Source organism: Indicator indicator, chromosome 1 (assembly GCF_027791375.1).
Source record: "Indicator indicator isolate 239-I01 chromosome 1, UM_Iind_1.1, whole genome shotgun sequence".
Taxonomy (NCBI): Eukaryota; Metazoa; Chordata; class Aves; order Piciformes; family Indicatoridae; genus Indicator; species Indicator indicator.
In genome coordinates this window covers 121,777,813-121,838,760 of record NC_072010.1, presented here as the reverse complement: position 1 = coordinate 121,838,760, position 60,948 = coordinate 121,777,813, and the positions used below count along the sequence as shown (strand labels likewise).

Below are 60,948 nucleotides of genomic sequence, written 5' to 3'. Positions count from 1 at the left end.
CGAGGAACCAGCTTCTAGTGAGGCTTGCTTTGAAGATGGTGACAAACTGTTCTTCTCTGACACTAGAGTGTGAAATTGAATAGATTGTTTAGAGACAAACAAGTATTTGGCTGAAAAAAACCCAGGGCTGTGTTCATGAGTGGCAAGAACAAACAGCACAGACACTGCAGTACTGCTTTTCAGGTATCTCAAATCATGCAGCATATCCTGTAAACAGGTATCCAAAGCTGTAATTCTCAGTTCTCAGTCCTTTCATTCATCATGCACAATGTATGTTCTTTGCAGCAGATTAGCAAGGCTGTGCACCATCATAAAAGAACAGAAAAGTCTTTCTGCTTGCCTCCTAACACTTTTTTATTAAGCAGGAAACTTGTTGGGTTTTTTGTTGTTGTTGTTAATTTCTAAGTGATGACTTCCCAATAAATTATATTCACAGATCTGGCAATGACAAATCCTTGATGAAGTCTCCCTGGGGCTAATGTTCCCCTGCCATCAGATCAACGGCCTGATCTGTCTCCAAGATGGAGAAGGGAAGTAAATCTGCTACTTCGGGTCCACTTGGGAAATGAAAAACCAGAAGCACACCAGGTAAGAGAATGTTTTTCTACCAAGCATTAGGTCATTTACTGTCCATCTTCTACAATGCTCAGTTTCTTTATCATAGTCCTTCTGGCAGTGACTTCCATAGTCCTACTGTCATCTATATTCTCCTCACTGCTGCTGGAGACAGGCACTTGCACTGCCTTGCCTTTGGCAGTGTGGTAGTTTTAGGCCATGCCTTTAAAAATTTTTCACAGATCTCGAACAGAAAGTGGTAAAATGTAAACAAACCACTATTGGGTGTAAAAAGGAAAAGAAAGATAATTTCAACCCCCCACAGGCTTATTCTTTCTGCCTGTGACTGACCATGTTATTAGTGGAACTGAAAGACACTGCTGGGTTGCTTGCACGCTTTCAATCTGAGGCTAATGTTCCCTGTTACAATGGTTTGCAGAGAGGTATTTTGATCCAGCTTTTGAATTAATCAGTTTGTATCTCCAAGAGGAATTTTAGACAACTATCTGTTTGCAAAACAATATTTTATTAATAATAATAAAAAAAGACTTATAAACAGTAAGAAAGAAACCCCAATTTTACACTGAATGAAACAGCCAAAATGAACTCCCAGAAACACACCTCAGTTCTTCACTCTCTGTACAAGAAATTCCATTGGGTGGTAATCCTATGTATGTATTTATCTAAAGATGGCTGAAAGTACAAACAAAGCATCATGCATACCTCTAAACAGAGCAGCTGGCTCTGCTGGGCAGACTTAACAATGCACACACAAAAGAATCTGTACATCAGTGATTAAAAAAAAAAAAGCCATGCTTCGTGGAGCACCAAGGGGATCAGGACGTGGATTAAACAACAAAATTCACTGGCAACTGCCAGCCCTCCAATCCTGAATTAGGGACATGATTGACCAATTTCTGCTTGCAGTTTCATCTCTTCTTTTCTCAAGGGGAAATTGTCAATAAGTGCAAAGAGCTCAGCTGGTGTTGCTGGGAAGGGATAGCGTTCCTTGTCCATGCCGTGCTTGTCCATCACCACGATGTTGAAGTTGTAATGGGGGATCCTCAGCAGCAGCCTGCAAAATAAGGAACTCCTTTTGTTAAAGCCCATCAGCTGTCCCTTGGGCTTTGCAAACTGATACATGGCAGCAACAGCCTGTTGGGTCTAAAGCAGAGGAAGGCAGAGATGTTCAGAGGAAGCCATACAAGGTCCATGTTGTTTTAGCTCAAAGAACAGGGAGTCAGATAAGAGTGTGGGGTGTTTGCATGTGCTGCAGGCTGCACCTCTGTGTTAGGGAAGGGTCAGGGTAACTGCTGTCAGACCTCTGCTTGGTACTAGAGCACAGGCAATGTCAGACCTCTGCTTATTACTATAACACAGGCTATTACAGGAGAAAAGAACCTATAAGATAAAAAAAGAGTCCTAGCACTATACACACTGCCTAAACCCCGCCATTGTGATAGAACTGGAGTTACAAGTAGAGCATTGCCTTTCTTGGCTGCCAAATGGTGCAACACCACAGTGAGAAAAAGCAAGGCAACACTACTGGATAACAATAACGACCCTCTATCTGGTGATAACTCCAGTTTAGGAGAGCAACAGTTGCTGCTAGTCTTGGCAGAGTCCTTCCATGTAGCAAAAGGGGGCACTTGAGCTGCTCTAGAGGTGCAACAGCAACCAAATTATATCCTTGATATATCCTCTTTTAATCTGTTGCATGAAGGAGTAATGAAGTAGGACATCCTCAGACACACAACCAAATCAGTGGTGTGGGGAAAAGAAATTGAGGAAGCCATGAACTGAATCGGTGGAAGGACAGGAGAACTGCCATGAGGAGAGGATGGGGAGGGATGTTTTGATGTGAAGCATCAAAATCACATTCAAAGCTAAGATATGATCATAGGAAACTCCATGTCTCTTCTGCCTTCTCACCTAAGGAAAACACTTATCTTTCACAAATCCAAATGCTAACGTTCTGTGGTTTCTAAAGTTTTAATCAGGGTATCTGTGCTCATTAGCTTACTGCAGGCCAATTCTGGATGCTTAAGGGTGTGTTTCATTTTGATTTAAGTGCTTTCCAGAACTGGAATGGCATAATTCACACACTTCAGTTACAGAGAAACAACAAAAACAACAAAAAAAATCTAATTTGAGAGTAACTTTCACTGACTGCAGAGCAGGTCACACCATACCAATTTCCAAAATGTAGTTCCATTGAAGGTTGGGGTTGGGAGGTGGTTGTGCAAGGAATGAGGTTCAACAAGGATAAGTGCAGAGTCCTGCACTGGGGAAGGAATAATAAACTGCAGCAGTACAGGTTAGGAGGTGATCTGCTGGAGAGCAGCCCTGTGGAGAAGGACCTGGGAGTTTTGGAGGACAACAGTGTGCCCTTGTGGCTAAGAAGGCCAATGGTATTCTGGGGTGCATTAAGAAGAGTGTGTCCAGCAGATTAAGGTTCTCTTCTCTCTCTACTCTGCTCTAGCAAGGCCCCACCTAGAATACTGCATCCAGTTTTGGGCTCCCTAGTTCAAGAGGGACAGGGATCTGGTGGAGAGAGTCCAGTGGAGGGCTACCAGGATGAGGAAGAGACTGGAGCACTGCCTCATGAGGAGAGGCTGAGAGAGCTGGGGTTGCTTAGTCTGGAGAGGAGGAGACTGAGGGAATACCTAATAAATGTGTATAAATATTTGAGGGCTGGGGGTCAGGAAGGAAGGGACAGCCTCTGCTCACTAGTGCCCTGTGACAGGACAAGGGGCAATGGATGTAAATTACAGCACAGGAAGTTCCACTTCAACATGAGGAAGAACTCTACTGTAAGGGTCACAGAGCACTGGAACAGGCTGCCCAGAGAGGTTGTGGAGTCTCCTTCTCTGGAGACTTTCAAGAGCCATCTGGATGTGTTCCTGTGTGACCTGCACTAGATTCTATGGTCCTGCTCTGGCAGGGGGGGTTGGACTCAATGATCTCCAGAGGTCCCTTCCAATCCCTAACATCCTGTGATCCTGTGTTACCACAGCATATTTTTTTTCTACAGGGACACAAGAAAATCATTTCAGCTTTAGTAAAAGTACTTTTACTTTTTTTTAAATGAAAGAGAATCTCTTTTGCTTTTTCCTTTGATAGAGAATAAATATTTCTATTTTTTTGCAATCCAAAAAACCCCAAACTTCTGTGACTCACCTATGTTTTTTTAGTTGTCCCCATTTAAAATTCGCTCCATTTCCTCAGGCATATCACAGATGATGTTGCCTAAAATGCTCCTGAAATTTTTTCCTAAATAACCATTGATTTCCCTGCCAATGAGGCCTTCACTTCTGGCTCTTGTAGTCCTCCTACCAATAGGAAATGCTAGCACTTCAAGTCTCTCTTTCAAGTGAAAAATCAACCCCCTGCCAAGTCCAAAATCAAGTCAGAACAGTTTAGGCACCTCGAAAAACCGCTGAGTGTTGTAGTGAGGCTGGGGAGGCTGAGATAATTTCTCCTTTGAAATACTGCCTGTATCATTTCCACATGTGGGACTTCAAAGAGCAGCTTCCCTTTCTAGCCTGGCCACAACCACCAGCAGTGCAGCAGAGAAGATGATGAGCTGTCACTGCCACTTGGGGCTTCACTGGCAGCTGCTGCAAGGCTGTCCTTGAGAAGGGATTGGAGCCTGTCATAACTACAACAGACCAGCACAAATAGTGACATACTTGAAGTGTTTTCAGTAGCAGATGACTACCTACAGATAGAACTACACTGTGACCCAAGTGCTACACTGAGAGTTCACATGAAGTCAGGAATTCACCCAGTCTGAGCAAAGGGTCAAGGAAGACACAGCACTTGAAAGAGTGGCATAGACTTGAGACTGTCTCACATTTAAATGAGTTGTAATCCATCTAAATGTGAAAGAAGCTGAAATCTATGCTCTTCATCTCATAAATACCAAACACTCATGAATTTGCAGCAGCTATTGCACAGCTACAAAGCAAACTAACCATTACAATCCTAATCCTAGTCAATACTCATTCTCTACCTTCCAGCATCTAGCTACGTACATTAGAGTAGATTATGCATAATTAGAGAGTAAGATGCAGGGAATCAAAAGCAATACATCAGATATGCTAAGGTGCAAACAACAGGAGCAAGAGCTTACTTTACCTGAGTTGCAGGGCAAGTGATGGGGGCAGCAGCTTTACACCTATCCTTCCTATCTGTGCTGGGAAGACACCAACCAGTTCAACTACAGTAACATGTCGGAGGTCCAAACCACACTGAGCTGGCTGGAAGGGTTAGAAAAAAGAAAGAGCTGTGTTAGTTATCAGTGACAGCAAAGGGGAGGGGGTGTAGTGTTCATGAGTCCAGTCCTCTTATATTAGTGAGGTGGTTCAAACTGAAATGAGAGCAGACTTTGGAAAGTCTCTAATTCTCACTTTGAAGAACTACAGCCTCTTGACTACAGGGGATGTTAAGTGACGGTTGCTTAATGCTGTAAGAAAAACAACACACAGAGACCACCTAGGAGAAATGCAAACTTGTCTTTGCAATGACATGAAAAGATGCCACGGTATCAAGCACTGTGCCAGTAATCTAATTTGGCAGTCAAAGCAAGGTATGTGAAATGGGAGTCAACTGCAGAAAGCTTTCTCTCATGCCAACTTCTTTTAGCACTTTTAAACAGTGGGGAAAATACTACAGCCATTAAATTTAATATTGTAAACTACTTCATTTTGATCAATATATATTGAGTTTTCTTACCAAGTTAGTCTAATGGGGAAAAAGAAAAACTTTATTTTAATACAATTAAGTTAAGCCAGCAGTTTAAAACATCATCATCTTCATATCCCAGTGACTACTGCTACTGAATTTTATTGCAGTTGTGAGAAAAGAAACACGATAGAAGGACTGGATCCTTTCTCTGAGGACACAGATACCCTTCTAAAATACAGCCTGGAGTCCAGCAAGAACCTAAAAGGAGCATCACACTTCACTGTGCTTGAAAGAGTCCATCTTTGAGCCACAAACATGATTAAGGGAGTGGAACATTTGCCTTATGAGGAAAGGCTGAGGGAGCTGGGACTCTAGCTTGGAGAGAAGGAGACTGAGAGGTGACCTCATTCATGTTTATAAATATGTGAAGGGCAAGCATCAGGAGGAAGGAGCCAGGTTCTTCTCAGTGGTGTCCAATGATAGGACAAGGGGCAATGGGTGCAAGCTGGAGCAGAGGAGGTTCCACACGAACATAAGGAAAAACTTTTTCCCTGTGAGGGTGACAGAGCAGTGGAACAGGCTGCCCGGAGAGATTGTGGAGTCTCCTTCTCTGAAGACATTCAAAACCCTCCTGGATGCATTTCTGTGTGAGCTATTCTAGGTGCTCCTGCTCTGGCAAAGGGGTTGGATTAGATGATCTTTTGAGGTCCCTTCCAACCCCTAATGTTCTGTGATTTACAACACATGAAAACAACTACCTTAAGTTTTGGCTTCAGAACAAAATACCCCAGTCCTGTCTTCAGCACTTTAGGGTATTTCTATGCTGGATTTGTTTGCTGGCTGGTTTAGAATTTTTTTCAGCAGCTTTAGGAGCTGAGTTAGGGGATGATTATTGATCACAAGTTAGTATGAAATTAATTTGGGGAGGATGGAAGAGGGCCAGAACTTTCTGGGATTCAGCGACTGGTCAGCCAGAACCAGCACAATCTAAAACGGAGCAGATTTAAAGACTGAGAAGATGTTCCAGTTCAAACCCATGTAAAAAAAAAGGATTAATTCAGAACAACTACTGCTGCATCCAGATCCTCTAGTAGCTGCAATATAACAGCTGCAATTTGCAGATTTATATCAAACAATGGAGCTTGTCCTCTTGTGTCTTTCCTTAAATAAAACAGTGGCACTGATCATCCCCCCTCCACCAAAAGTGTTTTACCTGCAGCATTCCCAACTGCATCCTGTAGAAGAAGTTGGCTGCTGTAGGAGTTGAAATAATTAGCAGTCTCCTCTTCTCATAAAACTGGTCCAGAAGTGCAGCTGCAGTCCTCACATTCACATTAATATTCATGGCTGGAATTAAGTTTAAAACAAAAGTTAGAGAGCCTGCTGAAAAGATAGTGATTTATGAAATCACAAACTTAGTTACATCCTCATAACAAACAAACAAACAAACAAGAAGAATATATGGGTGAAATACTGTCCTCACTGAAGCCAAGAGAATCACAGAATCAACCAGGTTGGAAGAGACCTCCAAGATCATCAAGTCCAACCAATCACCTAACCCTAACTAATCAACTAGACCATGGCACTAAGTGCCTCATCCAGGCTTAAACACCTCCAGGGATGTTGACCCCACCACCTCCCTGGGCAGCCCATTCCAATGGGAAATCTCTGTTTCTGTGAGGAACTTCTTTTTAAGATCCAGCCTAAACTTTCCCTTGCACAGCTTGAGACTGTGTCCTCTTGTTCTGGTGCTGGTTGCCTGGGAGAAGAGACCAACCCCCACCTGGCTACAACCTCCCTTCAGGTAGTTGTAGAGAGCAGTAAGGTCTTCCTTGAGCCTCCTCCAAGCTAAACACCCCCAGCTCCCTCAGCTGCTCCTCATATGGCTTGTGCTCAACCCCTCACCAGCTTTGTTGCCCTTCTCTGGACACATTCAAGCTTCTCAACATCTCTCTTGAATTGAGGAGCCCAGAACTGGACACAGTACTCAAGGTGTGGTCTAACCAGTGCTGAGTACAGGGCAGAATGACTTCCCTGCTCCTGCTGGTCACACTATATAATTTTATCTTAAGCTGTTCTGGCCTGCAAGATGGATTGACTCCATAATCTGAAGTGTTGTGGAAAGCTTTGAGCTAAAACACTCTATTGATTGTGAGGTACCATCCTCATTGTAGACAAAGGTGACAGAGTCTTCATCTGTAAGTGTAAACTGGCAGAGGAGACAAAGATGTTAGTTTCTTACCTCTAGGGCATTAAAGCTTGCAGCTGTATTCCACCACACAGCCCCTTCCCAGATTCTCACTGCCACAGGAACCCAATGCTCTGGCAGCCCTTCTGGCAAAGAGGTGCAATACTCACGTACGTGCACAGGTTGGCTCCACTCCTGACCACCCCAGGTTGTACTGGCACACTCTAGCTGGGCTTCCTTGCAGCTCGTAGCCACCAATGCAGGAGAACTCACAAGTAGCACCATAGTTATTTCCATCACCTGAACACTTGACGTAGCCATTATCTGGGGCAGTTAATTTCACACAGCGCCTGACTTTGAGCAGGAGGCAAAACAAAACCAACAACAGACAAGGCATGAATCACCCTGTGTACTACCAGGGTAGCATGGCCACTGGAATACCAACACACAAGACATGTTTGTTTCATTTCTAGTCATGTACATAAAACCCTCAACCAACTAGACAGAACCCTCTTAACTTCTCTATCAACTAAAATGATACAGATATACAGAATCACAGAATTATTTTAGTTGGGAAGAAATCTTAAAGATCTAGTTCCAAGCCCCTGCCATGGGCAGAGCCTTCTACAAGAGAAGGCTGCTCAAGAACCTCATCCAACCTGGCCTTGAGCCCTTCCAGGGACAGGGCATCCCCAGCTTCTCTGGGCAACCTATTTCAGTGCCTCAGCACCCTCAAAGTGGAGAGCTTCTTCCTTATATCTAATCTAAATCTCTATTTAGATGCACACATGTCATTGTGGTACTACGGTGACAAAAGGTCATGGAGCACAAAGATAGCTGAGGTTGAAACCTAAAAGTTTCATCCCTGTATTCAACTCCAGATTTCAAGATCTGACCTTGTGAAAGGGCAGCACTGCTTGACAGGGTTGAGTCACAGCTGAAAAGCCTCCTTCATGTACTTGTTTCAATGACTCAAAAGCTAAGTGTGAGGGAGAAGGCAGCAGGAGGGAAGGCAGCAGAGCTGGAGGCAGGACTGATCCATGAAGCTCTTCCCTGACTTGCAGCGTGCCAGACACTCACCCCACTACAGGCTCTGGCTCCCCTTTCATCATCAACATACAGTTTATGGGCACATGCAGACAGATACAGGAATGAGACCCTTTCTCAAAGTGCCTGCTACACAGATCAGTGACTACCTGTAGGGTAAAACACCATTCTTACCTCTGACTTTGACTAGGAATTTGCAGGTGCCTTTGTTTTCAGCTCTGTCATACACAGTATACTGGATTTTGTGGTCACCTTCTGGAAAATGTGACCCTGGTGGCAGGCCTTTCAAAATAACACTGAAGCAGGAGATATAAAACAGGGCAGACAGTCATAAATTCAGTATTTTTTTCTACCGACAATGCTGTAAAAGCCTGAAGAGAGACGTTTGTGGCATGCTAAGGTTGTCTGGCTGCAGTGCATGACTGGAGATTGAAAGTAAGCAAAAGAAGAAGCTGGACAGCAGCAACCAGACTATTTATCTTGCTACTAACAGCCCACCCTGGAGTCATACAAAAGGATCCCACCCTGCTGAGAGAAGGGAGGCAGAGTGGGCACAGCCTGCCTGCTTCCTACATGACAGTCTATAGTGTAGCCAAGTGTATTGAGTTTGGCTGAGCTGGAGTTCATTCTCCTCAAAGCATCCCTCTAGTGCTGTGGTTTGCAGCAGTAGTTGATAACCCAGCAGTGTTTTGGCTGCTGCTGAACAAGTATCCAGGCTGTGTTTTTCCAACATTTCCCCACCACAAGAGTCTGAGGGCTGGGCAAGATCTTGGGAGGGGACACAGCAGGGCCAGCTGACCCAAACTGACCAAAGGGGTATTCCATGCCATATGACTTCAGCTCAGATGTAAGAACAAAGTGGAAGAAGGAAGTGGTGTGGATATCTGTCCATGCTGTTTGTCCTCCAGTGGAACCATTACACATAGAGAGCCCTGCTTCCCGAGACCGACCACTGTCTGCTGCTGGGAAGTAGAGACTAACATCTCTCTCTCTCTCTGCTTTCACTTCCACACAGTCTGTCACTTTGCTTATCATTACTACTAAATTGCTTCTATCTGATTATTGGCTTTTGTTATATTTTCCCCTCTTCCCTGTCCATCTAAGAAGGGGAGTCATAGAGAGGCTTTGGCAGGCATTTGGCCCCCCAGCCAGGGCCAAACCATCACACCTAGCATTATACAATGTCCAAAGGCTTCCTTGTGCTTCCCTTTTCCTTTCAAGGGAAAGTGGAGATTGATCTTCCCTCATTTTGTATCCTGAGCAATCCACTGTCAGGACTGCAGTGTAACCCAGATCCAGCAGCCTCTTACAATGGGAACACAGAATCATAGAATTGTCAGGGTTAGAAAGGACCTCAGAGGTCATCTAGTTCCAACCCCCCCTGCCATGCACAGGGACACCTCACACTAGATCAGGTTGCTCAGAGCCACATCCAGCCTGGCCTTAAAAGCTTCCAGAAACGAGGCTTCCACCATCTCTTTGGGCAACCTGTTCCAGTGTCTCGTCACTCTCATGGTGAAGAACTTCCCAAGATCCAATCTGAATCTACTCACCTCTAGTTTTGTTCCATTCCCCCTAGTCCTGTCACTACCTGACACCTTAAAAAGTCCCTCCCCATCTTTCTTGTAGGCCCCCTTCAGATACTGGAAGGCCACAATAAGGTCTCCTCAGAGCCTTCTCCTCTCATATGACTGCTCTGCATTGCTCCTCTGATTATACTCCTGTATTAAATGGAATAGAAAGTGAGATTTCTTGCCACAGCAGCAGTGAGATGATCCACAGCAGCATTTTCACCTGATATTTATTCCTATCCTGTAAATCTGTCAGCAGAATTCAGATGTGTTAGAAGCATCCTCAGTACCAAAGCAGTGAGGTGGAGCAGTGGGAAAGCTGAGCCACTCACAGGACCTGCAAGCTCCAGTGCATTTAAGGAAAGCACTGCACACTCTATAAACCATCACAGTTAGCAAGAGTGTCTAAAAATAGATTTATGGGAAAGCTTCCACAGTTTCAACAGGTAGCCACTTCTGAACTGGGAGAGTTACTTATATGACAAAGTCTACATGGGATATTCCCCTCTCTTTTCCTTTTTTTTTCCTTTTCTTTCCTGACAGACATTACATCAAAAAGACTTCGAAATTGCTTTACTCTGACACTTTTCAAAGCTTTTATCAGGTTAATGTTTACTTCATTAGCAGTAATACTGTTTTTAATTGTGCAATGAATTCTTCTTTCTAATACTATCCAAATTACAGCAATAAAAAGGCAATGCCATTGTGTCCTTCACCAGGTTTTTTTGGTATCCACATGAAACTGTAAACATCTTTAAGGTGATCATTTGGAGCTTTTGTGCTTAACCAGGCCAGTAGCATACTGCCATAAGATGTAATTTTTCCTTTTCTTTCCTGACAGACATTACATCAAAAAGACTTTGAAATTGCTTTACTGTGACACTTTTCAAAGCTTTTATCAGGTTAATGTTTACTTCAGTGATTATAACTGCCATAAAATTATTACATCAGAACTTAACAGTAATACTGTTTTTAATTGTGCAATGAATTCTTCTTTCTAATACTGTCCAAATTACAGCAATAAAATGGCAATGCCATTGTGTCTTTCACCAGGTTTTTTTGTATCCACATGAAACTGTAAATATCTTTAGGGTGATCATTTGGAGCTTTTGTGCTTAACCAGGCCACTAGCATACTGCCATAAGATGTAACTTGCTCACTGAATGAAGCAGATTTTCTATACTCTTACCATTCCAATCACCTAGATTGACATAAATCCTGTGTGGTAAAGATGTGGAAAATTCAGACAGTGGTACCATCAGTGGTACACCTTGCTCTTCTGAAAAACGTGACTGTGCAACCAGGAAAATTGACAAGGAAATTTTGAAGGAAGTGTTAAGTTTCAATTCAATGTCTAAAGCTACCAAAATTTCATCAGATGAGAAGCATCACTTTAAAGGTAACTGCAGAAGGCTGGGACAGCAGTAGCCATCACTACTACAAGAAAGAACCTAAAGAGGATTGCAGATGTTCACCTTGTTTTTGTGTTTGTTTTTTTTTTTCCCAAGACAGTCAAAATTACCTCTGCTGCTACCTCCAATGAACTATTCTCTCTTCACTGTCATGTATAAAAGCTACCTTGCTGACTATGAGACCCACAAAGAAACTGGAAAATTTCGCAGATGCAGTCAAATTTTTCTGGTAATATATATTTATATTTAATTTTTATATTTATTGTTTATTCCATTACCACAACCACCTGCTGCCCTTCATCTCTAAGCTGTCAGCTTTTTCAGTTAAACCTGCAATTCTTTACAGGCCAGTGGCACACGACAGCTACAAATAAGCACCTTGGATGAATTAAGGGGGAGAGGGCACCTGGATACCCTCATCAGCTAAATTACCAACCAAGGATCCCAGGAATAAAAGGAAGAAAATGCAAACCTCTGGAGATTTGCACCTACTCTGTCAGAATCCCATCAGCAGTGTCCCGTCCCTCAGGGGTGTCCCAGAACACTTTGGCTGTCAGCTTGTTGGGCTCTGCAGCTTTCTCCTTCACACTCGGGCACTGGATCCTTGGAGGTTCAGTATCTGTTGAAATAAATGTCACAGAAATGGGCACCAATGCATCTCTGCATTTTCATCACAGCTCTTGCCCTGCTGTCAGCATAACCTAGGACCACCTTCAGATGGCCTCCTCAACACTGAAGCCATCCCAGGCAAGGCATGCAGAGCCTGTAAACTTCTCACCTCTTTGTAAAGAATAAGAGATAATGATCAACACCACCCCTTATGAAAGACTAATTATTAGTAGTGTCATGATTTAGAGTGGGACAGACTGCTCTAATGGCCCTGGGGCAAAAGAAAACTGCTTCACACACAGGAGTGTGCTGGAGGAGAAGGACATTGCAGAGGAGGGCAACAAAGTTGGTGAAGGGTCTGGATAATAAATCTTATGAAGAGCAACTGAAGGAGCTGAGGCTGTTTAGTTTGGAAAAGAGAAGGCTGAGGGGAGACCTCATTGCTCTCTACAACTACCTGAAAGGATGTTGTGGAGAGGCTGGTGCTGGTCTCTTCTCACAGGTAATTAGTGACAGAACAAGAGGGAATGGCCTCAAGCTATGACTGGGTAGGTTTAGACTGGACATTAGGAAAATTTTTTTCACAGAGTGGTCAGGCTTTGGATTGTGCAGTCCAGGGAGGTGGTGGAGTCACCAGCCCTGGGTGTGTTTAAAGGTTGTTTATATGTGGTGCTTGGGGATATGGTTTAGAGGTGACCCTTGTAGAGTAGGGTTATGGGTTGGACTTGGTGATCCTGAGGGTCTTTTCCATCCTGAATGTTTCTGTGATTCTGAGATTGGAGTATTGGAAAGTTTAAATGGAAAAATCTGTTCACAAGCTACAATACTACAATGGTACAATGCGTAGTGGTGAGCATAGCAAAGCATATGAAATACAAAGGAATACATCATCTGGGTTTAACATAGAAGCTCATTAAGCCGAAAAGCTTCACACAAAACCTCCACTGAATCAGACCAAAAGCCCTCCTTACCTGAGGTTTAACATATTTAACATCTTCCCCCCTGCCCCCCATTGCTAGGCTGGATTCAGACTGGCCAGGTCTGAAACTGCCTTCCCTTAGATCCCTAATGGCATTAGACCTAAACTGGCCAAGATTGCACAATAAAAGTTAATCAGGCCTTGAAAGCCACGGATCAGACTGGAATCATCCTCCTCCCACACCAGATGAGGTAGCTCATAGCATCTATGAAGGAGAAAGGGAAGAAAGAGAAAGACAATAACTTTGCAGCCAAATTTATAGAGATGCAGGATTTTTGGGAGGAAATACAAATACTACACCTTCTGGTACACCTTCTGGACACTCTCTACCTTCTGGAGGACTGCAACTTTGTGGCTTTCTTAAGAGCAACCAGCTCAAACTGGGACAAGGAGTTATTGTAAATTTCTTTGCATAGTTCCTAGTTAAAAGCAGTATCAACAAGTGGACATTATTTAGCTTTAAACTCTAAGAAGGGATGCTCAAGATTGTATTCCAGGAGCCTGGATGTCCTGCTTATCTGCTCTTCCTCTCTTTCTTCAGCTGTGCAGCAGGTATTGTGATTAAAAGCATCTGTAAAGCACACCAAACTTGCTCTCTGCATGATAACTTTGCATGTTCTGACATGTTGGTTTTTTTTTTCCCTGCAGCAATGGCAAAAAGAGAAACAGAAGACTGAGAGAGTCATTTTGTATTTGGGTTTTTTCAAGTAATTCTTACAGCAACACTTCACAGCTAATGAAAAACAAGCAGCAGACTAGGTACATTTTGCAAGCTTGTTTAACTTGTCAGGAGCCCTTCTCCTGTCCTCATGTTTCTTATTCACCTCCTTATTTTTAGAGTACCTTCCCTGTTATGTGTGGAAACCTGCTGTAGCTCTCTGCCTTCCTCTACACAACTCAGTGCAGCTGAATTAGGGTAGGAAATAACCCAGTCTCACACCAAGGCTGCTTCTGGCTTTGATTAGTTTACTGTGGCAACAGCTCACCCCTGTGCTATGTGCTGTATACATTAAATAAACATTAAAGCTGGAATAAAAGACAGAACTGCATTTAAGGTCCTTGTGTTTTAAACACTTACCTAATCAGAAAGCTCATTATGCTATTTTATACTGCTTGGTACAAACTGGCTGGGATTTCCACACCATAAAGACAAACAATGCTGTCACTGTAAGAACCAACTCACCCAGCAGCCAGGCAGCCTTTATAGCTGGACTTTTCCTGGAAAGGATATTTTCTTTGGTCATTTCAGCTGACTCTTAGCATTCAACAGGCACTAAATGAACCCTACCAGAAAAATCTGTTTTGAAAGAGTCCAAGAGAAAGCAGCTGCCTACGGAAGAGGCTCTTCAACTGCAGTGGCCACTGGGATGTGTTAAACCCAAAAGTGCTCAGGTGTTTTTCCTTGTGCCCTTTGGGCAAAGTTACAGCCAACCTACAACATAATAATGGGCAGGCAAAAGTGCTTCTGCTCTCACAAGCATCTTCCCCACAGTACTGCTTACAGTATTCTTCAGCCTGAACTGTTGGAGCTTCTTAAGCATTGCCTGGGCTGCAAGGGGACCCAGGGTGGCTGGAACTGTGGTCCCTTGGTGAGTATCTTAGGAGGGAAGCGAAGCAGCTCAGGACACGATGTCCCATGAAGAGCAGAGGAAGGTGTGACAGCACCTTGGCCACAGCAGGGCAGGAAAAAAAGAGAGGTCTAAAAAAATACAAGCCATTTAAAATGCAGAGAAGGTGACCAGAGAACATGCAGGCAAATGCACAAGTGACAAAAGTGAAACACAACCCCCCAGAAAGCCTTTAATAAAATATACAATTCAAGGTTCCCACATCCAGGTCAAAAAACCCCAAACTGGTTCCAAACCAAATCCCACCAGAGGGATCCACAAGACTGCTGATTGCTGGGAGAGGTTTCATTAGAGGGAAAATTCAATCTGTAAGCACCAGACTGTCAGATTGTCTTGCTTTGGAAGAGTTCCTGGGCAAAGCTGGAGCTAGGACATGCTGCAGGGTGCCTGACCCCCCTGTGGGTGGTCTCACCACAGCGTCACTGAGGGAAGACAGTTGAAAAGCCAAGCGGATTTATTTAAGCTGTTTAGCAGGGCTGTGTATTAAAAACTGGTGAATCTTGCCTGCAAGGCTTAAATCCTGGGCAGAGGAACCCAATTTTCATTAAAAAAATCTGGCACTGTTCAGCCACATTCTTGTAAGTTGTTGCTTTTCTTAGCTACTTGGCAGCAGCAGCTGGTACTCTGGCTCCAGGAAGGGAAGCAGCATTGCAGGCCATGGCATCAGGAGGTCAGCATAGAATCATAGAGTGGTTTCAGTTGGAGGGGACCTCCAAAGGTCATCTAGTCCAACCCCCTCTGCAGTAAGCAGGGACATCCTCCACCAGATCAGGTTGCCCAGAGCCTTGTCCAGTCTCATCTTGGATATCTTCAGGGATGGGGCCTCAACTACCTCCCTGGGCAACCTGTTCCAATGTTCTACTAACTTCATGGTAAAGAACTTGTTCCTAACATCCAATCTAAAAATACTGTTCTCTAGTTTGAAGTCATCACCCCTCATCCTATCACTACAAGCCTTTGTAAAAATTGAAGAGCTTGTTATTTGCCTTTCTCAGAGTTTGTTAAAGGTTTACATTCATTTGCTTGTGTATCTGGGATGACAAATGGAAAGAAGCAGAAAGATTGTACTGAATGCCCAATGCTTGCTTATTCAAGAGTCCACTATGGACTAGGTAACTGCTCTGCTGCTACATAAACACAGGATCACAGGGTGTTAGGGGTTGGAAGGGACCTCCAGAGATCATCAAGTCCAACCCCCCTGCCAGAGCAGGACCATAGAATCCAGTGCAGGTCACACAGGAACACATCCAGATGGCTCTTGAAAGTCTCCAGAGAAGGAGATTCCACAACCTCTCTGGGCAGCCTGTTCCAGAGCTCTGTGACCCTCACAGTGAAGAAGTTCCTCCTCATGTTGAGGTGGGATCTCCTGTTCTGTAGTTTATATCCATTACCCCTTGTCCTGTCATGGGTGCAAGTGAGCAGAACCTGTCCCCTCCTTGACACCTCAGGTATTTACAAACATTTATTAAATCCCCTCTCAGTCTTCTCTTCTCCAGACTAAAAAGCCCAAAGGCTCTCAGCCTTTCCTCACAGGGCACATGCTCCAGTCCCTTAATCATCCTGGTAACACTCTATTGGACTCTCTCAAATAGATCCTTTTCCCTCTTGAACTGGGAAGCCCAAAACTGGATACAATATTCCAGGTGTGGCTTGGTATCATCCCAGCTTGGTATCATCAGCAAATCTGCTGATCAGACTCTCTGTCCCAGCACTGTTACTACTGCACACTGTTACTACTGATTGCTGATGTCATTAAATGATGGCTGGAAGTTAATTCAAACTATTGGTCCACATCAAAAGCATGAAGAGAATGGAAATCATAAAAGGCAGAATGACCAACATTGTCCTGCTCTCCCCAGTCCCCTCCACAAGGTATTGCTCTGTATTTTAAATCATCCATTGTCAAGGTCTGTAATGACTCAAAGTGCAAAGCTTATTTCAGACATTCTAGCAGGGAGCTGTTAGTTAACCACCTATTAATACAGTCTTAGGATGTGACAAAAGGATGACTTAGCAGGGTGACAGCCACTTACCACAGTGGTCACACAATCAGTCAGAAAAGGAAACCTTTAGAGAAGAAAAGGTGGTGACATTTTTCAGTCTTCTAGAGGAAAACACCTTTTTCTATCTCTGTTCCAGTGCATTAAGGATATTCCAGTGAATATTGGCATTTTTACATTACTAGTAGCCAAAAGCAGCTGTACTTTGATCTTTTTTAATCAGTTATTCCAATAACCATGAAGGATACCCTTCCTCTTATAGGGACAGACAGCCTTTGTTAGAACAGAATACTCACTGTCTGTAAGTGAGCCATTCTCCTATACATAATCTACCCTGGTGATCTTAGGGCATTAAAATGTGTATTTATGTATATATAATGCACCTGCCATAGCCAGATAGGCTGTGAGAATCAGATCCATCCTAGGCACGGCATAAATCACAGCTGAATAATGTACACAAATTGATGTTTTTGCTGGAGTTTGGGTTTTTACACAATGCTTTTAGGGTAAAATTCTGATCTCAGTTTTCTACAGCTTTAGAGCTGGCACTGCAAAGAATTTTCAGGTTTCATTTCTGTAGTGAAATTCAATTCTTAATGTAGTGCCAGAGACACTAAACCAAGACTTCTAAACATTTACATAGGCAAGATAAGATTTTAATAGGGACAGGCTCAGGCAAACTTCCTCATCAGAACAGCAAATACTGCTTTGTTTTCATAGGTAGTGTAGCTGTATTACAGTGTTTTGTCTTTGAGTTGGAAACAATGTAAACACCTTATAAGTGAAGAGAAAGCCTAGGCAGAAGGTGACTGGATATGTTGAGAAGCTTGTTTGTCAGTATTAACCTATTGTGTGCTTTGCTTGGACCCATGTCAGTGAAAGGATAGCCATTGGGATGTGGCAGCTCTGTATTAGAAAAGTAAATAAGCTGACTATGTAACAGAGTAGTAGGCTTTGGCTTTGGCTTATGCTTCAGCTCTTGCTTTGCTTTTGCTTGTGCTTAGTGCTTTGCTTAGTTGCATAGGCAATAAATGCTTTTGCCTTTCACAATAAGAGTCTTCTTGTCTTGGCATCCCCTGGAAACACCACAGCATGCAGCTGAGGAGAAGAATATGACTGCTACAATTATACATGGTGACCCCGACTGCTACGATTATAGGCTTCCATGAGTCTCTGCTAAAATATACCTAATTTTCTTTAGTTAATATATACATAAATAAATCTTCACAAAATCAATCACAGAATACATCTGGTTCAAAGAGATCTCCAAGATCATCTAAGTCTAACCCTTGAAGGATCAACACTAAACCACGTCCCTAAGTGCCAGGTCCAAACGCTGCTTAAACACCTCCAGGGACGGTGACTCCACCACTGCCCTGGGCAGACCATTCCAATATTTGAGAACCCTTTTCCCTGTTTCAATAATGATGATAGCCTTATGCCTTTCCTTCATGGATCTTCACAGACTGACAGGGACCTCTGGAGATGACCTAGTCTAACCCCTGTCAGAGCAGGTTCACCTAGAACAGGCTGCATAGAACAGCATCCAGGTGGATTTGGAATGACTCCAGAGATGAAGACTCCACCACCTCTCCACTGCACTGTGAATCCTACATAGTTTTGTGCAAAAGTGCTAAGCTGTGCAACAGCAGAACAAAAAGGTAGATGAAAGACCCTTATTAAGAGGTTTATAGATTCAGGTCTGCAGTAATTTTGCCATACTTGATGCCAGTAGCTGTGGTGTCCCCAAGGCTAGTTCCCTACCTGTTTGCAGTGACATGAACATTTATCAGCCCACACCTAACATCCCTACTGTATACAGTGCTACTCATTGCTTGTATGCTAAAGGAAGAAATAAATCAGCATCTCTGCCTTTGGATTTCATTGTTCTCTTCACCTTCATTTTACTCCTCAGCTGAAAGTGAGCCGTTCAGCCAGTTCTCTCCTGGCCCCTGTAAGCTTCCATAGGCTCATTGATCACTTTTATTTATCTATTGCATTACAGTAAGGAATACATAAAGTACATTTATACTGTTAGCATCATGTCTGCTCACAAAAAAGTCTTTATCCTATCTATCAAGAAGTCAAAAGATAACTTTGTTAAACATTCTGCATATAGGAACTGTGTGCACAGGGTTTTTAAAAGTGCCTTCTCCACATCATGCTATAATTTAAGTGCTAGTGATCCCACATTATTTTTCCTGGGTTGCTTTGGACTTGCAATCATACCCAATACAACAACTATCCTGCATGGGCAGACAGTGTGCACTTGCAGCCCAGAAGGCAAATCACATCCTGGACTGTATCAAAAGAAGTGTGGCCAGCAGACCCAGAGAGGTGATTCTGCCGCTTTATTCTGCTCTGGTGAGACCTCACCTGGAATAATGGGTTCAGGTCTGGAGCTCTCAACACAGGAAGGATATGGACCTGATGGAGTGGGTCCAGAGGAGGGCCACAGAAATGATCGGGTGGTTGGAACACCTCTGCTGTGAGGACAGGCTGAGGGAGCTGGGGGTGTTCAGTCTAGAGAAGAGTAGGCTCTGGGGAGATCTAATAGCAGCCTTCCAGTAACTGAAGAGTGTCTAAAAGAAGGCTGAAGAGAAACTGTTTACAAAGCCTGTGGTGAGAGGATGAGGAGTGACGGCTTGAAACTAGAGAAGAGTAGATTTAGACTGGATGTTAGGAACAAGTTCTTTTACCATGAAGGTAGTGGAACAGTGGAGCAGGTTGCCCAGGGAGGTGGTTGGGGTCCCAACCTTGGTGATATTGAAGGTGAGGCTTGACAGGGCTCTGGGCAACCTGATCTAGTGGAGGACATCCTTGCTTACTGCAGAGGGAGTTGGACTAGACGACTTCTGGGAGTCCCTTCCAACACAGAACATTCTATGATGCTGTGATTTTGGCTATCAAAAAGTTGTGTTAGTGCTAACTTAGCCTCTTTTGTGCTTAAGACATACTTGCTTACTCTACTTTGCAAGAGAGCATCTTCTGTAATAAGCGCCCAGTCACTGCAAACATGAGGTTCTGAAAAGTGCCAGAAGCACAGAGGAGAGCATTTTATCATTCCCAGACTTCAAAGGTTTTGTTTTTCTTCCTCTGCCCACGCCATTGAGGACAAGGCTTGGTTTTGTAAATAAAAACAAGAGATCCCACAAACAGTCTAGACCTAAACAGCAGGCTCGTTTCTGCATTTGTACAACACCAACCAACAGGAAACCTGAACACAGTTCTACAAATATCAGGCCACAGTGGAGAGACTCCAAAGCCGTTTGTCAACCTACGCTGAGCCACAGGCACTCTGAGAAAAACCAAGACAGAAAACACTGGGCAAAAATACTCTACCACCCACAAGCTTAAACTAGTGGTAAGTCAATTCAGATGGCCAAAAAATACCTTCCTTTGTCAGTGGTTGCTGAACTTTGGTAACCAGAGACTTCCCAGAAACAAGAAGAGCAGCAGAGACTTCACCATCTGCTGAAATCTCATTAGAAGGAAGGAAAGTTAAATCTCAATATTTCTCTCTCTTTTGATGTATTTATATAAAAACAATTATTTCATCTCCTAGGAGACCATTATGTAATGACAATTGCTGGCATAACCAATGTGAACTGTAATTCAATTTTCATTCAGAACTAACGTGGCTAAAATTTAGCTTAGCTCACCACAACCATGCTGGTAACTACAATCCATCCATATTCCCTGGGCACAGTTGGAAACCGTGATCCCAAGAAAGAAAAGCAACAGAGGAGGTCAGACAAAGGGTTTAGTTTCAAAGCTGTTTTGTAATTAAGTTGCAGACAGCAAGAGAGACTGCAACACAGAGAACAGGCTAGGAGAGCAGCACAGTAATTACAGACTACCAAGGAGTCACCCAGGAGATCAGCAATGGCTGTTGTAAATGTTGCAAAGCACTGACCATGTCCACCAGCCTCATCTTTGTTAAAGTGATAACCACTGATAGGGTTGGGTAAGGAAGGCAGCCAATGGGGACTAAAAGTACCAAGTGACAAACAGCACTTGGAAAACTCTCCTCTGCTTCCTCAAAAAAGGAGAGCTGCTTCTTTCTCCCAAGAACTGGATTAAAAAAAAAACCCTTTTGGATTTCATCTGAAGGAGATGAACACCTGCAGGTACCTCAGGATGTAGCCTTTGCAGGATGCAGCCCTGCCATGCTACTTACCAACACAGGACGCCGGAGGGCCGCTCCAAGCTTTGCTGTCCTGGCACACGACGATTCGGTCACCTTTCAGCTGGTATCCTGGGGAACAGTAGTATTCACACCTGGAGCCAAAGTAGGCACCATCCAAACACTTGAAGCCCCCATTGGCTGGCATGGACAGGGGTGGGCACCGCTTGTCTGGAAGAGAAAGGAAAGATTCCTAGAAAACTGTCATTCCCCTTCAGAGAAATGTGAATGGAGGGTACACCACGGAAATAAGGATGCAGCTGACAAAATGATGAGTAGGAGAAAGTCATGTTCCACACAAGGTTTTTCATAGAATGGTCCAGGCTGGAAGTGACCTCCAAAGGTCATCCAGTCTGACCTCCCTGCAGTCAGCAGGGACATCCCCAACTAGATCAGGCTGCCCAGGGCCTCGTCAAGCCACACCTTGAATATCTCCAGAGAAGGAGCCTCAACTACCTCCGTGGGAAACATGCTCCAGTGTTCCACCACCCTCATAGTGAAGAACCTCTTCCTGATATCCAATCTAAATCTGCCCTTCTCTAGTTTGAAGCCATTGCCCCTTGTCCTGTCACCACAGGCCTTTGTAAACAGTCTCTCTCCAGCCTTCTTGTAGACACCCTTCAGGTACTGGAAGGTTGCTATTAGGTCTCCCCAGAGCCTTGTCTTCTCAAGACTGAACACCCCCAGCTCCCTCAGCCTATCTTCATAGCAGAGGTGCTCCAACCCCCTGATCCCTCAGGTCTATGTCCTTCCTATATTGAGGGCTCCAGAGCTGGATGCAGTACTCCAGATGAGGTCTCACCAGAGCAGAGTAAAGTGATAGAATCACCTCTCTGGATCTGCTGGCAATGTTTCTTTTGATGCAGCCCAGGATGTGATTTGCCTTGTGGGCTGCAAGCACGCCCTGGCTGCTCATGTCCTGCTTCTCATCCATCATCACCCCCAAATCCTTCTCCACAGGGCTGCTTTCTAACACCTCATCCCCCAGTCTGTATGTGGTGAGGATTGTTACAGCCCAGATGCAGAACCTTGTGCTTGCTCCTGAGGTTCATCTCAGCGCAGCCTAAACCTACTCTCACTCAGCTTAAACCCATTCCCCCTAGTCCTATCGCTAGACACCCTTATGAAAGATCCCTCTCCAGCCTTCCTGCAGGATCCCTTCAGATACTGGAAAGCAGCTGGAAGGTTCCCCCAGAGTCTTCTCTAGACTGAACAACCCCAGCTCCCTCACAGCCTGTCCTCACAGCAGAGGTGCTCCAGCCCTTGGATCATCTTTGTGGCCATCCTCTGGATTCAATCCAACAGCTCTCTGCCCTTCTTATGATGGGGACACCAGAACTGGACTCAGAAAACATCTCACTGCAAGAGCTCACTTAGACACCTGATACAGATTGTGTCATCTTACAAAATCCAAGATGGACAATGTCTTAAAGCAGCTTTATGATAAAATTATTCCCACAAATCAAAATTCCATACTCACAAACTGTTTCCTACCTTTGTCCTCAGGCCAGGAGTATTTATGCTATTCATGACACTGATCATGCCAGGTACCACTGTAAGAAAAGTCTGTACACATACCCAAGTACACTGTCAATCTTTAAAATGCAATTATTAATCCCAATATCAAAGGTTGAAGGGCAGGTAAAGCTTATTGTCTGCTGAACCTGAGGTGCAAGCCACACACAGAGAGATTTCAGAGCTACTTACGTTTGCACAGCACTTTCCCAGACCAGCGTTTGCTTGGCTGACAGATTAGCTGCTGAGGGCCATGCAGTTCATAGCCTTTGTGACAGTGAATATCACATCTTGTCCCCAATGCATTCTTGTAATAACCCCCTCGAGGTGTCCTACAGTGTGCATAGCCATGTCTCACCACAACGGAGGAGCACCACGGCGCTTCTAGCACAAAGAACAACAACAACAAAAATCCCAATCGTTGTAATTTGCAAAAGGTAAAAGGCTAGACATGCACATAAAAACCACTCACTTGATTCAAAGTCACAGAGAAGAACTGGGAAAAGAAGGCTTGCTTAAAAAGGACACCAATCCCAAAAGTAGGGAATTAACAGCACAGCAAGGTGCACTAATTCTCACACACCAGAAGGTCAGCCCTTTGAAGAGTGGCAGCTGCTTTTGATCACAAACATTGGACCGCAGCCATTGGAGTGGGGCTCTGGCTATGGTTTCTTTTTTTGGTCCATGGAATAAGTGTGCCACCATGTGGACAGTTTGGTGGCAATTGGACCTTTTTCCCCACCACTTTTTGCATTTTTAAATGGATACATCTAACTTCCCTTTGGTAACAGGTGTTTAGCATTAGGAACACCTTTGGTCGAGCTGTAGTTGCCATCTTCACGTTTAGCTCTCTCACTGCTCATTGAAAATAAAATCTTCTCTAAGTGCAGTAAAGGCTGAACTCCCTGCTAGTTCAAGCTCTCTCACAGTTAGTAAGGACACTTTCCTAAGTGTCATATTGACAGTTTGCCAAGCCTGTCTGTACACATCTTCCATGTGTCAGAACAACCATTCAGGGTTTGAGTACAGCTTCAGCTACTTTCCAAGTCAGCACCCAGGATTAAGGCTGAACTGGCACTTGTGAAGTATGCAAGGACAGCAGCTCCTACACTGTTCTCAGTTGTGCAGTGCCACAATGAAACCTTCAGATGCTTTGAAAACAGGATGAACCAAGCAAGCCAGCTTCTTCAGCAGCAGGGGGCTTCTCAGGAGGAGTTTCATACACAAGGTGTGACTATGCCTGCTCCTTCTTAGCTCCAAGATTTGAAAAGAAGGAGGAGGGAAGGAGGGATTGAAAGGCAGAGAAAGATGACAGCTCCTAAAATCCCGTGTGACAAAGTGTGCCATGCTGGAGGAGGTATCACAGTACATTAGAAGTTGGAAGAGACCTCCAGAGATCGAGTCAAAGCAGGATCACTTAGGGCAGTCCACACAGGAATGCATCCAGGGAGGTTTTGAAAGTCGCCAGAGGAGGAGACTCCACAACCTCTCTGGGCAGCCTGTTTCAGTGCTCTGTCACCCTCACTCTAAAGAAGTTTCTCCTCATGCTGAGGTGAAATCTTTTATGTTCAAGTTTGAACCTACTGTTCCTTATCCTATCACTGTGAGCCACTGAAAAGAGCCTGGCCCCCTCCACTTGACACCCACCCCCCAGATATTTATAGACAAAGATGAGATCCCCTCTCAGTCTTCTCAAGACTAAACAGCCCCAAGGATCCCAGTCTCTCTTGATAGGGGAGATGCTCAAGTCCCCTAATCATCCTCGTGTGACAAAACCTTCGAAGTCTGCAAGAAAGATGGAAAGAAAACCCCTAAAAACCCCAAACAAATCACAAAATTTTAGCACTCATCCTTACAAAGCCACAAGAGGCAAAACTAATTTCTTGGCCATCTTTGGCAGATTTTCACACCTAACTCTTAATTCCTATAGCTATGTGGGTTTTTCAATATGATTTGGACCAGCCCCACACATAACTAAAGTCAGAACAACCTCTAGTATTTCCCATACATGGGATATTTATAATCAGTGTACAGTGTCTCTAGGACATATCTGCATTTTGCCAGTGGAAACTACATTTTGCAACTATAGTTTGCTCTGCTGGTCTTGAATCGACACAAATATCACCTGAGGACTACAATCAGAGGCCAGCTGGCGAGCTTTTGAGCAAGGGAACACTCCTCTAGACTCATCTGTTTCTGAAGCAGTCCCCTTGCGCTGTGGCATGCTTAGTTTTGTAGTTTACCACCACATGTGAAAACTCTATTCCAAAAAAAAAAAAGTGTAAATGGCATTATTCCCAGTGTCACCAAATACACAGTAACTGAATCAATGAATCACAGAATCAACCAGGTTGGAAAAGACCTGAGAGATCATCAAGTCTGTTACAACACAACACTGTTAGTTGTGTTAGGTAATAGGTTGGACTTGATGACAACTTGATGACAACTAACTGACAACTAAACCATGGCTCCAAGTGCCACATCCAATCTTTTTTTAACACCTCCAGGGATGGCAACTTCAGCACCTCCCTGGGCAGCACATTCCAATGGGCAATCACTCCTTCTGTGAAGAACTTTCTCCTCACCTCCAGCCTAAACCTCCCTTGGCGCAGCTTGAGACTGTGTCCTCTTGTTCTGGTCACTGGTTGCCTGGGAGAAGAGACCAACCCCCTCCTGGCTACAACCTCCCTTCAGGTAGTTGTAGACAGCAATGAGGTCACCTCTGAGCCTCCTCTTCTCCAGGCTAAGCAACTCCAGCTCTCAGCCGAGGCACAGGCAAGGAGCAGACCAGTCTAACATCACACAGCAGATTAGGGGCAGAGTGCAGTTAAGCTTTATGGCTTAGCCACATAATCACCTCATCTTTTTTTTTTTCCCACCTACAGTCCTGTTTTCCAAAAGTACTGCATGTCACATATAACCTCCACTATTTACAACTATGAAAAAGCAGTTTGGTGAAGCGTGGCTTTTGTTAGGTAGAACTATTTCCTGTCCTTCACCCTAATCTTTATCCCACATTTACCAAAGGACATTAAAAAAAAACCAAACACCACAACCCTAACCATCAAATGTGACCTAGGTTATTTGTTGAAGGGCTGCACCACAGAGGATCACATTTTTCATGGGGGCTGTGAACCAAGTTAAAACTGGGAGAGCAAGTTAAGGAGTGTGAGCTAACAGGTAATGACTATGGTAATGACTGATGACAACATCCACCTCTGGCAGCTGCCTACCCCACTGCCACTGGTGCATTCTCAAGCATCACCTCCAACCCCTCTCTGAGGGAAGCCACATGTGTGGTTTCCCAGAGGCAGCCTCCATCTCATTCACCTCCTGGAGAAGTTAACAACAGCTCTTCCATAATCTCAGCAGTCTCACCCCCAAAATTTCCACCTTTTGTGTCCTACTGGTTCTTCTCATGCCCTGAGACCCTAAACTTCAATTAAAAAAACAAAGGCAAGCTTTTCCCACTTGCTGTAGGATCTCCTTAATTAAGGAGGAGGCCTCCATTTTTCTGCAGAAGAGTTTACACCTCAGATTGCTAGATCACTGAAGAGGTACAACAGAGGGGGGATGAAGACTCAGGCTGAGACTTCACCCCAGACAGCTAGGGAATCCTTCAGTAATTCAATTTAAGGTATAGATTGGGGACTGCTCTGTTGGAGAGCAGAGGAAAGGGACCTGGGGGTCCTGGTGGACAGAAGGATGACCATGACCCAGCAGTGTGCCCTTGTGGCCAAGAAGGCCAATGGTATCCTGGGGTGCATCAGAAGGGGTGTGGTTAGTAGATCAAGAGTGGTTCTACTCCCCCTCTACCCTGCCCTGGTGATGCCTCATCTGGAATATTGTGTCCAGTTCTCAGCCCCTCAGTTCAAGAAGGATCTCAAGGAACTGCTTGAAAGAGTCCAGCACAAAGCTACAAAGATGATTAAGGGAGTGGAACATCTGCTTCATGAGGAAAGGCTGGGAGAGCCGGGGCTCTAGCTTGGAGAGAAGGAGACTGAGAGGTGACCTCATTCATGTTTATAGATATGTGAAGGAGGAAGGAGCCAGATTCTTCTCAGTGATGTCCAATGATAGGACAAGGGGCAATGGGTGCAAGCTGGAGCAGAGGAGGTTCCACATGAACATAAGGAAAAACTTTGTCCCTGTGAGGATGACAGAGCAGTGGAACAGGCTGCCCAGAGAGGTTGTGGAATCTCCTCCTGTGGAGACATTCAAAACCTGGATGCCTTCCTGTGTGACCTACTCTCTAGGTGATCCTACTCTGGCAGAGATGTTGGACTGGATGATCTTTCTAGGTTCCAACCCCTAACATGCTGTGATTTATGTCTCAGGTTTTCCTCATCTATAAGGTGCAAACCCAGGTGGGTGATTTCCTTTGTAAAGTGTGTGAAGAGAAATACACTTTGCAAGGTGATCAAGAGGCTAAGGAAACAAAGTCAAAAAGAAGCCACAGCTGGTTTGGGAACTGCAAACTGCAAACCACCCAATTTTTCCTGCAGCTGCTTGTGGCTGTACAAACATGTTTGTCTGGAGTAAACAGCTACACTTTCTACGTGTCTAACAGCTACCAAATGCAGTTTAGTGCACAAACAGAACTCCGAAAAAGCCCTTCCTGCAGTGCTGTTGCAGCTAAGATGGTCTGCAGAGAGAAACAAAACAAGGCTCCTAGGGAAGGGTAATGCATGTTTTACTGCACTAAATGATACTGACAAAGGAAAACAAAACCAGGCATGCTTCTAAATGCTTGAAGATCTTAGGAAGAACATCTGTTTGATCTAAAACATTACTAAACCAGAATGTGATTAGGAGAAAGTGGGTGAGGCAGTGTTTCTAAGGGGGGAAAATACCTGGATTTAGACCAGCTGATATCACTTAAAGTTAGCTGGGGTGTTTTCAAAGCTTATGTGCCTGAAAGCACATCAAACAATATAACAAAGTTTTAGATCAAAGTCTATTTTTAAGTGAAGGCACATAATGTTTTTCAAAGGCTAAGCATCTATGTGGAGTATTTATGGGTTATAAGGGTCGGGTGGGACCCCGAGAGGTCACACAAGCTGTTCCCTGCCTCAAGACAGTACCAGCTGTGTTTCTGAAGGCTTTGGGAACATGTTGTGGAGCTTTACCATCTATACTGGGCTCACAGAATTAACCAGGTTGGAAAAAACCTTCAAGATCATCAAGTCCAACCTATCACCCAACACCATCTAATCAACTAAACCATGGCACTAAGTGCCTCATCCAGTCTTATTTTAAACACTTCCAGGGATGGTGATTCCACCACCTCCCTGGGCAGCCCATTCCAATGGCCAATCTCTCTTGCTGTGAAGAATTTCTTCCTAACATCCAGCTTAAACCTCCCCTGGTACAGCTTGAGACTGTGTCCTCTTGTTGTGTCACTTGTTGCCTGGGAGAAGAGACCAATCCCCATCTGGCTACAACCTGTTCACCTAACTGAAACTTGAGGTTCTAGGTATCAGGGCTATCGGGGCCCATGTAGATTTATTTTAATTTTTAAATTATTTTTAGTTTAATAAAAAGTATGCACCATTCCTCAGTGATGCAATAGCCTGCAGTATCTATCACTTAGCAGAAACACATTTCGGAGATTCAATCCTGTGTTTGAAACCACTGGGAAACAGGCAGCAATCAGAAATGGTTGAGGCCACTGCCTGCTCATTGCAGTTATTTGAGAAAACATTAGGAATGAAGATCATCAGAGAGTGGCACTAAAGTGCTGTGATAAGCACAGGGACTGCTCTATTTGGGAAGCCCTTCCTCATCAAATGCAATGACACAGCTATGTCAAACAGCAGGAAGGAAAATATCTTCCAGAGCATAGTTTTTGTCCCCCCAAGCCCTCAGTCCTGTTTAACCACCAGCCTCAGCTGAGCATCTCCTTCACAAGCAGCATCCAAAAGGAGCAGCTGTACTGTTGCTTGCTGGTACACCAGACAACAGAGTTAAAAGTTCACCAGGGAGGAAGGCAAAAACTCTTTAAAAATGCTGTGGGCACAAAGTCTCAGTGATCTTTCTCTGGAAAGCCCAGCAAGTTGAAAAACATCCATATGAATACAAAAGAGTTTGGGTAGGCTGATTTCCCCCTCCTCTGTTTACTGGCATCAGTAAACAGAACGACAAAGTTTTGTTTACTGATGCCAAAGAGGACAAATTTGTGTGTTTAGTGAGCATGTGTGCAAGGAAAAAAGTGCTCATGTGTTCAAATCAGTTAAGGAAATTCACTTACTGGCTTGTTGCTGGAAAGTTTTATTTGCTGAGCAAGGAGCCTTACTCAAAATGCTGGCCTGCAGATAAGGAGAAGCTCTGAACACAGCTAGTCAGCTCATTTTCCCTTGCTTTGTCTTTCTCCACCCTCTTTCCCCCAATAGCTACTTAAATAAGTATGCTAATGAAGAGCCAGCCTTTTCTACTCCAAAACTTTATACTCTTAGATTCACATTGTCTGATCTTCAACATTTGGCAGTAGTGCTTCCAAACTTGGGGTGTTTTTCAATATCTGCATCAATGAGTCATTATGTTTCACCTAGCCTGGTGACATTTTAGCTGACATGAGTATAATCCATTTTGGATCACCATGTAAAAGGAATTTATGCAGAATCTGCATTTTTAACTACTTGCCTTCCCTGGCATGAACTGGCACTGATTCAGCTTCATGATGTCTAGAACTCTTTGTGTGTCTGCAGAACATTAAAAGGCAAAGAAAAGTGAGTTTATCTAAATAAAGCTTTGAGAGAAATGTGTATGCATGTGTTTGAAAGCAAAGTTTTATACCTAAATGGGAGGAACACAAGACCTTTATGAAAAGAGCAATATAAGCACAGTGTCTGTGCTTTCCTCTTTGTTGTTCCTAAGTGTCTGAAGTACTTTATGACTTACCTCTCACAAGGCCTATTGATTCTTTGCAGAGAATCAACAATGTGCAAGACACCAACACCCAGAATTTGCAAGTAATCACAATTATGACAGTACAATTCTAGCATGTCCACAGAGGAGTTTACTAAAAAAAGAAACACAGTTACCATTTAAAGTGATTAATTAAATGCAGCATTTCCTTACTGTCTAGGCTTCTGAGGGATTTTTGGCACAGGAGAGGGGTATTGAGACAGAAGCAGAAGGAAATGGGTGCAATAAATAGAAGATTTACTGGTAGCAGCCAAAAACTTCTCAACGCTGATGAATGGCAAAATCTAGAATAGGGAAGAAAACTTTGATTTGCTTAATAAACGTGGCAGCCCATTCACTCCTTCATCCATCTATGCAATTTGGTTTTGAAATGCACACTTTGCTTGGCATTGCAGGTAGCAGGTTAGCCTGAAATGTGAACACCATAAAGTCATGAAAATCCAGTTCTCTTGCATGTGCTTCTATACATTACCATCAGCAGGCTTGGGATTCGAGTCAGCTTATCATTGATGGTTTTGTTAGGATGTATGAAGAACAAAGAGAAGCTCTTGCTAGATTTTCATGATTTAACAACCTAATTTTTCAAGAGCAAAGGCAGTGCAGAGATTACTTACATAGGTGCACAAGAGTAGTGACCAACACTTGGTCTAATTTCCATTGTTAAAAAACCAAAAGAGTAGAAATTAAAACTCGATCTAAAAATCCATGCGGAAAAAAAAACCCAAAAACATGGATCTGGACCACCAAGCTTTTACAGTCCATGAAAATGAAAAGAATTGAAGCTTTCTCTCAGCAACCAGCTGGTCCTGGTTTTAGCACATAAGCAAAGCATTCACCTTTGTATCTACTGTGTGCATACACATCTTCACCTTTGTATCTATTGCGTGCATACACATCTTCGTCGTCTTCAAGGGGTGAATATCCCGATCCTAAAACACAAAACAGAGAAAGAAAAAACTGCAGCAAGAAAGGAAACAATAAATTAAGAACTAAAGAAAGCTTTGCAAAAAAAAAAAAAAAAAAAGACATGCAAGATTAAGGATGCAATGATCTACTCAATGCCATCAGCACAGGCTTCTCTGAAAGCTCAGCTAGATAGCAGACCCAGTTTATAGTGAGTTTGGAAAGGGCAGATTGATTGGATGAATCAACAGTAAATCTCTCCCACTGCTCCTTGAGCAACGTTGTGCAGTGCCATGTTGAACGTGGCAAGTCACAGCTCCACTGTTATGGAAAGCCCATCTGCCATGAGGTTGGTCTGTTGAGCAGAGGAGGTACAACTGAAGGGGCACGTGGATGGTTTCACTATAAAGTGGTTCTCTAAGTGTCAGCGGCTCTTAACAGCCATCAGGCCAAACAACAGAAGTAAAATGTGCATTACTCAAGAACAGTCCTTCTTTTACAACCTCTATGATCTTCATAGCAAGAACAAAACACTGAGATACGTTACCTGAAAACAGAAGTTACATTAATAAAAACCAAAATCACAGTTTGGTATCAAGCAGTCTTCTGAGGTTGTTCCAAGCAAACAGATAGTCTAGTTCTGTACTTCTAAAAACCTGTGCGACAGCTAAAAAGCTTTAAATGAAGGTAGAAACTGTTTTATAAACACCAGAAACCATTTGAAGCACCACCATTCAAGTAAATAATCAACAAAACACAGAAGTCAGCAAGAAATGCCTTAAAAATGTCCTGAAGTGATATCTAAGAACAGCAGCTTCAGAGCATGAAGTCTAAATTCCAGATAAGTCTTCCCCAAGTAGGCCTCATGTGAATTTCCCTTCTGAGAAATCTTTTTTTAAAGCCTTGCATGCAATGGATGGGTACTAAGGAGGCTCAACACTATGCTTCAGGAGCTTCTCATGTATATCATCTCAAATTCACAGCATTTGTTGAGGCCTGAGACCATGGTCTGTACAAGATGCTGCTGAAAATTAGGCTATATTAAATAATTCAGGCACCTCAATAAGCTACTAATTTTATATGCAAAGCATACAAGTTTCCTGTAGAAATCAAATTCAAGAGATATTCATGGCTAGGGTGATTTATCATGAGGATAAAAGAGCTACCCAAACAACCTCAGTCTACCCAAAACTGCTATCAGCATCTGTCAATAGATGACACTTCTTATAACAAAGTAAACTAAACTGCCCATAAACTAGTTAAGCTTTGCTTTTTACTCAGAGAAACCCAGTAAAAGACCCCAGCCCATGGAGCTGCAGCAGCTCCACAGGTGTAGCTTTAGTGCATGGGGTCTGTCTACAGAAGGGCAGTGCCCTCCACAGCATCAGTCACAGCATTGCTCACAAGGGTTTGGACTGTCTGAAGATGAGACTCTGGATCCCCCCCTGACCCTTCTTGCCACGTTACTTGCACATCAGGCACTGGCACCCAGAGCTTGAGAGCAGCCTGCAGCAGTCAGCAGCTCTTTCTGGGAGCCACAGGGAAGCAGCAGATGCATGAACTCTCTGTCACACCAAAACCTTGAACCAATACTGTAGCCATGAAAACCATGAGCCAGAAAGATGATTAAAGGAGTGGAACATCTTCCTCACAAGGAGGGACTGAGGGAGCTGGGACTCTTGAGCTTGGAGAAGAGGAGACTAAGGAGTGACCTCATTAATGTTTATAAATATGTAAAGGGTGGGTGCCAAGAGGATGGAGCCAGGCTCTGCTCAGTGATGCCCAATGACAGGATAAGGGTCAATGGGTGGAAGCTGAGGCATAGGAAGTTCCATGGAAACAGGAGGAAAAAATTTTTCCCTGTGAGGGTGACAGAACACTGGAACAGGCTGCCCAGGGGGGTTGTGGAGTCTCCCTCTGGAGATATTCAAAACCCACCTGGATGCATTCCTGTGTGATATAGTCTAGGTGATCCTGCTCTGGCAGGGGGGTTGGACTGGATGATCTCTTGAGGTCGCTCCCAGCCCCTAACATTCTGTGATTCAGGCTCTTGCACGTGAGAAAAATCAAGAGTTGTGTTCCCATGCACCATAAAAGAGGCAAACCCTCACAATTCACCTGGGGCTCAATTCAAAGCTTGCTGTTATCACTGGGCATCTTTCCACCAACTGTCAGAAAGCTTCAAGCTGGGACCCAATCAAGTGAACTAAACAACTTCTCCCCTGAAATCAGGAAGCACAGGCTTCCTATCACTTAGGAGCCATTTCTCTGGATTTTTTTCTATTTATTATTGTGGTTGAATTGTTGATGCCTAGACACTGACACCTGAGAAACTTTTCAACATAAAAACATTAAACACTGTTGCATTTCAAATCTGACTGCATAACAGAAAGAGAAAGCTGTGATCCCTGAGGGCTTTTGTGAAGACCTTGATATGTAAATGAACACCACTCTAAGCATTAATTATTCTGTCAGGAATTGGGATACTCTTAGCCAATTACAGTTTGAGAGTTATAAAAACTGTTCTTAATGTTATCACTCTTGATTGTCCAGAATTTTAGGGTGCAGTGTCTGCACTGATTTAAATCAATCAGTAAATGTTAAGAGCTATGTGAGCTCTTATTTCTTGTCCAATATAAATACATAATGAAATGATTTTGAAAGTCTAAACAAAAGTTAGCCTTAAGCAGTTACTTATTACTCTTAACTTGAAATGAGGCTCTGCTAATGGAGTTTGACATCTCCCATTTCCAGCTCTTTTCCTAGCTCAAAACAAGAACCAAGTTGTACCTAACAAGTATTGTTTCACTACTGTCAATCACCACAACAGCTCTGCCTTGGGTAACCACAGGAGAGGTCATCCTTGTGCTACCCTAAGAGGGTCTCAATCTCACTTTCCAAGGCCTCCTGCCCACAGAGAGCCCACAGGCTGACCCTGGAGCAGAGCTGCCAGAGCTTGTGGAAGCTGGAGATACCAAGGGCAGCTTGGGCATCACTCACTGGCCCTGGGCCACACCATGGAGAACCAACCTGATTCCGATGAGCTTGGCTGGCTCTGGGAGGACATATCCACACCACCACCCCAGGCACTGTGGCACCACCTCACACATAGTGCTGGATTTTCTCCTGTCTCCACATGTCCTTCTTCACGCATGCCTGGACCTGGCACTCTCCCATCTCTCCATACTCCCCCACCCACACTCTCCTGACAGTCCTATCCTTACTGCAGGCCAGACACACAGCCACGCTTTGCAGCAGCCCACCAGCAAAACCGTCCCACTTTGGCAGATGGCTTCTGTCCCAGCAGCCAGAAGGCTCATTCCCCAGTGGTGCCACCACATGAGAAGTGTCATTTCATCTTCGTTTTCTCAGCCACACAAAGTATTTCTGCTTCACATGCCTTCCAAATTAGCTACCAAGCCACAGAAGTACACAGCATTGCTCTGCATCTGAAGTGCTAAAATTAGCAGAGGACAAAACCTGGGTGTTTGAAGAAGAATGACAACCATGACAAGCTGCTTTACAGATGTCCAACGTCACAGCTCAGGGTTTAGCAGGTTCCTGCAGTGGATTTTGTTCTGGCAGAAGACAAGCCAAATGCACAAAATAATACCTGCATTTTAAGATGAACCTATTATAAGATGATTCTATTTGTATTAGGAAAAAAGATTTCTTCATTCACCTGGGCAAGCTGGAGAGCTGGGCTCAGGTCAGTCTCATGAGGTTCTACAAGAGCAAGTACAGGGTCCCACACCTGGGCCAGAACAATCCCCACTATCAATACAGACTTTGGGATGAGGTGTTAGAAAGCAGCCTTGTGGAAAAGGACTTGGGGATGCTGATGGACAAGAAGCTGGACATGAGCAGGCAGTGTAAGCTTGCAGTCCAAAAGGCAAATCACATCCTGGGCTGCATCAAAAGAAGCATTGCCAGCAGATCCAGAGAGGTGATTCTGACACTTTACTCTAGTGAGACCTCACCTGGAGTACTGTGTACAGGTCTGGAGCCCTCAATATAGGAAGGACATGGACCCGATGGAGAGGGTCCAGAGGAGGGCCACAGAAACAATCAGGGGATTGGAGCACCTCTGCTATGAGGATAGGCTGAGGGAGCTGAGGTTGTTCAGCCTGGAGAAGAGAAGACTCTGGGGAGACCTAATAGCAGCCTTCCAGTACCTGAATGAGACCTACAGGAAGGATGGAGAGAGACTGTTTACAAAGGTCTGTGGGGACAGGATGAAGAGTAGATTTAGACTGGATGTTAGGAACAAGTTCATCTACCATGAAGGTAGTGGAACAGTGGAGCAGGTTGCCCACAGAGGTGGTTGAGTCCCCACCCCTGGAGATACTCAAGGTCAGGCTTGACAGGGCTCTGGGCAACCTGATCTAGTTGAGGATGTCCCTGTTTACTGCAGAGGGGGTTGGACTACATGACCTTTGGAGGCCCTTTGGAACCCAAACCATTCTATGATCCTATGATTTGCAGAATAATCACTTCACTTTTACAACCAGAGGGGACACAGGAATGTTTTCTCTTTAGATGCATTTTATGAGGACAGTTTTAACAAAACTGCATGTCACTAGTAGAAAACACATAGCAGTGTCTGTTACCATGAACCCAAAATCTGTGCTGAATGATTCATTCCAGGGGTAAGACTGCCAGACAAGGCTGGAGGAGCTATGACTGTAAGCTGCTAAGCCTTCTGATGAAGTAAAAATCCTCATACAAGAAAAATTCTTAATTAAAAGAACATATTTAGTGTTCAAACTGGCAAGCTAACGGGACATTCAGACACACAGTTACCCATTTGCACAAAACCTAAACCAGACCATTTCAGCCTAAGTTTCACCTGTGTTTTGTGGCTGCCAATTCCGCTCCAAGTGTCTCCCTGCCAGCCTTCAAGCCAATTCTCTTCCAGCAAAGCACTTAAGTATCTCCTGAAGTGGTCTCAACAGCCTCAAGGAGACCACCTGTTTAACCCTAAATGTGCTCAGAATTGATTACAGATGTTTACATTGAAATCAAACACCTGATGAAGAACTCTGCTGCTTTAGCACCGCGATCTACACCCAGTGGAGGCTGCTAGTCTCAGTTTCTCATTATGGCTTCATTTCCACACTTAAAGCCAGCATTGGCTCTCCTGGCCTGGAGCCCTGATCAGCTGAAAAGTAAAAGGAAGGAAGTGCAGCACATAGCTGCATTCCTATACAGGCTGCCCAGAGAGGTTGTGGAGTCTCCTTCTTGGGAGACTTTCCAAACCCACCTGGATGCGTTCCTGTGCAGACTACCCTAAGTGATCCTGCTTTGGCAGGGGCATTGGACCTGATGATCTCTGGAGGTCCCTTCCAACCTCTAACATTCTGTGATTCTGAGTGAGCACAGGTTACAATGACACATTCACATTTGCACACAAGATAAATTACAGCCAAACAGGTGATGAGCAAGATACTTCCTACATTTCTATGATCTGATCCTCCTTCTCTTTGCCTGTTTGTTTCTAAGTCTGCAAAAGCTTTGAGAATGCTTTGTTACACAGGAGCCACAATGTCTCAGTGTTTGCTGAGCCACAGAAGGAAGACAAATGATATCAGATTGCAGAGAAAGTTTTTAAAAAGACTTCTGTGGTTCTTCAGTTTCACTCAAAACACGGCTTTAAGTACATTACTCCTTTGAGCAACAGAGATCCCTTAAGCAGATAGGTAAACATCATGCCAGACAACGAGATCCCAAATTTCACTGCTGCCATGGGCAGCTAACCTCCATAATAAAACCATTCAGATATTACATGGTAGCAGCCTTTAACTGAAAACCAATCTTCACATTCTCACCGCCTCAAAGTGCTAACAAATACAGCAAAGAAACTCTCTAAGATCTTAGGGGTGTTAGGAGAGCAGGCAGCTTCTTTGCAACAAAAGGTCTCCAGAACTGGAAAAGCTATCAAGAATTGCTTAGCAATCTTAATCCTACAACAACAAAAATTTTTGCACCTTCTCCAAGGTGCAACTCAAGCATTTTCTCTCTGGATCATTTAAAGCTGACAAGCAGCAGCAAAGCAAGGTTTGAAATAACAACAATGCACAAAGGGAAAAGTAGTATCAGTAAAAGACTTTCAAAGGTCTCTATAAACAAAAGGTTAAGAACAAAGCACCAGTAAGCAAGAAACAGAACATGAAAGCCTGAAAACACATATTAACCCCTTAGCAGAGTTATTCAGTGTAAGAACTTCACCAGGGCCACCCAGCTTATCCACACAGGCAAAGGGAATGAACACTCTGGGGTGCTCTACTGTTTCCTAGAATCAACCGGGTTGGAAGAGACCTCCAAGACCATCAGTCCAACCTATCACCCAGCCCTATCCAGTCAACCAGACCATGGCACTAAGTGCCTCATCCAGTCTTCTCTTGAACATCTCCAGGGTCGGCGACTCCACCACCTCCCTGGGCAGCCCATTCCAATGGCCAATCACTCTCTCTGTGAAGAACTTCCTCCTAATATCCAGCCTAGACCTCCCCTGGCACAGCTTGAGGCTTGAGTGAGGCATTTTGACTGAGGTGATTTATCCAGCTCTTTAGAAATAAAATGGTACTGCTTTGGTCATATGAACATTCTCCTACAGCAATGAACAACCAATCACTGCTGAAAACCTGCACACTTCAACACTTGGCATTTAAAACATCCATCTTTGCACACTCAGTCCTAAAAGCTGGAATCCTCATTTGAAGTTTTCTCATGAAATGCTTTGGGTCTCACACTTTTGCCAGGCCTCAGGCATTGTTGAGTCCTAGACATGAGCAAAGGACTAAGAGAAATTTGAGGAATCCCAAAGAAATCAAATTTTCTAAGGGAAGGGTCACACACACACACACACACACACACAGAGGACTCCTCTCCTCATTGGAAAGGTTCATGTGTAGAGGTCTGCTGGCAGAATCAAGGCATAAGAACGTGATGCCAAGGCAGGCAGTGCAGGCACAGGTGTGCACATGAACAACATAATGTGCTATTGTACTACTACACATCCCTTATCATGGAGAAAAAGAAGGAATGCAGACTATACAAGGCAGAACAGCTATGCAAACTTGTTTTTCCCAGGACTGATACAGGAATTCCTTCATTCTTTTTCAGTTGGATCAATTGAAAATAAGCCACAGACAACAACAGTAGAGCTTATTAAATCCATCAGAAACTTTTTACAGCTTGCTGCCCCAAGACAGGGCAAGTTCAGGCCCTTCAGTACAAGGGACTACAACACTTAGCCTGCAATAAGGGCCCTCCATAACTACCTGAAACAAAGTTAGAGCAAGACAAAGTTGGTTTCCTCTCCCAAGTTCCAAATGATGAGACAAGAGGAAACAGCCTCAAGATGAGCCAGGGGATGTTTAGGTTGGACATTAGGAAAGATTTCTTCATAAAGGGCAATGAAGCTGGTGAGGGTCCTGGAACACAAACCCTATGAGGAGAGGCTGAGGGAGCTGGGGGTGTTTAGCTTGGAGAAGAGGAGGCTCAGGGGTGACCTCATTGCTGTCTACAACTACCTGAGGGGAGGTTGTAGCCAGGTGGGGGTTGATCTCTTCTCCCAGGCAACAAGCAGCAGAACAAGAGGACACAGTCTCAGGCTGTGCCAGAGGAGGTTCAGGCTGGATGTTAGGAGGAAGTTCTTCACAGAGAGAGAGATTTGCCATTGGAATGGGCTGCCCAGGGAGGTGGTGGAGTCACCATCACTGGAGACGTTCAAGAGAAGACTAGATGAGGCACTTAGTGCCATGGTCTAGTTGATTGCTTAGGGCTGGGTGATAGGTTGGACTGGATGATCTTGGAGGTGTCTTCCAACCTGGTTGATTCTATGATTCTATGATGAAGGGTTACAAAGCACTTGAACAGGCTGCCCAGGGAAGTGGAGGAGTCACCATCTCTGGAGGTGTTTAAAAGACACATAGACGTGGCACTTAGGGACATGGGTTAGTGGTGAACCTGGCAGTGCTGGGTTAATGGTTGGACTCAGTGATCTTAAAGGTCTTTTCCAGCCTAAATGATTCTATGATTTTACAAATTTACTTACATATGTATTTCAGAAAAGATCACTGCATTTCCAATTTTTTTGAGCATTGCTGGAAAATGGAGAACAAAAAAACCCAATCAACCAAACAAAAAAAAAAAAACAATCTAAAAATACAGTGGTAATTTCCAATTCCAGCTGCATGACAAATTTCTTAGGGAAAAAAAAAAAAGGAAAGCAAAGTGAAAAAAAAGGCAACCCAAAACCCAGTTGTAATGACACAGTGTATTCTGCACAGTAAAACATCTTGAGTTAACTGAGCTTAGATGGCATCTTCTCTGGTCTGCAAACAATGGTTACTCTTGGTACTGGGAGAAAATGATAGGCTCATTCCACATGTGATCCATCCTTCAAAACTGGAGAGCTCTTGGGAATCCCTTCACTATTCTAACAGCTGATCAGTTTAAGCATGTCAGAAGATAAATTTCCACCAAAAAGTCTGTAGCATCTGGATTCAGATCCTCCATGTTTTGCCTCAGAGTTTTATGTTGCACAGCCATATGAAGTCACATAAAACTCATTTCATCTGCTGACAAATACTGTGTGACAAATAAAAAACTACTGGCAGAAGGTGTCTAATTCATTTCAATGAAGTCACATATCCAAAAGGAAGCAGCCCTGCTCCAGTGAGACCCCACCTGGAGTACTGTGTCCAGTTCTGGAGCCTCTATTACAGGAAGGATGTGGACATGCTGGAAGGTGTCCAGAGAAGGGCCACCAGGATGATCAGAGGGCTGGAACACCTCTCCTATAGAGTCAGACTGAGAGAGTTGGGGTTGTTCAGTCTGGAGAAGAGAAGGCTCCGAGGTGACCTTCTTGTGGCCTTCCAGTATCTGAAGGGGGCCTACAAGAAAGCTGGGGAGGGACTTTTTAGGATGTCAGGGGGTGATAGGACTAGGGGGAACGAAGCAAAACTAGAAGTGGGTAGATTCAGATTGGATGTGAGGAATAAATTCTTCACCATGAGAGTGGTGAGACACTGGAACAGGTTGCCCACGGAGGTGGTGGAAGCCTCATCCCTGGAGGTTTTTAAAGCCAGGCTGGATGTGGCTCTGAGCAACCTGATCTAGTGTGAGGTGTCCCTGTCCACGGCAGGGGGGTTGGAACTGGATGACCCTTGAGGTCCCTCCCAGCCCTAACAATTCTATGGTTCTGTGCCTGTGCAGTTTATTCTCACAAAAATCAGTGGCCAGATGGAAACTGCATGGACCCAGAAGTTAGTCCAGAAAAACTCTGCAAAATACATGTCAACTCCATTTGCTTTTAATGTTCACCAACAGATACAGCAAACTCAAACCAAAACACTTTCCCCCACTCATTTTGGTTTATTTTTCACTTTCCAGACTGGCAATAAAAGTGGAAGACGTTCAGATGGCTCTGATTCAACCCAGCCAGAAGTCCTGTAACACACAGCATCAGTCAAAGGAAAACCTGGCAGAAAACAAGAAGCCAACAAAAGCTTTTGCCACACAAGTGTACAGTCCAGGAACCTTAAGTGAAGTCAGAGGCTGCTACCAGTATCTTGCTCCACAGCAAACACATTTGATTTGACTCTAATCATGTTTTGAGTGTTAAGATGTGCAGTATGTTCCACTACTGCTTGCAACATACAGAGATAAAATAACCAAAGGCCCTGGGTTGTTTTAGGTTTTTGTGGGTGGGGTGGTTTGTTTGTTTGGGGGTTTTGAATACTATTCACTTGGAAACTATACAATAAATAAATAAATGTAAAATAAATAACTAAATAAATAAAGTCCTTAATTAAAATTGTGTCCTTATATTCAATGGAAGGAAATGAGGTATGATCAGAATCCTAATTCTGGAATTTCTGCCTTGCTCTGGACTATTTGTGATGTGACATTTTGTGTGATTCAACATGAAGTGAGGATTTCAGACAGATTTTGCTGAAAATGCAATTTCAGGGTTGTAAAATACGTATTCATAGTTCGTTGGTAACAGAAAATTAAATAAAATCCAGACAAAAAGGGGGAAAGATACAGATGAAAGGCTTTGACTACTGAAATATAGTGATGATTTCTGTGGATTTAAAAAAAGAAAAAAAAGAGCAGCTTAACAGGCTAATAAAGATACACTCGGGACCTGACAATGGTACATCTTCAACAGAAATATCACTCATGGCCTGTGTTGTTCCTTACCTCCCACACAGGCCATGCTCCTACGAGTGCAGAACACTACAACCCACAAGGTACCACAATGATTCATCAAGGAAATGGGCTGTGGGGGGACAAGCTGGGAGCTTAGCTCAGAAGGAAAAAATCTGAACACTGTGTACATGAACAATGCTCTCATGAAAAGCCCATTTTCAGCATGACCAGTGAGGGTTTGGGGTTTCCCCCCCCCCCCCCATTTGGACTGCTCACCAAATGGAACATTTAAACAACTAGGTGCAGAGGCTTCTTCAACAGAGAAAAGAGAGGACAGAGTATGCTGTAGGAACCAATGGATCTGCTAGAAGGCTGCAAGATAGAAAAGCAAACTGGAATTCCAAAGAAGCAAACAAATGCTACCACTTATAAAATTATTATCTTTTAAGCTCCAGAGAAATAATTTTTGTGAACAGACTGCAGTATGCTTTTTTCCCCTCCTCCCCTTATATTAAGATACTATAGAGGCTTTAATGAAGGCCTCCTACATTTCAGGAACAGATTGAAAAGACTGAAAAACAGGAGGTCACCTATAGAAGATTAATAAGGGACTGAAAAGAGGTATTACTACTGGTGACTAAAAAGAGGTGGAACTACTAGTAACTGGTTCATTAAGTAAAGAATATTAAAGCTGATTGTCTCCTTAATGACAACTTCCAAGGGACTTTGAGATAAACTTTCCAAAGAAGAAGACTGAAAAGTAATCCTGATCTATTTTGAACTGGGGACAGATGGAAGAAATTTTATTTTTTTTAATGCTAACACTGGAAACTGGGCACCACTCAGTATCTAACATTTAATACTCCAGCACCAGATACACTGCTTTCCTCTATCCTTGAGTCATGTGTAATTTCTGAAGCTCTGCCATTTACAAAAGCATTTCTCAGATTTTTATGAGAAGACCAAAATGCAGGCTCTCCAGGAAAAAAAAAAAAAATCTCAGTTTTAAGTATCAGACACAACACCAACATATGAAAACTAGAATCAAGAGCTGCTTGTAATCCACAGAAAACTCTCCAACAAGTTCCTAGAAAACATAAGGGGAGCAGAAAAACATGAAGCTACTCATTGTGATTTCTTCTTGCCCTTTAGTAAGTGCAGTTGAAGTGTCAGAACAGAGAACTACTGTAAACCTTGTGCTAGCACCAAGCTCCCTTGAGGAGCCCTTCCCACTGAGAGCTTCTCCCTAGCACAAATTTTCTTTACCCTTCTCTGCCTAAGTCACCAACTGGGGAAAAAACCCTCCAAAACTCTATCTTCTTGTGGGTCATTCTCAACTGGCTCAAGCAGGACTTCTCCTCCAGTTAGGTTCAACTTGCCAGCCTGTATTTTCTCAGTAGTTTTCCTATGAATAAGCTTCAACTGCAGTCCAGAAGTCTGTCACAAGCACGCTTGATGTCTCATTTCCATGGGAGCACCTTTTAAACTAGAAGCATAAACATTGGTTTCATCCATGACACCTGAAAACAGATAAAAGAATTAAAGGCTGTTGATACTAAAATTAGAGGCCTTTCTCTGAAGACTTCTAAGGACTCCAGGACTACTCCTGCTTTACTAGTGCTTTGCAAAGGCAGCATGAAGGAGAAAAAGCAGGTATTACAGTGAGGAGGAAGAGCTGAAGGCAAAACTTAGAGCAATGTACAGCAGTCAGCCTGTTGGCCCAGGCAGGCACAGGCCAGCCAGGTGAGAGCATTGTATTTTATATCACTCACTTCACACATTACTTCATTACTACTATTGCTGTTGTTTCTTCACTCTCTGTGTTGCTCTATTAAACCCTCCTTATCTCAATCCATGGGGTTTTGCACTTTGCTCCCTATTATCCTTCCCATCCCTGGGGAGCGTTGGGGTGGAAGCAGTTCATGAGCAGCTGCATGGGACTCAGTTGCCAGCTGGATCTAAACCACGGCACCAGAAGTGGAGCCTATTCCTTCACAAGAGGGAAAAGGGTGGTGAAAATCCACTGCTAATACCAGAAAAAGCCTTAATCATATGGATCACCCACAGAGACACTACCATAAAATCAAATGCTCAGGTTCCTTAATTTAGTGCTCTCACCTTCCATTTGCAAATCCAATTCTGTGTCAATGCTAAAAGATTTAACAGGGATTTACACTGCAGACAGACCAAGCAACCACAGGATCTACATGGTTGCCTACCTATAGAAGTGCTTTTGAGCTTTGTTGGTTTCTTTTAACGATCTGAAGTTTCCCTTATTTCTTAAGAAATGTTACTGTGATGTGTAAAACTGGAAACCTAATGTACAGTCAGTTCCATGTTGTGACATCTTCTGTGTGCAAAAGACAATTCCCCATTCCCCCACTGGCCCTGTACCAGCCTTGCTACATCAAAGAAAATGAGATGTCACACTTAGCACAAACTCCCAGCAGAAGGTAAGGGGTTTCACAAGTTGCAACACAGCAGCTATCCCTTCATCTGCCTCTTGCTGCTCTGCCCCTCTGCAGCAGGCAGGCTCTTTGGTATCTCTTATTTGCAAAGTTGCAGTTCAACAGCAGCCTGAGACAAGTCAACACTTGCCAGTAAGACATCAGGCCAAAGGCAACCTCCAACAAGATCTGACAGTAAGCTCCCTGGGTCCAGCTCTGCTGTCCAGCTTGCTCCAAGAATTGAAATCATTCATGAAGCTGTTAGCAGGACCAGTCCACCAGCCAGCACCCCAGTGTAAAGTGTGCTCCAGCTTTCAGAAATTTCCAGGAGCTTGTTACAAGCCAGGAGCACTCACATCACAGGTGGCTGACAACTAAAAGCCTGAAAGAGATGCACTCATGTACAAACTTGTCAGCTGCTGTATACCATGGAGCCTGACAGAGCCTTCCTCCTCCCCTGCTCACACACACAGAATATCTCACTGAAGTGGCAGACGTTCCTCACAGCTCCTTCCACAGCAGAAACTCAAAATGACTAGGAGGTAAACAGGATGGTCTTAAAAGAACTGTTAGAGCAAACCTAATCCAAAACATAACTTGCTTCAACAGCTTTGACAGCAGCTTGGGAGGAGGGTGATGAGCAGAAGAAGCTGCAGTTTGTTGAACAGCACTGGTGCATAGGGATTTTTCACTTGAAGTTTATTTAAATTGTGCAATAACTAATCACTGCAGCCATGAGGGTCTTACTTATGTCTTCTTTGCACACTTCAGTTGCCATCTGTCAGTCCCACCTAGCACAGTGGCTTCATGCAAGAAAGACTGAGAATAATTTGGAGGGCATGGCTTCCCACAAGCTGGAACTGAGACCCTTCTATCAGGCTCTACAGCACAAAAGCCATTAATAAACACAGGACTTTATTCTCACATGTCATGCACTAAAATATTTTTTTTCCTGTTCCCCTGCCTTCTCTTGGTTTTTGTGTAATAAATAGCAGCTCTGTTAAAGGAAGAAGAGTAAAGAGAGACCAGGGTTGTGCTTTAGGGACGGACATTTACCCACTGCAAATAAATCAAACTCCATTCTCCGTGCAGGTAGCTTACAAATAGGGAAATATTTGTGTTACAGGTTAAGACTAATGTCTTAATTGTAAATAAGTTTCTCCAGAGAATTCAAGTCCAGGGGATGGACAGTCCTGAGGGGCTGAAGAAAATATAAATAAGTTTATCTCATTTCATTGGTCTGCAGATTTCTATATAGTTTGTAGCACAGCTTGTTTTGGGGCTCTTTTACTTTCTTCTTTCCCTCTGTCTCTGTTTCTGACTCTGCTTTCTTGGCCTGATCATTCTTGTTTGGTTTATTGGTCAGGAACAGCAGTGGGATACAGATTAACTTGTTAGCTGGTACACAGCCCTCTGGACTTTTGTCTAAGGGGGGTCTGGATCTGTACAGGGGGATCTGTATGCGTGTGTGTGTGGGGGTTAGCTGGGCTTTTGTCTAATTTTATATATAAATATATTTTTGTATATGCTTATTACCTTCTGTGCTTTTGTATTTAGTATATTTTTGCAAATAATAATTTCATTTTACTTCCAAATTCTGTGTGGTGCAGTGATTTACCACTTGAGTTTAAATTCCACATTCTATCTGATGTCAAACCACCATAATCTGGTAACTCAGATGAAGGACTGATTTTCAATTCCTTTGTACTGATCTAGAAGTTTTGGCAAACTGGTTTACTCTTCCAACATGGAAATAAACAATCAATCATGTTATCTGACCACTGACAAGTTCTTTTACTGTGGGTTTTAATGTATAACTAAAATGTCTCAGTCATTTTATATGTCTGCCACATAGTAAAGATTTCCCTACAAAGTGGCTGACAAAAGTATTGGAAAAGGATAATTTTGGATAAGAATAAAACAAAATAATTCCCAGGGCTGCAGAGCACATCCTGTATTTAAGAGGTCAGAAATGTCTTGGAGCCATCTAAAGATAATAGTTTAACATTCCTGGGTTTGACATTCAGAAGGAAAGAGACACAGAAACACTACTGAAAAAAGAGCCAAAAAACAAATTCAGGTGTTTGTGTTTTCCAAAAAGATGAGAAGTTGTCAGCCAGTCCACTGCAACCTTCTAGTGCACTGGTGCAAACGATAGAAAGGTATCAGTGGTGCCAGCTGCACTGCTGCTCTTGATACAACAGTTGCCTTCCTTTGTTGGAGAGCTGCTCAGGATTTGACACATTTGACTGGAAATCTCCTTGAACTGAATATCAGAGCAAATTTACAGTTATCGCCTGGTTCTCCCAGATAAGTATTTACTATCTCATTACAATACCAAGTACCAAAGAGAAACTCAAAATGTGGTTCCTGATACCTACTGAAACAGGAACAGAGACAGAAACTGTAACTGAAGAAGTAATGAGGGCAATGGAAAGACTACCTGGAAATCAGCACAGGTATGCCTAGAACCATGACCAGGGCACAGGTCACACCTTTTCAACTTTAAAGAGACTCAAAAGCAACCTGTAGCTGTTCCAAAACTAAACACACACAGAGTTTTACTTAACATGATGCCCTGCATGTGCAGTAACAATAATCACACTTCCTCCTTACATGTTTTCAGTCAAAGCGCTCCAGATAAACCATATTACAACAGGGATGCAGATAGAGGCTAAACAGCCTTAATGCCACAAAAAGAAATCAGTGCTAAAATGTTGAAGCAAACTACCAGTCAGATGCTTTCCTAAAATACATCTTCAGCATAGAATCATAGAATGGCCTACGTTGGAAGGGACCTTAAAGATCATCTACTCCAACCTCCATGCCAGGGGTAGGGATGCCTCTCAACTAGACTCAGCTGCTCAAAACTTCATCCAGCCTGCCCTTGAACACCCCCAGAGGGGAAGCATCCACAACTTCTCTGGGAAGCCTATTCCAGAGTCTTACCACCCTTATACTGAGGAGCTTCTTCCTAAGATCCAGTCTAAATCAACTCTCCCTCAGCTTAAAACCATTTCCCCTTGTCCTATTGCTAGACACTCTTATTAAAAGTCTGTCTCCAGCCTTCCTGTAGGATCCGTTCAGGACTTTTCTCTAGACTGGACAACCCCAGCTCCCTCAGCCTATCCTCATAGCAGAGGTGCTATCATCTTTGTGGCCCTCCTCCGGACTAGCTCCAACACCACTGTGTCCTTCTTATGATGGGGACACCAGAACTGGATGCAGTATTTGAGGTGGTGTCTCTCAAGAGCAGAGAGCTGCCTCACTCCTCTTGATACAGCCTGGGATATCATTTGCCTTCTAGGCTGCATGAGCACACTTATGGCTCACGTTAAGCTTCTCATCAATCAATACACCTAAGTCACTTTCTTCAGGGCTATTCTCAACCCATTCTGCACCCAGCCTGGATTTGTGCCTGGATTTGGCCCAACCCAGCTGTCAGTCTTTTTTTCCTTACTACAGTAACAAGAAAGGTGCCCTGTTTCAGCACAGGGCACCCACACCCATTCCTACCCTACAAAAAGGAAAGCATGGGAAAGGTATTTTTATTATTTGTTGGGTGGTTGTTTGTTTTTTTTTTTCTTTTTATATTTCACTGCCACTGTAACTCAGAGCCAGGAGTATTGTTTCTGGTATCTGCCTCTATGCAGCTTAGAACAGCGAATGCCTGTGAGCCAGCGTGGTTTTAATCTTCAAGAACAGCTGGATAGATGCATGGTAATTTTGGCCTGCTTTATTTATGAGTGACACAATATAACTAGAGAGCCACAATGGAGGGATTCAAGACAGGCAGATTCAAATCAAGCAGTTAAGTGCATTGCCCTAAAGTTGACAGCTCTAAGGAAAAAAATGTAATTGGCACAGGCTCATAAATTCTGAGGCAGGATCTGGAAGCAGCATCTCCCCTCATCCGGCCAGTGTCAGGAAGCCTGGCAGAAGACCTCTGAGGAAAACCAAGAGGGACCACAGACCCTAGCAGGTTAAAACTGTCACAGTACAGCCTAAAAGGAGACAGACTTTGCTAAGTGACTCATGTTGCCAGCCCACAGTGGTTAAGTGTAGGCTTTGGGTAAAGCATGCAGCATGACAAGGGGCTGCTGGAGAAGCCTGAGTATATGACTGCTTTCAAACTGCAATGCTATTCTTAGTGGCTATGTGTATGACATGTCCAAGCCTGGCACCATCAAGGGCAATGGCATTTCCTGAAAAGAAGAGGGCAAGAGGTAAGGAAGAATAAAATCAGAGGTCTTCCATTACACTGCTGAGCTTGTAAGAAAACCTGTCTGGTTGTGACAAATTTTACATTTTACACAACTAGGGGAGGGGGAAACAAAAAAGTTGTCCTTCTGTAACACCACCACTGTAATTTCTGAGTCTTCAAAACAAGCTTTCCTTATAATACAAGCTTCTAAATCATCCAAATTGCAAGTGTGAGTAGTTTCACACGTGTATATTTTTACCCACTGCAAGATCGGGAGCAAAAGATGGCAGTAACATAAAATGCATTGGCACAGATTTTCCTGGCAAGCCACGGAAGTTTCTTCTGTGCCTCCCTAAAGGACACAGCTGCCTATCACAATTCGAAGGCTATAAAAACCAAAGACACATCTACACCTATGTAGCTATTTAATCATCAGTTTCAGAGAGATGAATGCAACCAAGAAACTTTGATATGCACACCTTGCATGTTTTGGCTGTGGGGTCATCTTCCCTCTCGCTGAAAACAGCTCATGGTGACCCATCTCACAAGAGCAATGCAGAACATGCATCATTCCAAGCACTCTCATCTCTTTTTGGAGCCTCTGAACTGAGCAAAACTTGGGTCTCTTGGAGCAGCTAACCTGAATTCCACTGATGCCATCCGTTCTCAGATGAAGGATGATACACAGTTTCATTAAGTAAGCAAAAAGCATAAAGTTCTACGAGTTCTCTCAGCTCAAATGGCAAAAGTCTTTGCCAAAAATGCCCAACCATCCCCAGTTTGAATTGTGCAGGCTGGCAGAAGCTCAGTGCTCCAGCAAAGGCTGGGGGTGTTTCCCTCTCTCTCAGCCTGTAATTTGCCCTAGACACTGCCAGGAGGGCACAGCAGCTCCCCCAACAATTCAGCTAGCATTTGACAGCTGAAACCAGGGCAGTACAGACCTACAAAAAGCCAGTTGAAGACAGCACCACCCAAAGCAATAAAATAGGTCCCAACCTCAACACTTATTTCACACCAAATAGCTTGAAAGGGTAAAGGAAGACACCTTAGATAGATTTATATGAGTCATGTCCCCATTTAGCCTCACCAGAGGGCTTCCCTCTGCACTGTGAGATCACACATGAAGCCACACATGTTACTCCTAATTGGAAGCACTCAAGAAAGCTGGGCAGCCTGCCTCATAAACTAGGTTAAAAAAAACACAAGTGGCAGAGGAGAAAAGGATTGAAAACTACTGCCCAGCTGAGAGAAGAGGGGGCATTTCCAGCCATGTAAATTAGGAACAAGAATAGGTTTGGGAGAAAGCCAGTTTGGAAAACTCCCCTCTACTATAGACAGACCCAGGAGCCCTGACCAGTATCCATATCTGGGCTCTACTGCATTAGCACCTGAACAAACAGGGAGCAAGGCAAGAGACCCTGCCCAAAGTCTTCTATGCCAGGAGGCACGCTGCACAGATGAGTAGGAAGAAGCCCTGGACAGCTGAGGGGAGAACAAGGAGGCCACCCTGATCGGTTAGAACAGGCTCCAGTTGTCTGATCTTTCCTGGAGGGAAAGCACAAGTCTCAAAAGTAACAAAACAAACCAACCAAACAGAAAGAGATGCTGGAGAGAAGGATATGAAGGAATGCAAAGTAGCTGCTTTTGCAAGGTAGCATCTGCTAAGTGCTAGAGAAGAGAGAAAAGAAAAAAAAAAAAAAAAAAGGCACAGAAATAGCAGCTAAAATAGTCATGACCTGGTGATGAAGGCCTGGGAACTGAGCCACAGCCAGTCCAATAAGTTCTTGAGGAAACAAGAAAAAAAACAAACAAAACAAAACAAAGCAACACCCAACAACAAAACAACCTTAAGCCACACTTCCTCCTCAAATAGGCCTTTTAGCAGAAAATTAATTTTAATGGTAGTCTAGCAGAGAGGTATTTTGACAAACTCACTTTGGCATGCTGGTAGCAGGCTCTTAACACACTTCCATGCTAAAAGCATTCTCCCTCCATCTTCACAGAAGTGAAGAGGGGGATATAATTTTAGACCTTTCTCTCAGGGAAAATCCCCAAAGCTGCCAAGAAACACTAAGGATAATGGTGGCTGGGGGATGGATTTCTTGCCCTCCTGATGTTTGCACTTAGGATCACAGGATGTTAGGGGCTGGAAGGGACCTGTGAAGACCATCAAGTGCAAACCCCCTGCCAGAGCAGGGCCATAGAATCTAGCACAGGTCACCCAGGAACACATCCAGATGGGTCTTGAAAGTCTCCAGAGAAGGAGACTCCACAACCTCCCTGGGGAGCCTGTTTCAGTGCTTTGTGACCCTCACAGCGAAGAATTTCCTCCTCATGTTGAGGTGGAACCTCCTGTGTCAGTTTATATCCACTTGACAGAGCTTTACTCTCCTTGTAACCACTCCTTACACATTTCTGTGTATTATGTACACAGCAATGACACCATTTATTTCCTCTAGCACAGCATCAATCTTGTCAAAATTGTTCAGACAAACCAAAGGAAGACATCGGCAAAACTCAGCTTCCCATATGTATAAACCTTGGGAAATTCCATTTATTTCCATAAGCCTCTCAAGAAATACATAAATCCTTTCTCTCCTCATGAAAAGATATGACAAATGACAAGTTCAAGTGGTTTCAAACTCTGGCAGAGCTCTTAAGTGGCTATTTCAAGTTACAGAAAAGATCAGAATCATTAAAGGTAAACCCTACAATTTAGAGCTGTTTTCAAGGTACTGCAAGATAAATTTTCAGTCTGAACTACCTTAACAGTACTCCTTTAAAAGAAGGAAGGGACAGCCTCTGCTCACTTGTGCATCCTGGAGGACAAGGGGCAATGGATGTAAACTACAGCACAGGAACTTCCACCTCAACATGAGGAAGAACTTCTTTACCATAAGGGTCACAGAGCACTGGAACAGGCTCCCCAGAGAGGTCATGGAGTCTCCTTCTCTGGAGACTTTCAAGACCCATCTGGATGTGTTCCTGTGCAACCTGCACTAGATTGTATGGTCTTGCCCTGGCATTGGCGTTGGACTCCAAGATCTCATGAGGTCCCTTCCAACCCCTACTATTCTGTGATCCTGTGAATCAACAGCAGCAGAGCACCACCAGCTAGTCAGCTGTGTCCTGTGTGCCGGGCTGTTCATTTACTGCACCCAAAAAATTCATGTGAATGCCTTCTAAAATGAACGACACCCAACATAACTCAAAACAGCAAACTGGGGGGGGGGGGAAAAAAAAGTGTCTACATTTAGCCTGTATGTATGGCTTAACTGTTGCAGTTACTCAACCATCTGATGACCCCTCTCTAGAAGAGAAGGGGAAAACAGGAAAAGGAGAGAAAGCCAACAGGCTGTAATGAAAACAGATTCAATGAAATAGGCAAATTCATACCAGTGTCAATTCAAGATATATAAAGTTATACTCAACCCAGTCAAAGTGCAGCAGCCACGATATCCAAGAATACAGTCCCCAAGAGCAGGAGAGGGAAGAAGAGCAGAGTAAGGAGGAACTCTAGCAGAAGACTGCCTTCTTCACAGCAAACTTTCTCCTTCATACTGAGTGTGATGCTCACGGTATGGGATACACCTGTGAGCCAACTCAAGGCAGCTGTCCTGGCTGGCTCAGAACTGCTAATGGTCTGCAGCCCATGGCTGGCCTGGGATTCCATCCCAGCAAAGACAGGACAAAAAGCCAATGACAAACATAACCATTTCAGAAGCAGACAAATTAGCCAGGCATTTAAAGAAATGTGTAATTTGTTACCCTAGGGAAAAACTTCTGTGCTTTCAGGAGCTTCACAGAAGTACCACGAAAGACACAAAGATTAATCATAGTCTGTATTACAGCACAACACACGTGACAATTTCATGAAGTATTAGATTACCAATATGCTTTTCAGACAAAAGCTTAGTAGTGTGATGGGGGTGGAGATAGGGAGGGATGGGAGTGTTGGTGTTTACCTCTTTGTCTCCAGTCCATGCAATCAAGATAGTGAGCTGTGGACCTATCCCTTGGAAACAGTCTCCCTCAAGAAGATGGTTGGGAGAGATCACGTATGGCAGCTAAGTACAGGTCTCAAAAGTTAGGACCATTGTATCAGTGCCTAAAAATTTAAGTATATTTTTATATACACCTTACAAGCTACCAGAGAGCCCAGTTAGTACCTCACCAATTATTCCAGTGACCCTTTCCAAGATGGTTTGCCTGAGGTAACTGAATTGCAAGAAATTCCAACACAGAGCCAAAACCCACAAGAATAGAGGGTTCATGATTTGTGTCTTTACAGCACATCCATGCAAATGGTGTTCCTCATACACTCTCTGGCCTACAGTCAATTAAGTTTTATCAACAGTGCATCAAGGTGTTTGACAGTGTGGGCTGAAATCCATACTCCTCTTCAAACTCCACTCTTATTGTAAATCAGTGAACAGCAGTATATAAATAGTAGACTTCTTTTTACACAGGCATTCCCAATGGGGAAAAGCAAGGAAGAGCAAGTTAAGTCTACACAACTCACCTAAGGTTATACATGACCCACATAAGGAGTTTGAATTTTCAGCCCAGTGGTTTATTCAACTGAATAAGCCACTGAATGCAAGCTTATTCAAGTGAATACAGCAGCATGACAACTCTTGCTCCTTGCACTTTCATCAGCCATAAATTTAACCCATTGATACCCATCCTGTTTGTATCTCAGTGGGCGAAAACCAAGAAAAGATAAATGTATTTCAACAATGTTCCCATGCATTTACAATATATTGTTCTCAGCTCTCTGAGAGGTGAGGAAACTACAGTAAATCACATCTTAGCATTGCCAAATTGTTTTAAAAACTGATGTTTCTGATATTTAAAAAAATATGGTTTTGATATCCCAAGTTATATGCTCATTCACACTCTTCACAGACAAGAGCCGCACCTGTACTGATGGCAATCTCAAGTGCCAGTTTTTATAAGCACTGTGTTTATACACTCCATACAGTCAGGAAGCCCTTACATGTCCACTAGCATTTACTATTGCAGTACACCAAGAATAAAAGGGACAGAGCAGCTTGCAGGTGTGAAAAATAACTGCTATTGCACCTCCTGTACCATCTCCAATCCTTGCCTGTAATTAACTCCCCAAGCCAGTGTACACAGTTAGCTTGCCTGTGCTCCTTGCCAAGGTGTATTTCACGGAATCACAGAAACACTCAGGTTGGAAGAGCCCCTCAGGATCACCAAGTCCAACTGACAATCCTACTCTGCAAAGTTCACCCCGAAACCACATCCCCAAGCACTTCACTGTGAGGAAAAGGATAGCGAAGTGACTCATCAAGAGCTCCCCTCAGAAAATTTTCTTAATGTTACTCTTGTTTTATGTGATCTCACCCTGAAGATTTCAGCTGCACCAAAGCCCACAGGTGTTGCTTTAAAGTGAGCAACTTGAGCAGCCTGGCATGGAGGATGCCAGGACCTGATTACTTAAGGAGTACTCAGTGCTATGATAATGCTTTAAATCCATCTGTGAGGACTTTTCAGCAGGGAGTTACTACAGCTCATGAAGATGGCCCAATTCACATGAGAAAGTATGAAAGCACCATCAGGGGATGAGTTCCCATTAGTGATGGATACAAACATGCCATATCTGTTGCATTTGAGGTCACTAGAGAATGTGATTTCTAGTAGATTTCACTGCTGCTAGAAGTCTTACTGATTCATGTGCAACAAACCAGCTAACTGGAGCTTATCTAGAAGGAGGCAACTCATCCAAAGCACGACTCTGGATAAAGCTGTGCCATAGGACATACTTATCCGCTTATACTCACACACTGGTGTTTGTCTTGTACTTGGACTGCAAGCAATTTGAGGGCAGCTGCCTTTCTGTTCCATGCCTAGACAGCATGCACAACACCTAGATCTGTGTCCATCACAAGCTCACTGTCAGCACCCTCAGCTTCAGGGGACCAGTGCACACAGAACTTGGCACACAAGTGCATCCTGTATGTCCTTCTACATAAACTGTCACCTAAGATTAACAGGCAGACAGCAAGCTGTATTTAAAAATCATAAAATCTCAGCTGACACAATGGGCCCCACCCTTGGCAATGCAGAACACCAGCTGCTTTGGGGCCTGGAGACTGTTTCTTGACCGTTTTTCAGCTTGGCTTGATGGATAGGAGCTACAAGTGGCAATGAGGTTATTAACTGCAATGCCAGATTTTTTTTTTAAAGCCTGCCACATGACTCTAAGCCATCTTAAATACTTACTTCCTTTGCTTTTCTCATCCTACCCTGTATCTGTTTACAGTGTAAACTTTCTCTGAAGTCTCACCCCTTGCTCTACAATGCAACTTTGTAGAAGAGCTACCCTTAGGACAACCAGACTTCCATATATTCATATTAAATTCAAACATATACCTGTTCAAAAGCACACCACACAAAGACACTCTTTTTCATCAAATTAAATCTCATACATCTTTTGAAATAGTTCTATAATATCACTTGGTCTTCAAGTGATTTTAATGGCATGTACACAAGCACAGCAATCTTAGCGCCCCTTGATTTCATCCCCATGCACCCATACCACCAAACAAGTGCATATATGCATGTATGTACAGCTTCACCATCACCAGGGCACTACTGGATGGTCAGCAGTGCTCTGCCAAAACCCAGGGAGGTAAGGATCTACTCTGGTTTTTCACAGCTTGCAAAGCCAGAGAAGATAGGAGGAGCTCTCGGGAAGAACAGAAGCTGGTAAGAAATAGTCACTGAAGAGCTCAGAGAGCACATCTCCTTCTTTATTCCTCAGGGAAAAGGTTTAAAGCTTGTTTTAACTTCCAGAAGGTGCATCTTTCAAACGCTCACGAAGCTCAAACCAGCTTTTCACTGAGGGGTGCCCTCGGAAGGATTTTGTCAGTGCATTGTGGGCTTTTAATAAAACAAGGTACAAACCCCATGGGAACCCTTTGAAGATTTGAAACTACAGTTACAGGTAATACAGCAGCTGCCTCAAATGCTTTTAAGTGTTCAGGTATTTTTCAGCTGCCTTCCTTCTGCCAAGGTGATAGTAAATTCAACTGCATTTTCCCAGGGAATACTGTATTGCTTTCGCTGCCTACCATCCAATGAGGGCTGCATAACTCTTTACAGCACAAAACCAACTTCTTTCTAGTGTGGTGTTCACCACAGACTTTGGGTTATGGAGGGCAAACGTTCCACACTAAAAAACTTCACAGTTACCAAATGATGAATTTGAGAGCTGACTAGACATTTCTGATGTTCAAATAACAATCTGCTACTGAAAATAAGCATTTTGTAGGAATCCAAAACAGACTCTTTGGCTCTTAAGCTATGAAATAGCCAAGGGTCAACTTTCTAACAGTTTGCTAAAGTATGTGCATGTATAATCTGTATTCAAGAGGGCCACATACAGACATGACCTATGGAGATTTTTCTGAAGAAGTCCATTTTTGTTTACTTAATGGAATTCCGTATCTACTGTGCAGTTACATACCAGCACAGCACTATTAAAGGAAATACCTATTTAGAGTTTCACTAGATTTCATACTGAGAATAAAGATTTAAAAGAATATCACGTTTCCTCTATTATAAAACCACAAACAAACAAAGTAAATAGAACATGAAACCTTAACTTCATATTAAGGTTTACAAACAGAGCTGCTGATGTTTGAAGCTCTTTGGAGCCTTCAACAGTAAGCATAGGAGGGAAATTGGACTTTTAAATGAGTGAAAACTGAAACAAGCAGGCTATTGTGCAGCCAACTTGATGATTAAATGCAAAAATTGGATTTTTGAGATTGTAGAAGTTACATTTGGGCTTTTAGGAAAAAAAAAAGAAGGACAGGATATTAGCATCTTCTGCAAACTAATTGAAGCCTCACATTCACATGAACCACAAAGTACAGCATTCAGTCATCTTCCTAAGAAAATAGAGTTTGGCAGTACAATAGTCCTCAGACAAATGCCAGGACAGAAACTGCTGTTGCCTTTGTTGATTTAGTAACTAATGTGTCCAATACCTCGGTGTTTTGTAAAGAAAGAGCATAAAGGGGTGTTCCAGCATCCTTCATGCTGGAAAGAAGCCACTTGAAGCATGCCAACAAAAACAAGAAAAGCTAACTTCAACTCACAAATACCATCATTATGCCATTTAATGCCCCTCCATGGGAAGAGCCATGCCTTAAACAGGGACAGCTCCTGGATACAAAAAGTAAGCTATGCCAACAAACACACAGCTGTGAGCTCTAATAGACACCTCTCTCACCTGTTCGTTGCCTCTCTCCACTGGCAGCCCACAGTAGGGCACCCCATTCTGAAGCAATACCCAGTTACTTTGAAGGCTCTGCTCTGGCCACAGATTTTCACTGGCTACACCTGTTAAACCACCAGTGCATGCCAGTTCACAGGAGCTTTGCCTTGCAGTGGCTGCCAAGTCAGCAATGTTTAATCTGACAAGATGCAGCTGCTTTCAAAGAAGGGACAGACCTACGCGTCAATTTCCTTTTGCCACGGAAAAGGACATAAACTTGAGCTTGATTCGAATTTTGCTAATGCAAATGCAAACAATTATTAAAAGAAAAAAGAAAAAAAAGCCTATGCCATTTCACTTCTACTACTAGAAGTGGAAGATCCCAGCCGGATTCACTCTTTCGTTTTCCACACTGGAAACTGAGACGCTTTCTGCGTGCACAGTCACACACGGGCAACAAAAACTGGTTGAAGACTTGTAAGCGCCAAGGTCCTGAGGCCAAGGCTGGTAAATCAGACGTATACTCCTCCCCAGTTTACAATTAAGAACAACAGAGTCTCTATCCTACTTAAGCAACTTTGAGTGGGTGTCCTCAGTCCTCTCTGCAAATCTGCCAGGAGATGCAAAAGTGATGCCTAATGTAAAAGCGAGATGAGTTACCACCAACCTGAACTCAAGTTTCAAACCAAATCTGACAGAAGTTCTAATCAAGCCTAATTACCCAGGACTCTAAACCGAAGATAAGGCTTCATTTGAGCTGACGGGCCGTCCCGGGGCAAGCTAAGGGAAGGACAAGAAGGAGAGGAGACAAAGCGCTTCGGGCGGGAAGACAGCCGCAGGGGGGTTCCTTAGCCGGACACCCCTCTGGGCTGCCGGGACACCGCGACGCAGCCCTCGACGTGGTCCCGGGCCGAGGCGCGGCCGCGGGCGGGCAGCGGCCCCCTGCCTGCCTAGCCGGAGGACACGGCTCCACCACCGCGCTCCCCGCTCCCGCCGCGCCCCCGGCTGCTGCCCCGCCGCTGGGGGCTCCCCGAACCCCGCCGTCCCCTCCTTCCCTTCCCTACCCTCGTACGCCAGGCTGGGGCAGGCGCCCAGGGCGAGCAGCACGGCGAGGCGCAGCCAGCAGCTCCCCATGCTGCGCGGCCCTTCCCAGCTGAGCGCTGCGCGGCAAAGGGGCTGGCGGAGGAGGAGGAGGAGTGGGTCGGAGACATTCTCCGAGCGGGCTCCTGGACGCCGACGGAGACTCCTCCTCCTGCTGCCGCCACCGCCAGGGCAGGCCGTCCCGCCCCGCTTCGTTTATCCTCCCGCCGGGACCGTTGGCGGTAGCGGGCGGGAAGGTGCTCGGGCATTCGGGAGGGACGCGCTGCTCCCCATTCCCCGGGGCTCTGGCTCCGTGTGCCCCGCGGTTAGCCCTCCCGAGGGGTACGGTGTCCCCTCCAGCGGTGGGAGAGAGCCAGCCCTGACTGCACCCTCTCGCCTTTACCGATCTTGGGGTCCGCCTGAGCTGGGCACGATGGGCAGGAAGAACCGTGCTCGCTCTGGTCACTTCTCCCTCAACGTAGTACCACGCTGGGCGAGCACACTGCTGCCGGCTGGCATCCGTCCAGGGTGGCAGTGGCTGCCAGCGCGGGCCGGGAGAGTTTTGGGGGTAGCAGTGCAGGGAAACGGCCTGGGCTTTCCAAGATGAACTGCTCTGGTTGCTCAGCAATTAGCAGATGGCCAGGCTTAAATGTTCAAAAATCATGATTCAGATCCTGAAGTCATCAGATGAAAGTAAAAAAGTTCGAAGTCTTCACATTTTTCATTAGCTTTTTTGAAATAATAGGATGTTGTGGGGTGACATTTTCTGGCTTTCTTCCATAACCACGAAGACTAGAGGCGCTTTTTTTTTTTTTTTTTTTGCCTGCCTTCCAGATTCAAGCTAATTCCCCAATCACTCACAGCCTACAGAAGCAAGGGTTTTGGGCAGAGCATCATATGTTCCAATGTGTTTGGTTTGAGATCTCTCAACTCTGCAGCTTGACTACAGCTAGACTTGGGTTTTTAATTTTTATTTTTCTTTTTTCAATTTGCATCACCAGAGAAAGCATCTAATGTGCACTAAAAACCACTGATGGTGTGGGAAAGCACTGGCCCTAGCTAGCTTGCCGTCTGTAAAGAGTTTGCTTGCTGAGGCAGTAAGGGGAAGAGAACCTAAGGAAGTTCTGAGGGTTCTACTCATCTGCTGCACTTTTTGCAGCAAAGCACTGACAAATAGGAAAATACTATTTAGAAAGTGAAGGAATATTTATTTAAAAATGAGAGACACTGATTTTCAAAGGAAAGATTACCTTCTTAGGGGGAAAACCCCATTAGGAAACTGAGGAAGAAGCAGCACTGATTTTGCCAACCTTAGAGACTGACTGTACCAAAGTGACCTAAGAAAGAAATGGGATCTTACGGGAATAAAATCTGGGTGGGCAGTGTGTTTGGGAGCTTTCTCCAATACAGAATCCCAGTACATTAGATGTAGGAAGGACTCTCCAGAGATCATCATGTCCAACCCCCCTGCCAGAGCAGGATCACTTAGGGTAGTCCACACAGGAATGCATCCAGGTGGGTTTTGAATGTGTCCAGAGAAGGAGACTCCACAACTTCACTGGGCAGCCTGTTCCAGTGCTCTGTCACCCTCACTGTAAAGAAGTTTTTCCTCATGTTGAGGTGAATTCTTCTATGTATACCTTCTGTCTTCTCATCAGAATTTTCCTTTGCATCAGGAATGCACCTGAAGGTTATCTCCCCTCTTGAACACAGCATGTTGGGTGTCTGAGATTGAAATGTGCACAAGAGTGAACCTCCAGCACCCACAAGGTGAGGCTAGAGCTCCTCTTGAATGATAGAATCATAGAATTATTAGTGTTGGAAGGGACCTCAAGGATCATCTAGTTCCAACACCCCTGCCATGGGCAGGGACACCTCACACTACATCAGGTTGCTCAGAGCCACATCCAGCCTAGACTTAAAAAATTCCAGGGATGAGACTTCCCACCTCCCTGGGCAACCTGTTCCAGTGTCTCACCATTCTCATGGTAAAAAACTTCTTCCTAACATCCAATCTGAATCTACCCATTTCTATTTTTGTTCCATTCCCCCTAGTCCCATCACTACCTGATATCCTAAAAAGTTCCTCCCCAGCTTTCTTGTAGGCCCTCTTCAGATACTGGAAGGCCACAATAAGGTCTCCTTGGAGCCTTCTCTCCGCAGACTGAACAGCCCCAACTCTCTCAGTCTGTCCTCGTAGCAGAGGTGCTCCAGCCCTCTGATCATCCTTGTGGCCCTTCTCTGGACATGTTCCAGCACATCCATATCTTTCCAGTAACAGGGGCTGCAGAATAAAATCACCTAGGGTGGGTATGGGTAGGCACTGGGTTCGCAGCACCAACTCTTCCCTGGGTTGATCAAGCTCAGACCAGTGCAGATGCAGCTTGAGTATGCTAAGCTTCCGTATTAAGTTTTTGTCAGCTTGGGGTTTTTTTCCAAAAAGATGGTAACAAAACTAGTGGTAGTATCATCAAAGATTAGATTTCCATGTAAGGAGAGATTAAAAAGACCAACATTCCTCTGAAAGCAGAAGAATGAGGGAAAAAGAGTGCTTTAGGCTATTGTTATTGGCACAGATAGCATAGAAAAGTTGAAAGTAAAAGGTCAGAAATCTGTAATAAGTAGCAATAATTTCTGTGGTTTGTTTGTGCTGCAAAACTTTGTTAAAAGTTGAACCCTTGATTTGCTGGAACGATAGAGGTACCTGAAGCAGATCTTAACACGTCAGGTGCCTTTTGCTTTCTCTCTCTGTATGTCCTTTTAGCTGCCCGTTTCCAAAACACTGCCCTTCATCTAGACATTCTTCCTCAGCATTTAAGGTCTATATACTATGAAAATATTGTATAAACAACTGCCAGAAGTCTCAATGCAGCTCAAGCTTTTTCATCAGCTGTCCCAGTGTCATCCAAACCACAGGGCTCACAGCCCCTCTCTTGGGTAGGCTTTTGTAGCCATTTAAAACTGCTTTGCCACTGTAAAAAAACCTGGTGGTGGTGACAAATCCTTCTTGTCTGGCTAGCCTCTCAGCATGAGAAGCTAAGTTGACAGTGGTAGATGCAATTGGTTAACTGCCGGTGTGGTGTCCAAATTAGTACAGGCAGGCATCCCATTTGATTCACTGTTACCAATGAGTTTTTAAATGGGTTTTGTGTTGCTATTGATTGTGTAGGCACAATCCCATCCTTTCAAGTAGCTTAACCATGGGGGTTTTCAGGCTGGTTTTTACGTTGTCCTGACTGTCAACTGCATGGTTGTCTTCAAATCCGGTGTGTGTTGTGCCCGATCTTGCCTGGGATGCTGGTTTTCCTCTAGCATCCAGTTCCTGGAGTGTTCTAGCTGCCCTGAGCAAGGCAAGAGATGCAAGCGTTTACATAGTCTGCAAATTACAGCTTAAATTTAGCCCCAAGTGGAAGCAGTGTGAATGTATCCTTCATGGACTGTTTGAAATGAGCCTTGTAAACGTGCCAAGACTGAGGTGTGCATTCATTCAGATGTAAATGGGCTCTGGAGTTTCTCTGTGCAATGTCTTTGTTAGAATGACAGCTATGTGAAATCACCCACAAGACTGGAACTTGAAAGACAAGTTCAAGGCTTCTTAAAAAAAAAACAAAACAAAACTTCTTTGAATTTGTAAGATGTGCTCGATTTTTGTCAAGCAGTTTTCTTAAGGGACCTTTTAATAGAAGAAAACATTTGGAACTAGGAATGTATTAAATTAATGTCACATTTATTGAATTTGAAAGCACAGTCCAGGTCATTTTTTCCTCATTTCAGCTTTCAGTTTTCATGGAAAAAAAATCCAAATATTTGAATTTGTGGTTCTGTGAAGTTCCAGGCAATACTGGCATTACATAATAAATAACCAGTGTGCTTTTCATTGAAGAGTCCTCTTTTTTTGGCTGTTGACAGGCAAATGAAAACTTTCAAAACTGAAATTAAGCAAGTACAGGGTGAAAGTGTGTGAGAATGTCTAAATTGAAGACCTGAAGCAAAGTTCATTGCTCTTGGAGACTTAAAGAAAGACTTCCTATCATGCCCAGGAGTTAATTTCAGCCCATAATTTCCTTTTCATGTTTCTTTTAATAGCAATTCTGAACTATAATTTTATTACTCACTACCAGAATAGCTGTAACCTAACTACAGTTACAGTGCTGATGAAAATACAGCTTTTGATGGAGGGAAGAAATTCATTAAAGTACAATTTTTAATAACATTTAACGATCTAATAATTTTTCTCCAAATAGTAAAAGAATGGTAAGAACAACAACAACCAAAAAGATCCACAACACAAACAACAAAAACAAACCCAACAGCCCAGCTGTGTGTAATTAAGTTTTGGCAGCCCCAGTTACGGTTTGATTAGTCATGATAACAGGATGACAAACTGTGGGACCCAATTCAAACTCTACACAAGTGTTTTTAAAAGCCTGGTGAACAGACCTAGTGAATGAGAATGCTCTAAAAGTTTCTGATGCTCTGACAAAGAGTCTAGGAGAGGGAGACTGAAATGGAGACAAAGATTTGAACTGACCTGTGGAGATAACAGGCAAGAAAACAACAGGCAAGAAAAGAAGGTCTGCTCTATGCACTGCT

The 60,948-nt window shown here is 43.9% G+C and overlaps 1 protein-coding gene across 1 annotated transcript; it reads right to left on the bottom strand.

Moving 5' to 3' along the window:
- Window positions 1-1,449: 1,449 nt before the first annotated feature.
- SRPX (sushi repeat containing protein X-linked) lies at window positions 1,450-56,409 on the bottom strand. Its single transcript, XM_054395573.1, has 12 exons — window positions 56,085-56,409; window positions 55,291-55,400; window positions 53,079-53,149; window positions 30,176-30,237; window positions 22,572-22,763; window positions 20,859-21,035; window positions 11,955-12,081; window positions 8,654-8,775; window positions 7,607-7,786; window positions 6,458-6,591; window positions 4,696-4,817; window positions 1,450-1,630 (listed from the first exon to the last, which is right to left on the bottom strand). The coding sequence occupies exons 1-12, from the start codon at window positions 56,407-56,409 to the stop codon at window positions 1,450-1,452; spliced, it is 1,803 nt and encodes a 600-aa protein (XP_054251548.1).
- Window positions 56,410-60,948: the final 4,539 nt, after the last annotated feature.

Bases quoted from the DNA above. Each gene is read 5' to 3' on its own strand.
- SRPX (XM_054395573.1), bottom strand. From the start codon at position 56,409: ATGGGGAGCTGCTGGCTGCGCCTCGCCGTGCTGCTCGCCCTGGGCGCC. The intron at 21,036-22,571 runs GTAAGTAGCTCT...TTTCTCTTCCAG, and splicing joins TGGGAAAGTGCTGTGCAAAC to ACAAGCGGTGCCCACCCCTG. The intron at 4,818-6,457 runs GTAAAACACTTT...TAACCCTTCCAG, and splicing joins TGCAGTTGGGAATGCTGCAG to CCAGCTCAGTGTGGTTTGGA.